Source organism: Rhopalosiphum padi, chromosome 2, assembly GCF_020882245.1.
Source record: "Rhopalosiphum padi isolate XX-2018 chromosome 2, ASM2088224v1, whole genome shotgun sequence".
Taxonomy (NCBI): Eukaryota; Metazoa; Arthropoda; class Insecta; order Hemiptera; family Aphididae; genus Rhopalosiphum; species Rhopalosiphum padi.
The window spans coordinates 42,318,781-42,379,728 of NC_083598.1; the positions used below are offsets into that span (position 1 = coordinate 42,318,781).

General features: G+C 25.8%; 5 protein-coding genes across 12 annotated transcripts; 4 read left to right on the plus strand and 1 right to left on the minus strand.

The window, feature by feature from the left end:
- Window positions 1-3,887: 3,887 nt before the first annotated feature.
- LOC132922546 (venom protease-like) lies at window positions 3,888-9,466 on the plus strand. The gene is made up of 8 exons (XM_060986115.1): window positions 3,888-4,033; window positions 5,373-5,488; window positions 6,579-6,797; window positions 6,886-7,031; window positions 7,089-7,210; window positions 8,469-8,728; window positions 8,823-8,995; window positions 9,083-9,466. The coding sequence occupies exons 2-8, from the start codon at window positions 5,377-5,379 to the stop codon at window positions 9,257-9,259; spliced, it is 1,209 nt and encodes a 402-aa protein (XP_060842098.1). The 5' UTR covers window positions 3,888-4,033; window positions 5,373-5,376; the 3' UTR covers window positions 9,260-9,466.
- Window positions 9,467-12,696: 3,230 nt separating this feature from the next.
- LOC132922424 (CLIP domain-containing serine protease B10-like) lies at window positions 12,697-22,857 on the plus strand. 4 transcript variants are annotated; one of them, XM_060985934.1, is made up of 13 exons: window positions 12,697-12,786; window positions 14,108-14,223; window positions 14,666-14,831; window positions 14,933-15,156; window positions 16,150-16,347; window positions 16,429-16,628; window positions 16,831-16,963; window positions 18,571-18,789; window positions 19,039-19,203; window positions 19,263-19,393; window positions 19,568-19,735; window positions 20,416-20,572; window positions 22,557-22,857. In XM_060985934.1, exons 2-13 carry the CDS (start codon window positions 14,112-14,114, stop codon window positions 22,742-22,744), a joined length of 2,061 nt encoding a protein of 686 aa, XP_060841917.1. In that variant the 5' UTR covers window positions 12,697-12,786; window positions 14,108-14,111; the 3' UTR covers window positions 22,745-22,857. The 4 variants fall into 4 exon arrangements, with proteins under 4 accessions (XP_060841917.1, XP_060841920.1, XP_060841918.1 ...); XM_060985935.1 differs by having other exon boundaries at window positions 12,702-12,786; window positions 14,094-14,223; XM_060985937.1 differs by lacking the exon at window positions 22,557-22,857 and having other exon boundaries at window positions 19,568-19,746; window positions 20,416-20,570.
- Window positions 22,858-25,906: 3,049 nt separating this feature from the next.
- Window positions 25,907-36,705, minus strand: LOC132922471 (uncharacterized). 4 transcript variants are annotated; one of them, XM_060986014.1, is made up of 13 exons: window positions 36,326-36,705; window positions 35,106-35,221; window positions 34,381-34,552; window positions 34,058-34,275; window positions 31,340-31,537; window positions 31,048-31,256; window positions 30,239-30,371; window positions 29,268-29,486; window positions 28,889-29,050; window positions 28,699-28,829; window positions 28,420-28,587; window positions 27,216-27,372; window positions 25,907-26,346 (listed from the first exon to the last, which is right to left on the minus strand). In XM_060986014.1, the coding sequence occupies exons 2-13, from the start codon at window positions 35,215-35,217 to the stop codon at window positions 26,159-26,161; spliced, it is 2,067 nt and encodes a 688-aa protein (XP_060841997.1). In that variant the 5' UTR covers window positions 35,218-35,221; window positions 36,326-36,705; the 3' UTR covers window positions 25,907-26,158. The 4 variants fall into 4 exon arrangements, with proteins under 4 accessions (XP_060841997.1, XP_060842000.1, XP_060842001.1 ...); XM_060986017.1 differs by having other exon boundaries at window positions 36,322-36,705; XM_060986018.1 differs by having other exon boundaries at window positions 36,067-36,705.
- Window positions 36,706-38,625: 1,920 nt separating this feature from the next.
- On the plus strand, window positions 38,626-52,227 carry LOC132918965 (uncharacterized). Its single transcript, XM_060980320.1, has 14 exons — window positions 38,626-39,036; window positions 39,398-39,591; window positions 39,982-40,281; window positions 41,009-41,277; window positions 41,744-41,907; window positions 43,245-43,506; window positions 45,554-45,644; window positions 48,191-48,306; window positions 49,358-49,576; window positions 49,665-49,819; window positions 49,884-50,005; window positions 51,264-51,523; window positions 51,618-51,790; window positions 51,877-52,227. Exons 1-14 carry the CDS (start codon window positions 39,001-39,003, stop codon window positions 52,051-52,053), a joined length of 2,538 nt encoding a protein of 845 aa, XP_060836303.1. The 5' UTR covers window positions 38,626-39,000; the 3' UTR covers window positions 52,054-52,227.
- Window positions 52,228-55,855: 3,628 nt separating this feature from the next.
- On the plus strand, window positions 55,856-60,747 carry LOC132920994 (phenoloxidase-activating factor 2-like). 2 transcript variants are annotated; one of them, XM_060983776.1, is made up of 6 exons: window positions 55,856-56,251; window positions 56,826-57,019; window positions 57,410-57,709; window positions 58,447-58,715; window positions 59,183-59,346; window positions 59,953-60,747. In XM_060983776.1, exons 1-6 carry the CDS (start codon window positions 56,216-56,218, stop codon window positions 60,220-60,222), a joined length of 1,233 nt encoding a protein of 410 aa, XP_060839759.1. In that variant the 5' UTR covers window positions 55,856-56,215; the 3' UTR covers window positions 60,223-60,747. The 2 variants fall into 2 exon arrangements, with proteins under 2 accessions (XP_060839759.1, XP_060839761.1); XM_060983778.1 differs by lacking the exon at window positions 55,856-56,251 and having other exon boundaries at window positions 56,825-56,946.
- Window positions 60,748-60,948: the final 201 nt, after the last annotated feature.

The window sequence follows — 60,948 nt, forward strand, 5'->3', positions numbered from 1 at the left end:
TACATTCTACATCGACTATACTCAAACATTACAAATAAATAAATACAATAAATAATATTATCATGTTAAATAACAAACCAAACATAAAATAAATTGTTTATATGTATTTCCACGTGACATATAAATCGTGTTAGTATAGTAAACAGTATATGCAAAACGGCAAAAAGTTTTAAGTTATAAAAGTAAATTAATTTTAATATTTATTAATTTTTGAATTCCAATCAACACTAAAATGTTTATGTTTTTGTTTGTATACACAGTTTTATCAACATTCAAATTTCTATAAAAATATTTTACTGTTTTTACGTAGTGTAGTGTTTTTATTACATAACAATACATATTATTAATAATATCTAACAATTAGCTAAATATTAAAAATATTATGATAAATTTAACTTGATGTAATACTTTTAGAGGCAATAAACGTAATATAAGCTTTTTATATTTAGATACAGTCGCGGGAAATTTGGCCATCAAAAAATGGTGTAAAAACGAATTTAATCCAATATTCAATGTTTCAATAGATACCTAGATATTAGGCATATTAAAAGATGCGTTTTCAATAAATAATTGTATTGTAATTTTATTTAATTATTGTATATTATAAAATATATAACATTAACAAAAAAATCGGTGAATTAACTTCTAATGTGTATTAAATATGTTTTAAGTGTAAATGCCAAATGGTTATTGATAAGTTATAATATATATATATATATATTATATAATTAAATCAATTTTTCAACAGATTTAATATTTCAATCAATATTTAAAGATAAACTATTTATGCAACAAAATATAAAAATGTTATTAATTTATTATTTGTTTATGAAAAAAATGCATGAGGTTCTATTTATTAAATTAAAATTCGCCCTTACTTTATTTAAATTTATACTCATAATGAACATTACTTACCACTTTTGAATACCTCGTGTACATTTTTTTCTAAGATATCACTAGTAAGACCTAAATTTTCAAAACAGTATATTGGTTTGCGTGTGCCAATATTACCGGAAGAGCGATTGACCGTGACACTGAGGTAGATAATTTTCAAACAAAAATAAAGAATGTAGACATAAATATTTTTAATTTATTAATTTTTATTTTAAAAAGATATTTTATTTGAAATTTTACTTTGAAATTTTTGTCTACGGTTAAAGATGTATCCAAAACAAATTCACGCTTGTCGTAAAACGTTCCAGTCCTTTTCGTACTTTTATACTGCAAAAATACTGGCCTGAATCTAAATCACTCGACCCCTTCGAATTTCAACCTATGTAAAACCGTTACATACAATTATCATATGCAAGTAATAGATATTTAATTCTTCATTTTCTTAATTATTATTTATCTAAATAATTATTTATGCCTTATGTAACATTGTGATCATTTAACATTTAATATTTTAAAAATAAAAAATAACTATTAATTATATGATATACTAAATAACATAATATTACATATGGTATTAATTAAATAATTAAGTAGTATAGTTAAAGATACGTTTCTGTGTTAAAGAAAAAAAGAAAATTTTAAAGAATAAAAATCCCCACTTTAGAATTTTACTGAAAATGATAAATGTATTGATTTATACAAACACGTTAATAAAATATGCAAGAGTAGTATAACCTAGCAAAAATAAAAAAAAAAAAAAAAAAAAAACATAAGCAAAAACTAATTTTATTTTGCTGGTGTTTTGGGTATTTAAATAGATACAATTTGATACAATTTTTGTTGTCCTGCGTATTATTATTATTTTTTATATAAAAAAAAATTAAAAATGTAGATTAATATTATTTCATCATCGTGCTCTTTTATAACCTAGTTAAATTAATTAGAGTCACCAAAATTCAATAATTAATTAATTTTATGAATAATAAATAATAATTATATTATAATGCTTATAACAGCAAACGAAGGTGACACGAATAAGTCTCTAATAATAGAGGCAGCGAGGACAGCGTCGGTACTGGCCGGTGTATATATTGTATTTACTTGTATAATTAGATAATAATTAACGTAATTGAAATATGAATGTGTCTAAAGTACAACTACGGTGGCGGCGATATCAGAATCAAAAGGTAATACGAATATTATAATATGTTACGAGTATATATAAATTACAAAAATATAATTATCACGGCGGCGAAAGAACAACACTGGTGCACACACACAACGAAAGTGATGGTCAATAAAACTTGAACACAATGATTCTAAATAATTTAAATATATAAGAAAACCATACAGACTTTGTTCACGCGCTTAAAAACGGTGTTGCGCTGAAGACCACCGAAACAGAACTGATTTCGGATTTACTAGTACAACGGTGTTGACCAGGCAGTCGATGAACTGGGCTAAGCCTCATTACTCGCGGTATCGGTCAAACTTGTATATTTTATATAATAAAAAATGTAAAATTGCCAATTGAAAAAATATTAAGATTTTTTTATTGATAGCACGAACCTTTTACAGCCTGTGGTATTGATTTATAAGACAAGTTAATAACTAAAATGTTGTATAATATATTATTATATCGATAAATAAATGTAAAGTTATTGATAAAAATTAATCGAATGTGATACTACTACAGTAGATAAACAAATGGTTAATATTACTTTTTATATTATGTGAATTAACCGCTGAAACGCAGATATTACTAAACATATTTTTGTAATGATATTCATATTGTATATCATCAATAATAATAATAAAATTATATTAATATATTTATAGTTGTATATACGTATAGTTGTGATTTCACTACTAAAAACTGTAGACTGAAAGGTAAACTACGTAAGCAAAATATCATAAAATTTCACAGTGCCACTTTAATAATTAAATATTAACAGGGGCCCCCCTGTTGCAGCCCTCCTAGCCCCCCTCTAAGTTTGTCTCTGATTATTATTGTTTGTAAAGTTCAATTGATACGTTATAGTTATAATATCACTCGCAGGTATACTCACGTGATTAATAATTACCTTAAACGAAATACATGATATTAGACTTTCTGATACATCAGCATTTCGGATGCTGTTCGGGATTTTCGTTCATATAATTATTATTTACTTCAACTACATTCTTGATTACGGTATTCGATAAGGTATAATATTTTTAATTCATTTTTTAACATTTTCTGTAGTTGATGTATATTCACAGAATATTCGCTAAAAACTCTAATCGCTAATTATTGTTTTCTTTTTCATCGTAATTCATGTGTTGGGTTTTAATCGATTCTATTAATGACTTATTCTGACCTAGTTAGCTTTTAACATATTTTATTATGGCATTCATTATCAATATTTTCTAAAGTTTAAATAAATTATCCTTATACGATTTCCATTACTATCAAAATGGTTGATAGTTTTATTATTAAAGCATTACCTAATTAAACAGCATACAAGATAATTAATATAATTAAAAATTATAAGAAATTAGAAAATAAATATATTTCTTAATTTTTTACTTTGATAATGTTATTAGTTAAACACATTAATTAAATATATGATAAATATTCTTAAAGATTAAATACATTTTCTGTACCTGCACTCACTTGTAATATCGAAAAATAATTTACAATAATAACCAAATTGTCGCGGAAGATGTACGGGGGGATATGATCGGCGTTCGGGCGATTTAATATGCTAAAAATAAATTGCGATACAGAGTAAAATAATAATAAAATAATATTAATATAAATAAATAAAATAAATCTATGGTGTAATATACATTAGTACGGTTCATAGTATGCTGTTATTATAAATTAGTATAGAGCATGTAATAACAAAATTAATATAAAAAATGATTACTATTAAATGTTTTTATCATGCTTTATCTGGTATTAGACATACATAATACGAAAAAAAGATATATAAACTATGAATATTCTTAAATTAAAATAAGTAACCTCTAATAATTATGATATTTACAAACGAATCAACGTTTACGAAATAGTTATTTCGTCTAGTTACATTATAGTAACATATTACAATTTATATTAATAAAGCACAGGGATATTTTAATTTTACGAAGACAGGTAAGTGTATACATTATTATATATCCATCCGTTAAATATTTAATAACTTAAAATTGAACTGTTACTTTACAATAAAAATGCTTAATTAAATTTAATGGGAAAATTGGCAGGATTACAGTCATAATAGTTATTATTTTGACACTTTTTTAATTCCGATTCCTCATATTTAGGTTTTAAAAATTTAATAAAACATTATTAATTTATTAATTTATAAAAAGTTTATTGAAAGTCACGTACATTTTTTATGACCGTATGAAGTTCAATTTTTCATTACACTAATGTCGATACCCAAATATTAATGCGTAAAATAATTTTTTTATACTTAAATATTATTTGATATTTTGTTGTAATTAAAAATTAAAGAACCATAGACGTATAGAACTTTCACCAAACTTTATGTTAACATTTCCCGCATAATTTCTAAATTTCTAACTATGTTTGCTCTATAAAAAAACATTCAAACATATTTTTAACATAAATTTTCTCAATTATTTTTATAGTAATTTTTCTATAATTATTTAAGGTAAGGTAAGGGTCTGCTAAAATGTGTGTACATTTTGATAGTGTTAAATTGAGTCCCGTGTAAATACTTATATTATATAGTATTAAAACTTTTAAGTTTGTTATTTTTAAATTATTTATTAATTTAATATAAAAACACATAAAACATATTTTCTATTTAACCTACATTAGAATCAATGAAATTAATTTCCATTAATAATGTTTGAGTGAAAAGATTTTTCGTTTAAATCTTATATTGAAATATCCTTGCAGTGTTTATTTTTCTAATTTTGATGAGTAAGAATCAATTAAATGAAATGTCAAGTACATACGACGTGATTATATATTCATTTTCATGTTTAAGAACAAAGTTCAAGACCTTCAATAAAATCTATAAAAGGAGTCCGGTGAAATCTTTGTACGTCCTGTAGAACATTTGATAACAATTTTTCAACCTCGATGAATAGAAATAAAAAAAAAATTATGAATAGAAATTTAAAATAGTAATATTTAAGTTTAAACATGTTCTTAAATTGTTCAAAAAGATCCAATATATATTTTTAAAATTATATTATATCTATAAGATGTTAATACAAAATACTGGTATTTATACTCCATGAAAATTTATTTTTTGTATTTTTTTTAGAAAAGTATTAGTAATTATTTACTTTTCCCAACTAAATCCACTTTATTATTGCTCCAGCCAGAATATTAAATGTGAATTTTTCTTCCATTAAACATAGAAATTTATTTAATATTATAGTATCTTCAAATTATACATGAATAATATCATGTTTTTTAATATATCATAAAAAAAACGTAATTTTTTTTGTTTCAGAAAAATGATTTATCATCGAATTCCGTTGAAAATACTACCAACAGTAGTTTTGGTAATGTTTTTATTGGTCAATCAACTATTGTGCCAAAGTTTTTTGATGAACATGATACAAAAAAGTAATAAATTATATACATTTTATATAAACACATATATTAAATACAATAAATTCAAAATTGATTGTCAAATTTTTAATTACTCCGAACTACGTTAGAAGAAAAACCTAAGTAATAGCGCAAATATCTTTCATAGTTATTATTATACATAAAATATAAAAATGACGTGTAATTAGTTGTCTTTATGAAAAAAAAAATATCATAAAAATATTTTCTACACAATAACAAACATATCATAATTCTTCAACTAAAATAGTGGCGTGTCTATATAATGGTCAGCCACGAACAGTTTCTTTAAGGCACCATCATTTTTGGGGCAATGGTAGAATTATATTCAACAGTAATAATTAAAAATTTGTAAAATTTTTGCGGAACTTACGTATACTATTTAATAAAATGATTAATAATATTGTTATAATAATATATGGCGCAATTTAATGTTCACTCTATAAAATTTAAATTAAATTTAGATTTCACTAACTCATGGTATGAACGATAAACAATAGTAGAGCATATTATTTCATACTGTTAAATTATTTTAAATTTGAACGCAACAATAAACAATTGCTTTTTAAAAACGAATCTGAGTAAAATTAGATGATGACTGTTTATAGAACAATACACCTTTAAATGTCACTTAATTAACAATTAGTTATTTGTAAAAGTGACTATATACACATTTAAAACTAATCTTTAGAATATATTTCATTATCAGTGTTTATGCTCAACCAATATTAAATGATATAAAAAATAAACTTGCTTCAGTATATTATTGAATAATTCTATTATTTTCACTTATGTGTTTTTAATTTGATAGTGCAAAATTATTATTATTATTTTTTAAATCTAAGCCAATAGGAAATTCTGAACAAAATTGTAATTAGTTTCACTATGACGTTTTGAGTTTGGCCTTAAATTTTGATAATTATGATCGAAATCATTCATTTATCTAAGAAAAAACTGCTCTTCTTCCTAGATGAATTCTCGTAATACCAAAACGTCATTTTGTCGTTTTACATATTTTAAGTTTTACCAATGACAGTAGATTAATTAAAGTAAATTGATCAAAATATGAATCTATTTATAAATTTAGGTATTGGTGAAGTATGCCGCAAAGGTGATGGGATATCTTCTGACTCCATATGTATGGATATTAAGGACTGTCAAGTTGCAAAAGAAGGACTTAAGAAAAATATTTATCCTCAACATTGCTTATTCGATGGCTCAAATCCAAATCCAATTGTTTGTTGTCCGCAAGATCCTGCAACAAACAAAATAAGCAATATTATTAAATCATATTCTTCCATTGAAAGTATGTATAATAGGCAACAAGTAATCTGCTAAAAAATATGTACTTAAATATTATTTATTATTTTCATATATCATATTTTAACAAATAGTGTGTGAAGAATATTCAAAACTAATTTATCGTAATATTACGGACCCAATATTAGATGGTCAATACATGCTATTTACAGATTGTGTTGATGCCGTTACCTTAGTTACTAATGGTACACAGACTGTACCAAAGGAGTTTCCTCACATGGTGACCACATAAAATATTGATTTTTATTGTACTTATTGATATTTCATAATATTACAGGCTTTACTAGGTTATGATGAAAAACCAGGCATGTATTCATGGTTATGTGGAGGTTCACTGATAAGTAAGAGATTTGTACTAACAGCAGCCCACTGTGAAAAATTAGGCTCTAAAGATACAGAGTATGTACCTATACTTATGTTCACATTATATTTACTAAATAATATTTAAGGTTTTTAGAATAACAATTCGATTCAAGTAAAAACTCAAAACGATCTCTCAAACATTTATCTTACAGAATACAACTTTCCCGAAATATTCATTCTAAGCATAACAATGTTCTTATGACCATAAATGACATATCTTTCTAAAAATTTCAAAACCTATAAAATAATAATTATATCACTTTGCTGACGATTGCTAAATATATTGTAATATAAATAAAATTATTACTACTTTAGAAATTCATTTAAATACACCTTATACTGAATAACACTGATTCAACAAAACAGAATTCTTCTTATCCTCTTATAAAAGTCAATAGGTACATCAAATTTCTGTTTCAATAAACCATTGGAATTCTAGAAATGGCATTCGATAAAAAAATTAATTATACCCTAAATCTAAACAAACTGAAAAATTATACTTTTATTTAACTCGTTATATTAAGTATAGAGAATTAACTAATAAGTGAGCTAATTAACTTTATTGTAATAAGTTACTTTTCTTTATTTTTTACCTAGTTACTTTTTTTACAACAGTATATCATCAATTCGCTTCACTTAAATCAGTACCAATCGCATTACGTTTAATGTTAAGTTTGACAACCAAATTTAATACTGATGCATTTTTTTCGGACAACTAAATATACAGGGTCAGCTAGTATAGTATTTGGCTATAAAAACAAATATTTTTAAAACACATTTTACTTTGGTCATATTTTCAACGGCCATAATTAACGATTACCAAAATATATACATATTTGTCACGTATATACTGTACTAACAGAAATAAATTGAAATGATTGTATTGGTTCATCAAGTGCCTAACTTTATTTTATAAATTTATGAGATGCTACTGGGTGGATACACGTATAGATTTGAGAATATTGGTGTGGGAACAAAGATTAAATATTATAGTTACTATACTGTAGTAGCGTTAGTAGTGGTGTTCAAAATAAAGTTAAAAATAATGATATATAAACATTTTATAAACAATTTAAAAAAAATAGATTTATCGAAATAATTAAATAAATAATCAAATGCCAAAAGCATAACATTAATATTATTGTTATTATTATCATTATAACGTATAAATCACACATTGCAAATATTATTACATATTATTTTTTAGTGTTGTTTACCTGTAAAACAGTGGCTTATAACTTTATCTGCGAAGCATGTAAATACACAAATAATCAAAAAATACCTATATTTTCAGGAGATTTGCAATATGGGCTCGCCTGGGTGAACTAGACTATCTTTCGGACATCGATGATGCCAGACCTACAGACTACAGAATAATAGAACGAATAATACATCCAAAGTACAATCCAGATTCCCATTACAATGATATAGCGTTGTTTCGTTTAGAAAAAGATGTAGGTTTCTCATCATATGTACGACCCATTTGTCTCAATACAAATCATTCTTTTACACCAACAGCAGTAGTTGCTACGGGTTGGGGTAACACTGATACAGGTAAGTTTATGGAATATAATCAATATAAAATATGAAACTTACACACAAACATTTATAATTTATTAATTGACTGAAAATATATGTATTGATTTAGCTTCACTTAGAAGCCCACATTTATTAAAAGTGCAAATACAAACTGTTTCGGCCGAAGAGTGCAATAAAAATTTTTTGTATTTGCCAAATAGGGAGAAAAAAATAGCACAAGGAATCCTTAATGACTTAATGGTATGTGCTGGCAATCCGGAAGGCGGAAATGACACTTGTCAAGTAAGCAATTTGTGTTCCTATTCAAATAATTACATTTCTACACTATAAATATCTCTTTAATTTCCAATTATTTTACAATATTTTTAGGGCGATTCAGGTGGTCCTATTCAAATAGAACATAATAGTTACAAGTGTATGTATTCACAAATAGGGATAACGTCATTTGCAGGGCCATTTTGTGGACAAGCGAATTCACCTGCTGTTTATACTCGAGTATCAAACTATATTTCATGGATTGAACAAATTGTCTGGCCAAAAGTTTAAAAACTAATTAATAATTAAATTGTTTTATACTCTATTTATAGTCATCTTTTCAAATTGGTTATAGTATCTGTAAATTATGTTTATGTTTTTTATGTTTATACTCTAAAATTGTCTTTGCCTATATCATAATAGATGTACAATTAATAACACAGATATAATATAGAAACCTTATATTATTATAATCATAATATACATAAAATAAGACTATTCCTCTTTAATAATCCCCTTTAAAGTTCAATTGATACGTTGTACTTATAATTATAATATTACGTCACAGGCATAATGACGTGATTAATAATTACTTCAAACAATATATGTGATATTAGATTTTCTGATACGTCAGCATTTCGGATGCTATTCAGGATTTCCATTGATTTAATTATTATTTACTAACTACATTCTTGATTACGGTATTCGATAAGGTATAATATTTTTTATTTATTTTTTAACACTGTACTAATTAACAGTATCAGTGAATGTGTATTCACAGAATATTCGCTAAAAATTCTAATCGCTAATTATTATGTTTTATTTTTCTTTGCCATTCATGTGTTGTATTTTAATTGATTTTATTAATGACTTTTTCTGACCTAGTTGGCTTTCAATATTTACTATGGAATATATTATTAATATATTTTTTCATTGTTTAAATTGATTATCCTAATATGGTTTCCATTTCATATGGCTTGTTGTAATTTTTTATTATTATGTTACTTATAAGTTATAACTTAAATTAAAATTATAATATATATAACATAGGATGTATTTAAGTATTCATAGTAAATATTGGTAGGTATATAAGAATACATACCAGAAAGAACATTTCAGTAATTATTTGCTAAAACTCTAAAAAAAAAAACTAAATTGTTATATTTATCTAGAACTTAACGTTATAATTATTTTATAAAAGTAGTGTGGGAATAATTTATAACTAAAAAATATCAAAGAAATTGATAGACCTTTTAATTTATTATACTAGTTAATAGGGCTGTACATAATAATAACAAAATATTCTCTAGATTAAAATGAAATAACAACATATGTATGTTAAAAAAATATAGACAATTAGGTACTAATTACATTTTTTTTTTTACTCATTTTTGTTTTTCATTGTTTAGGTTTATAATTTTATGATACTCATTGACGCGAACCCGGGAAAACGGCATTTGAATTCAAATATTATATTCCCGCCGAGTCGGCTCTTACCAACCACCAGCCCTCGGTAAGGCGACGTCAGCGCCCCGGCCGACAACGGCTTTGGAGCGCTGGAACGGTACCGAAAACCGGTACCGAACGGCCGGTCGTCAGTCTTTACCTCTCCACGTAGTACACACACTCATCGTCAATTACCTTTGTGTCTTTTGGTTATTCCACGCCCAAATAATCACGTCCGATCACTTTGTTTTTTTCATCCTATTTTTTCATTCTACAAAAAGGCACATAACCCTAAGTAACATTAGTAATATAGTCCCTTTATAATAATAATATATTCTAACTACTCGAAGATATTTTGATAACAAAAAATAATAATAATCCATAGTAAAATAAGGTAATGAAAATGCACGTCCCTATTAATTATAACTTATTAAATAATATACTAGTTAATATAGGTATTTATGTATTAATAATTCATTCATAGCAACGCTAGCTCCTACTTTTGTTTCAAATTATCAACTATACAAAATGTATGCTTATGTTTGAGTTTAGCGTTAATAGTGATATAGTACAAGTGAAGTCATTTATCATAAATTTGTAATTATAATTTTTATTTTCTGTTCAATTAATAATATGTTCAATAACAAAAATAAGTTATGTAACTAAAAATGATTATTGTACGGCGCATTAGATAGGCTATTTAGATACACCATTTCCTCGTGCTCTAACATATTGGTCACATGAACAAATAGGTACTCAAAATAATACAATCTTAATATTCATAATATAGTTTAATTAAAATTAGTAAAATCTATAAAGTCCAATTCAGTTTGTACCTATGCACATAAAGAAGAATTCACATCGTTCTCTTGCGTGCCAGAATTAAATTTTTACATGAAATGACCATAGTTATATAGTTCATACCGATCGTTGGGTATAGTATTTTAATATTACATCGAGGAGGTTTTCTTACCTTTCATTATATTCATCAGCCTCTACTTCTAATTGTAATGGTTATTCACAGTGTAAAACATTAAGGTTGCACAAACTTAATTTTTTCGAATAAATGAAATTCCTTTTTAATCAGCAATAATATTTATCCTTTAAATTTTCTGGTTAATACGAAAATTAATTTGACAAGTTTTCAATAGGTATATCATATTTTTTTAATTCAAATTGAGTACATTTATTATATATATTTTATATTCGCAAATTTGTTTATCTATTTGTTTTCTTTAAAATCTTGGTACTAGCCTGGAGACTATACGACAAATTCGAAAGATACAACATGAACTTGGCATTTCGAATGAAATTTATTTCTGTTAAAAATGTGCAGTATCAAATTATTTTTAAAAATATTGTATTCGTTTGGACATAATACAATAAAGTAAGGATACCAACGTAAACTCAGAACCCCGATCTAAGTTGTTTGATTATTGCGGATGTAAAATTATGTTAAAAATTCCAAATCTTGTTGTAAATTGTTTGTCACACACGTCTATCTGTTTCAATTGCATTCGATGCCACCGAATCTATTCGTAAGAATCTGATTATAATATTAATTTTAATATTCATATTTTTAAATTGTGAAAGACTTTTTTTGAGAATGAAAGTGGGTCAAAGGTAACTATACAAGTTAGAACTTGAGTTAATAGATTTGATTAGTGTATAATTTTGGCAAACTCAATAAAGTCGTTTTAGAAATATTTAGAGGAAATATAACAGGTTTAGATTTTTCATATACCATGGTAGACTAGTGATTACGTAAATTGTAGTAATAGCATAGTCGAAAAGTCGAAAGATCCGGAGCGGCTTTGCGCTGGCTGTCGTACTGTAGATAATAATTTATACTAAGTAATTATTATATTTACAAAAATCGAAGACAGGAGTGGCTTCAGCTGCAATGTACAGAGCCTGGTTTATTTAAACACAGTTTAAGTTAATTAATAAACAGGCTTTAAATGGAAAAATAATCAAATTTTATAAGTATTTAGAAAATACATTAAAATTTAATATAGATAACGATTATACGGTCAACGGTCACCACGACAGTAATATAGATAAGCCAAAGTTTGCACGTGTAATATACATGACACACACACTTTAATCATTATACGGTATAATTTAGTGAAAAATAAATTTAATAAAAAACAAAAATAAAATGATTATTATAAAATATTTTATTATACTTTATCTATACTTTATAATACACATATTACGGGGGGAGATATGTTTAATCATGAAAACTTTAATATATTATATAATTTCCTATTAGTTTACATTCATAATCGGATCAACGACTACTTAAAAAATAATTCATCAACACATATAAAACATTCATATTTAAGATAAACAGTAATAAAATAAGCAAAGTAAGTATCTATATTATTCTACATAAAATAAGTTAATAATACTTTAATACAAAAAAATAATAGTTTAATTTTGCAATAAAAGTGATGAATTAAATTAAATGTTTGAACAGAACTAAAGTCTGAAATGTTTTATTTTTATAAATTTTCAAAATCCGTCAATATAATATTAAACAAAATTTAAATTTAAAATTATTATTTCATCTTGCATGTTGAAATGTTTTAAGCTTTTTAAAACTTGTAAAATACAAAATATAACCAATATATCTTTAAAAAATAAAAGTGCCAGTAGTTACTACCCTGGTGTATAATAGTTATCAAGTGGGTTACTGTATTGCATAGGCGTAAATTTGCCTTGTTAGAAGGGGGGCTAAAATTATAAACATAGAACTGGCTCGTAGAGAGTTTCTCCCCGTACCCCTAGATATAAATTTTACAATTTTATTGTAAAATTTATTATAAAAGATGTTCATAAAAACTTCAAAATTATTTACTGAATGGCGTATAATACATAACTTTTTATCGTTGTCGTTATATATATTATAACGTATAGCTCAATAATTTAATATTATTATAAATTTACAATACAAAATAAATTCATACATAAAGCTTAAATGTTCACATATAACACATACCTATCGGATATCCTGATTAGGAATTACGTTTTAAATTTAATAATTTTCTCTATTAAATAACCTAAAATTTCTTGAAAAACTTTAAAAAATGTAGTGGAGCTAAGCCCCCATAAGTCCCCTCAATTTACGCCTATATGCTGTGTTGGATATATAGATATTTTACATATGGATTACATAATACTATGATAATACCACCTTTCCGTAAAATTGTGAAATAGTCTAAATAAGTCCATGGTATGAATATAGGTAATATATAAATATCAATATTCGTATTTTGAAAATGTAATTGCATAAAGTAAAGTTCGTAGTATATCTACGTAAAAGTTTTAAATCTCCATGCTTATAATAAAATAATAAGCATCGTTATCTTAATTTAAAAATTATAAAATTAGGTATTTTAGATTTTAAAATTGAACCTATAAAATACAAATAAATCAAAAAGTAAAACATTAATAAAATTATATTATTTTTATACATTTATAATGTGTATAATAAATGTATTATGAAAAGTTCAAGTAAAAATTAAATTTAAATTTAAAAAAGTACGTTTTGTCTAAAAAAAATGTTGTGAAAATTTTTAAGTTTTCCGTAATATTTGTTTAAACTATTAATTAAAACTATGCAGTATGCATAATATAATGTTATTTAGTATACCTATCATATAAGGAATAATAGCTTTTTTATTTCAGAAAAATGATTAATTATCATCATCCGTTTAGAATATTACCGATGGAAGTTTTGATAACTTTTATTTTGATATTACAATTGTGTCAACAAGTTCATTCGAAAGACGTAATATTACAAAGTAATAAGTGATTTGCATATATATATATATATATATATATATATATAAGCATGTAAATTAATAATATTTAGTAGCATATATTTTTATATTAATTGTTTTTTTTTTTTTTTAGAAGTATAAAGTATTAAATTAAAACGTATAAGTCCAAAAAAATTAATCCTAGTAGGTCATAGTGCCTTTATAATTATTTTTGTACTAACATACCTAGAAATGAATATAATTTATATTTATTATATTATACAATTAATTAAGAATTGGAATATTATTTAAAAAAAATCTTATAATATTCATTGTTATAATGATTGATTAAGTATTTAACGTTATTTTATGTTCTAATTAATATTAAAAATAAATATTACAACGACATAGAGATAATGTAACACTTGAATAGTTTTAACATTGTATCTTATATTTCTAAACTGTTGTATTGTTTTCGTTGCAGATGAAGAAAATGTTATTGTTATAATTGGAGTAGATCCTGGCGATGATAAACATTTAAACGTGAAATGCGATTATTCGGGAACTTTTATGATCAATAGTTTTCAATGGAAAAAAGTTAAAACCAATAAATGGCACCCGCCAAATGAAATGTTAAAAGAATCACAATGGTACTTACCTATTACCAGCTATATCATTATTTTTATAACCAACAATTAAGTATATAAGTTTAAAATACGAATTATTTTCTTACATGGTTATATCAACATAGGTTGAATTTCCAAAATGCGAGAGAAGAAGATAAAGGACAATATATTTGCACAATAAATGGTTTTAACGGAAGTGGAACGTTTTCTGAAAAACGTAGTTTTGTTTTGGATTTTAGTACTGGATTTGATGTCACTAAAGAAATACCAGAATTTCAAGAAATTGTTTTAGCAGAAAACGTGCCATTATTAATAAATAGTACTTTGCATCTAAATTGCCCATTTATAAGTAAGTAATTTATTTTTTATAAACAATTATTATCGATATTATAATCTTATAATATACTTCATCAATGCCTAAAATTGTCTTTATTAACAGCGTTGATCAATAAACAATATAACCGTTGATGAGTTAATTTTTTCAAACAATTTGTATAGATTATTATTATTATTGGTTGTCAAATATATTAGTGTTTAATCAGTATGTTTTTAGGGACAAATTGTAATTTTCTTTACATATTCAAAAATTATATTACCTGTCTTGACAATTCATGTGCTCCCGCATGTACAGATTAAGGAACGAGTTTCGTATTTTTTGTACTGTTATCCCCGCGTCAGTTAACGACACAATTACTATCCATTTTCCGAAACGGATCAGAACTTTGAAACTGCGACGTATATACACTTTTGACATAATTATATTGTTGAATAACTGCCGTCAATTAACAATAAATATATACGATAATTATTGGATATGTAATACGTCCATCTAAAACAGAGGTCGGCAACCGTTTGAGACAGCAAAGCTAAAAGTTACAATTTAAATAATTTTCCAGTTTTTAAGGAGCCGCAAAACATATTAGTTTCAATATTTTAGTATTTGCTTTTATATAATTGATTTTCGATTTAAAATAAACGAATTTATATACGAAATAATATATATTCGTGTAAAAACATACAAATATTTTTAGCACAAAACATATTCAAATATTTTAGCAATAATATAATAAATAATACAGTTATTGAGTAATAGATAGTTATATGGTTACATCGATGGGAGCATTGGTTTGTATGCATTTGGAAAGTTTGTTACACACTTTTAAATTTAGTTGATTTCGATGGCCTGTGCAGTTATTTTATATTCTAAAAGCGACCTTGACAAAACCTAATAAAATGATAATTTTTGCGTGTGTACCTAGAGAGCCGCAACTTATGATCGAAAGAGCCGCAGGTTGCCGACACCTGAACTAAAACAATATATAAATTATGTTGAACATTGCAGGTACAAGTGATACTGTGTACTCATGGTATAAAAATGACAAATTACTCGTTGAAAGAAAAGCAATAATTGACGGGATTAATATGTTTGATAATGATTACAATTCAAAGTCGGTAAGATTGTCGGATACTGGAAATTATAAGTGCGTTGTGAAAAATACTATTGGCTCAATTCAATTCAAATTCAATGTAGTTGTTTATGGTAAAGAAAATTTTATTATTAGCAAATTATTAAATATTTTTTTAGTTAATTACATTATCAGTTAATACAACAAATCTACAGATGATGAAAAAAAAATGCCTCTTTCTTTCGCTTATCCACGAGATTTGTCATTAAAGTCTGGAGATTCGGCTCGGTTTTATTGCCAGGCTATTGCATTTAACTATCTTCAAAGTTTAAATTGGTATTATTTGAATAATACAAATCCAATGGACATTGATATACAAACTGTAGATCTTTCGAAATTTAAAAAGATGAAGAGTGTAAGATTATATTTATGCTATATTTTTAGAAGTATATTCTTTTTAATTCTTATTATTATTATTTAACGTTTAGTAGAAATAAATTTACTTTTGATTTCACAATATACACTTATCACTTATCACAATAAAAATACAGACACAATAAGTTTTAATTTATTGATTTAAACTGCAAATCATTAACTTTAAATATTTTTGTGTACAGGTGGGATCGAATGACTTTAAGTTGATACTAGAACACGTTACAGTTCGTGATTCTGGATGGTATATTTGTGTTATAGCAGGAGCTAGTAAAATGTTAATGGCTGAAGCCAAATTGGACGTGGACAAAAGATTGGGTATGACTCCAAATATTTAATTTTATTAACTATTAATGTATGATAACACTCAAATATGATTATCACAAAATTTTAATTGAATCATTCTGTGAGTTGAATGCTGTATAATTCAAAACTTGTTTGAAAAAAATACGAATAATTTCTGGATGATATCAATTGAACACGTTTATTGCTATTTATAGATATTTTAAATTTAATCATTTGAATCTTTTATTTTTTTAATTTATGTAGATACACATTTTAATTTTTTTTTGACTTCTAAGTCATCTTGAAAATGTTATACAAGGTTTCTCATTTATTAGTCGGCTATTAAACTTAGCAAAAATTACCTACTTTAAAATTTTAAAAATTCACTTCACAATTTCAAATGTTACCTAAATCCTAGATAATAGCAAGAATATTTAATGTAGATTAATTAAAAATGTCATGTGATATAATACATAAATATTTAAACTACCTACCTCATTTTGATTATAATAACCATTTAGTAAACTAGTTTTTCGGTGATAAAATATTCCTTAATTTTTCTTTGTTTCCCAATTCTAGACAAAATATGTGTTTAAATATTTTACAATTTATCTTAAATTTGAATTTACCATGATTTTTTTAATGGTTTATGGATTTGTGTAGTAGATATTATATTTTTACCTATAGTCTGATGTTTTAAATTTATCAATTAAATCTTTGAAACAAAATGTTCTTCAGAAGTTTCATTTTAATTTGTTAGAATGAATATGACGCGATAGCTTCAATCATTTTCATCGTTATCTGTCAAAATTAGGGTTGTGTTAGAAGACAGAATGGTCGATGATCATCGTCACGGACCTGGTTAGACCAATTATTGTGGGATAATTTTTAGTATGTTGGGATATTACGTGACCTAGCAGCTTAATTATGTCTATGTAATAAATATATTTTATACTGTTAGCTTTAAGATTAGAATCAATTTACCTATTATCAAACTTATAGGTGATACAATAATTATACTATCATCTAGGGCATCTCATAGGTTTTATTGATATTTTAATTTTAAAGTGACTTACGAGTATTTTAAACTATTGATAATTTACATAACTATTAGTTGTATAAGAATTAAAATATCAATAAGATGTCTTAGATAATTTATTACCTTTATGTTTGACAATAGGTTAATATTGATTCTGTTACTGTAGCTAACAGTATAAAATTAATTCCTCTGGACGCAAATTTGCTATGTTTGACGTTCGTAAAATTTTTCGGAAAAGAGCCATAATACTCATTAGTCATTATGTACTTGGAGTGTCATATTCTTTAATTGCGCAGGGCTCATAAAAATAGTTTTAAAAAAAAAGTTTCAGTAAGTTTTGTATTATAATTCTTACGTTGTAATAATTAATTACAGTCGAGTCGCGATAACTCAAAAAACTTGACAACTCAATTTTTTTTTTTTATTCCCTTAGAAATATAAATATAAATTTATCTAAATTTGAGTTAGATATCTCTAATAATACACATTTAGAAGCAAATTTTTATCTCCCTTCAACTCCGAGTTATCGCGACTCGACTGTATTTATTTTTTAAAGTCCGATGTTTAGTTATGTTTAATTGTAAATTGTTTGTTCTTATAGAAATGTGTCCTCCTCTAAAATCAGATAGTTTAGATATTAGTTGCTCTCTTAATGGTAAGTATGCTGATTGTTCAGATCAATCAATACCTAATACAATAGCAAGACCATTATGCAAGGCAAAATACATTGTGGAAAACGAAGAAGAATCAATAATATCGCCTGAAATAACTTGTCAGTCTGATGGAGTTTGGAATTATCAATTATTTAAATGCATTCCAAGTAATTATATTTTTTATCATTTTAACATGAATCTTATCAAAATATATATTATAAATTAACTAAATTATCAATGCATCCAAATATTATGTTCGTTAAAATTTAAGATGAAAAAATAATCGATATATATTTAATATATGTTTTTAAACCTCCAACATTATGTTTTATTTTATATATTGTATTACTTATTAATAATAAGTTATTATTATTATTATAATAACCATCTGTGCTAGTATTCAAATTTTACTTTAGATTGTGGTATAACATATATAAAAAACCAACCTACGATCAATGAAGGCGATAAAGCACTTGTTGGAACAGCACCTTGGAATGTTGGAATATATCAGTTAGATAAAAAAGGAAATTATGACATGATATGTGGAGGATCAATAATAACTCTAAATTTAGTGGTTACTGGTAAAACGTTTTTAAATGTATTCGGGGAACAATAAAAATTAATTAAATTAAATGTATAGCGGCACATTGTTTTTGGAGAAAAGGTATAGCTGAAATAATATCAGTAACAGGAGGTCAATATAAAATTGCTGTTGGAAAATATACAAGAAGTTACACAATAAATGACAATGATTTTACTCAAATAATGAATGTAAGTTAATTCTTTAAACGTAATATCTTAGAATCTAATAATAATAAATATGACATTACGTACGAATATAATATTAACTTGTCCAATATTGTCTAAATATAGGTAATAACTTGTGTCGTTAAAGCCTTAATTTAATTAAAAATAATAATAATATTAATTAGAACAATTTTATAGGTGACAAAAATTCACCTGCACAAAAGTTTTAATGGATATTCTGGGCTCTACACTGGAGATATAGCTATCGTAGTAATGGCAAATAAAGTTTCTATTAATAATGGCGTTTCTCCTATATGTATCGATTGGAAAAATAATTTTAATGTACTGAACGGAACTCAAGGAAAAGTTGGTTTGAAGTATTAACTAAATTATATTCTTGTTGTGATTAAGGACACTACTAAAATATAATTTATACAATTATACTTAATATTTATTCAAAAAAAAAAATAAAACAATAAAATAATATTGCACAATGTAATAATAGGTAGTTTCCTATCTCTTGTGAAACACTATTTAAGTTATTGTTTTATTATGGATGGTTGTAGCTTCTATGTCCCTAGTTCCATAATTTGTGTTCTTTAAATATACGATATATGATCCGTCGCTGTCACTGTGACATAGTTAACCGCTGACACGGCATAACGTAGAACTCTATCTGATCTACTAATATTAATAATTAAAATTTCAATTTAATTGCAGTCCATTACTGCATAATTATTCCCCATTGTACATCAAACGAAAATACCACTAGATATTTTACTAAAAAATAAAATGCAAATGTTGGCATACCTATAATTTCCAGTCAAAAAAAAAAAATATTTTATTTCATATTACCACTATTATAGCATTATTTATAGTAATAAATTTTATTTTTGTTTTAGATAATTTTTCAAAAAAAAAATTTAATCAATAATACACTAATACTTGCTTACTTAATTTACTCATTGCCAACAATTACACAAAGCTAGATTAATATTGAACATTTATTATCATTGTATGTTATAAAATTATTTTATACTTAACAGATTGTTGGTTGGGGAAAAATGACAAATGATAAAGTAAGTCCGGACTTATTAGAAGCATATTTATCATACATCGACCATAGTTCTTGTCGAAGTATGTTTTCAACCGGATTTGAAAAATATGTGGCTGGTGATAAGTTTTGTGCCGGTTCTACATCAGGTAATACAATATTAAATTATCGATATCATGAAATCATTTAAGTAATAAATTTATTTTTCATCAAACTTATCTAATGTAATATATTAAACAATTAATATTAATACAAACACTTTTTTTAAATATGAACATTTATTTTAAAATCCATTAAATTATTAAATCAAATTTTACAATTGTTATAAGAATACAACATATATACCTACATTAGTATGACTTAAATGGGAAAAGTGGTTGTTGGATTAAAAAAATGTGTACGTATAAAAATGAATGCAAAAGTATACGTACGTATGTACCATGTACCTATATTCATATTTATGCATACCGTTACTATCTCGATCATCAAGTATTTTGATTATTTCTGTTTTTTAAATTAATGTGAATGTTGTATACTTTCGTTTTACCGCTTGAGACTTTGGAAACAAACAAAAAAAAAACACAAGAAACATACAAAAAAAACCGACAACTAACCTATCAGTCGACTAATTCGGTCGGAGGTACGAGATTACGAGATTATGTAAGTGCGTTTAGTGTTATCCTATCATTCCTATCGGATATAATATATAAACCACATCGTGTGTGTTGTATCAATAAAATCAAATTTACAAATTACACTTTTGTATTTTCGTGTATGGCAAAGAAGAAGGAAAGAAAATATTGGATACTGAGGTTGTTGGAGTAGCAAGTGTCGGTTTAAACAATGTTATCGAATAAACTTATTTACCTACACCTATACACACATGCGATACTATAGTTGTTACATTACTTTAAGTCAGTTAACAGCTTAAATTGCTTGAATATATCATATTATTTATTTACACTTTCTTATAATCATATAATCATAATATTATTCAGTATTCAGTAAAAGGAATGTGGGTCATTTAATTATTTTATATTTTTATTTATTAAAACAGTATACACTTTAGTTTTTAAATATAAAACAATAAACATATTCTGTTCGTATTTGATTTTAAATTTTTATATTTTGTAGTCGTCATTTGAAATGTATTAGAAACAATATAATAACATACTTCGTCTGAATTTATTGTTTAACTTCTAATATTTATTAAATCAGAAATACTATACCGAATAATTGATGATTTGTATTATATAATTGAATCTATACTATAGGTCTAGAGGTATACTACTATACTATAGGTTTGAAATCTAAAGTTATTTGGAAGACCATTATTATTTAAATGAATTATTATATATATAATATATATATATATAAGTTTATCATTGACTATATATAATAGGGTATTTTTCAATACTGTTAAACTTAGTTGCCAAATAATCTGTAGAACTACTGAAGTGTATCGTCTAGTGCAGTGGTAGCCAAACTTTTTTTACCTCGGGCCATTAAAAAAAACTTTTTTTACCACGGGACTTTTTTTTACGTAAATTAAAATTTTTTTTTTACATAAATATAAAATATTATAGTTCTTTCGCGGGCCAGATATTAAATTATGGTGAGTCGCAGTTGGCCCGTGGGCCATAGTTTGGGCCACCACTGATCTAGTGGCTTCGTGGTTGCTAGGTACCAAATTAATGACTTTTCAGGCAAAGAGATTTTCTGCATCATTATTGGTTCTAAAATTAATAAAAGATAACTTAAAACAATATATTATGTAAAGTATAAGGAGTTGTAGTGGTTATATTTATATTGGATACTAATCGATATTTACTTGATTTTGTAAATGTTGGCAAAAGTACGTTTTGAATATTTATCTATCGGTTATACTAGACTAGATATTATTATACATAATAACAACATTCTATCAAATAACAGATAATGTTTCATCTTTTAGTTGAAATGACACATCTACTATAGTTACTATTTCACATTAGATACAACATTTTGACATAATGTATATGTACAGATCTTTACATCATCTGTAATATAAGTAATGTAAATCTGTATAATACACGCTCAATAATGATGGTATTATTAATTTTTATTGTATAAATAAAATATGTTTTGTTTTAGGACAAGAGGCTAACAAAGGGGATAGTGGTGCAGGTTTTACTATTAAAAAAAACAATTCTTATTTTTTAACCGGAATAGTAAGTAACAAGGATACAGCCTTCAAGAATTATAAACCAATCGGAGTTTTCACAGATATTAAATACCATATCAGATGGATTGAAAATTTGCGTAAAAAATATTCGGTATAACACAAAATGTATTCATATGAAAATGAAAATGTATCAAAGTTAACTTATGTGCTAATGATATAGGTAAAAATAATTTACTCTAATTGTTATTAAAATCTATATTTGTATGGATAGTTTGTTTTTCTTTTTGTGTAAAATTTCCTGACAGTTCATAAAATTATTCATTTAAGTCAAGTCCAAACCTCTTTTGGATGCTTTCTTCGAGTATATCAATATGTACTACATATATTACGGAATATAGGGTTGCATAAGATGGTTGTTGACGTTATTGCGTGAGAACTGTCTTAGAGTTAAAATATAGGAGCGGAAATAATCCTTATAATATAATACCAATATGTATATATTTAGTTTGTTGTTATTATCAAAACTCGCTATTAGTTCTTGAAGGACTATAATAAGAAATTTAGAATAAATTGACAAATTCTACATCCAAAAACATTCTGAAAGAAGACACTTGGCTACTGCAAAATTAAGATAAATTAATCTAAATGTTTTTAATTTTTAACTTCGGTGGCAGTTATTAAATACCAATTTTGTAATTTATCGAGATAAATGGTTTTGTATGAATACGTATGGTATCTACAGTTTTCTCGCGACTACTTATTTATTAGGTAGGTCCACACGACCATGAAAACGAACAGAGTAAAATGTATTTATGGGGGAGATTTCTGTAATCTAGTGGGTCTGGGGTAGGGGTAATGAAAATTGGGCCCACAAAAATTCAAAAAATTATTCTTAGAACTAAACTAATTCTATAGAAGTCTGTAGACGCGTTTATCCGCACTTGTGTACGGTAGTTTTATACGTTGTCTAATGGAAGATAATACGTGCAGACCAGGTACGGCACGACAAAACAACCACGATATAATATTTTAATAATAATGGACTGTATTCCGTAAACACATATATTATATAACATAATAAAATAATAATAATAGTACCTAACCTTACCGGGTCGACCTACTCTAATGTAATATAATATATTGATATTAAATACTAATACATATTTTGTGATTTTTTTAACATATAACAAATATATAAACGAGTGTGACCTGATCAGCAACAGGAAAAGGACAAACGAAAACGCTTCAAACTGGATCACCGTCGAGCCATCCCACAACATACAGTATACTATAATATATTATATTATAATAATGTTCAAAAGCGGTAAACTATACCCGGTAGTGTAATAATATAATAATCGGACCGAATATAAAAATATCAGTCAAATCGCGATGACACTATATAATTTTAATTATTAGTACACACCGTGTGTACTGTGTAAAATAATAATTACGAACAGCCAAATAATATTAATATACGAATAATAATAATAATTAATGGTGTCGGAACGACTACAATAACGACGGTCACGCATCGATGCCACGGACGATCGGCCCTGTGCGTTGTCATAATATTTCTCAGGCGGCCGGTGGAAGCACCATCAGTCCATCAAGTCATCGATGTCACGGTCACATTCCAATCAATCGATAACGATTGATTCCGATAACATCAATTGATATCGAACAAATGGGTAATGGTCAGCACGCAGTGATAGAAATCAACGACGAACTAGACGACTCAGGTGGCATGTCAAACCACTCACACAAGAGTTGGCGGGGGACTTAAATTGCGTCAAACATTTGGCCAATATCGATAGTTGATACAGAAGCTAAAGAAAAATCATAAATAATCATTTGTGTACTGTGTATACATACGATATACATAAAATAATATAATTGCAGAGCGCGTTAGTTATATTAGAAATTTTTATAATCAAATCGGCGCGATGACATTGGATAATAAATATAGTAATAATAATACTAAATTAAATAACTAACGTGCTAGGAGCGACACCGTGTTGAAACGTATTATTGGTGTAGTTTATATTTATCAATAATAATAATTAGGGCTTTCATTTTATAAATGCACATTTCACCATTATTTATATGAATGGGCAAGTTTTTAATTCCCAACTTAAGAAAATATCTAATAGTTCAAGGAAATTAGTACTATATTGAAAATATACAAATGTATTCAATTTAAGTTGTTTTTTAAATAAATTTAAAAAAATTTTTTTTAGACTAAAACTCAATGAGAGATGAAAACAAATCTGAAAAAAAGGAAAATAATTATCTCCGATAAATAATCAAATTTATCTATTTTTGTATCATATCTACAATTAATATTATTATTATATATTATAAATGTTATACAATTTTTTTAAATGCATATTTTAATAGCATATTTAGTGAATTTTTAGGGCATAAATACGTACATATTTTAAGTATTTTAAGGTTTTTTAGGGCATGAAGTCCCTAGTCCTCATAATAATAAATAAAATCGTATGCACACAGTAGTACAGTATGTATGAACAAATAACTATTGTAAAAAAGTGAGAGCGATAATTATTGTACGCTGCGATAGCGAAATGACAAGAATGACGATAAAATAATCATAACAACAATCGTTTTGGTTCTACGAAAATACTTATAAGAGATTGATAATAATGAGTGGATTGCAAGGTATCTAAAGACAGTATATTAATACCACTTATGTGACAATAACAAAAATAATAATAAAACAGCTATTATGCCAACCTTTAAGCGTAAACATACGAGATTTTCACAATTATTATTATTATGAATGCATGAAATATATGTATTATCATTTTTCATTTGTTTGTACCGACGAGAAACAAAATGATTCCACTTTAATGAAATTAATAGAAGTTGCAAATAAAATATAAGTCATATAGGTTTTAAGTATACTACCTTAATTATGTGTATAATATTAACTTATAATTATATATTATAATTCAATATGTTATAATACATTTTATATGCCATATTTTAGTCAGAAAAACTTTAATGAATCACTCAATCAACCAATACGCCCCCCCACACACAAAACATGCAAAACATGTATACAAAAACTACCCATGCAACTTGATACTAATATCGTAATGCTCAGTTAATTTTATTGGTATATTTCAGTTCAATGTAAAGAACTTAATTTATATTAATAAAACTTCATTTTATTTTCCACAGGCAAAAGGTGGTTAGTGGTTAGAAAAAAATATGAAATAGCACGCCAAGTAATAACCAAATACAATAATGATTATAGAACATTTTATATTTATTGGAAAAGGTGCAACATAATATGCACTATTAATTTATGTAAGTACATAGGATACAGCCATACTAAATAAAAATAAAATAATAATATTTAAAATAATGTTAAAATTTAGGTAATATTAATTCTAACAAAAAAAAAAAAAAAAAATAAGAAGAATTAAATTAAAAAATAAACAATTTACAAAATAAAAACTATAATTCCGTTCAATTAATAAATAATTTAAATAATTTAATATTTATGTCTATAATAAAATATTGTATCTTGTATAAATAAAAATTATGAAACATATGTGTCATACAGTTTGCGAATCCAATGAATGTGTGGTCTAAGATCTGTAAAAGCTGAGACTGAATTATTACTCTCTGGATTCTTCAGACTCGCTATTCCAGTTAAATAATGATAACTAGATTGTGAAAAAGTTAAGCCTGAACCACTATCCCCTTTGTTAATTCCATGACCTGAAACTAAAAATATTTTTTCATACTACAAAAGACAGACTCATACGACTATTGTAAGGCAATAGTTATAATACGGATTTATATTATTAATTATAAATGATAATATAAGTACCTACCAGTCATTTTTTCAAAATGTGATATATAGTAAAAGTGTTACGTGGACCTGATACTAAACCTATTGTTCAGTTAATATAAGTAATATAGGTCTGTTGTTGATTTATTATAATAACAATATTATTAACCTATCTTTTGACCTTTGAGTACCTATTTAAAATTTCTTTAATTTTTATTTATTTTTAAAAGTAAAAGCATATTGTATTTGCTAGCAGAAACCATCTCCAAAGTTGAAAATTATTTTTATTGTCCAAAAAATTTTAACAGACAAAAAAAACACATAATTGAAAAACAAATACATTCATCACTCCACTCAAAATCATAAATTATATATGAATAATATAGATTGTGGTTTCTGAACAAAACAAATCAATCAATAAATCGATATTATGTGTCTTATTTTATTTTTTTACTAAATGTTTAATGTTAGAGCTTTATAGATTAAATCTAAGTAAAGTACCTATGTAATTTAATTGTTACTATATTATATTTCCAATAACTAGTTAATACTAAATTTAATATAACATATAATATACTATGCTGTTATAAAAAATTGTATAAAATAAAAGATCTATATTGAATATTGAGTCATATTGTGATTATATGTTGCTAAAAAAAATGTTTAATTATGCTATTTTATGAAATCATCAAGTAAATTTAGGAGTTAAGTTCGATCAGCAGTTTAACAATTAATGATGTAATTTGTGTATAATTTATTTTATTTGATAAATCTATATACAGAAAAAAAAATATTAATTTACCCAATGTAGAGCCGGCGCAAAACTTATCACCAAACAGAAATACTTCAAATATGTTATACATATTTCGACAAGAACTAAGGTCAATATATGGTAAAGATACTTCTAATAAAACAGGATTTGATATTGTTCCATTTAACTTTTTTTCCCAAATAACAATCTGTAAATGTATAATACTATTATTAAATGTTTAATATTAATATATTTTTAAATATGAATTGGTAATGAGTATAATTATTATTAAAAAGTTCGACTAATTAACATTTTTTAATTTTGAAAATCGATATTATTATTATATGATTTGTATATGTAAACAATTATTCAATTGTATGTATTTCATCAGTGTTTTCTTAACAACTACAATAAAAGGTATATAATTTAAAATGTGTATGTATTAAACAGTAATCAGGTAATTCAAAATATTATCTCAAAATTTGGTTAGATTAAATGCAGTGTTTATAAATCATAATTTAAAAGGTGTAAAATAGCTTAACGTATAACTAAACATAATTTTAGTTTTATATTTAAGTATATTTACACTTAAGAATAAAATATAATATTAGTTAGCTTTTCCATAATTATGTAAAACACAGTACTATACGAATAAGAATCATAAAATTAAACTAAATTATAAGTTCCATACCAACAATTATTTGGGTATTTATTAACTATGCATGGCTATGATATAAAAGCTGTTATGAGTGATGTATGACCTTTTTATGGTGCTGTCGTTATCGCGCGCATCTCTCGATACCGCTGCTTGAATGTAGAACATGTCAAACCTATTTAAACTTTTTTTTACCAAAAAATACGGTTTTTTTAATTCAAAATAATGAGGCTTACCAAATGGTTTTATGGTAAACACCTATCACACAAATTTGGACGACAATTTTCCCAAAATCGAATAAATTGTGATTTATGATATCTTATTTCGATCATCCAATATTATGTTTCATGGTAAATGTCCATATTATTTAAATTTTTATCGCTAAAATATTTAAATAATTACCTGATATAAATTTCAAAAAGCTGATATTTTACATCTTATATTAAATTCTACTCTACATTTTTGATGATAAGTGTTTTTATAGTCAATTTCTGAAGTATAAGCTCTACTTGAAATACGAAACCATATTTTTATGCCACATTTTGTTGACTATTGCGCCTATAAACCACAATATTAATATTCAATAATGATACAACTAACCTTTCCTTGAGCTCCATTCTCTATATTGTATTTATAATCCCAATCGATACAAACAGGTTCAACGACATTACTAAAAGAAACTTTCTTTGCTAATACAATAACAGCTATATCTTGAGTATAAAAACCTTCAGCTCCATAATATTTTTCATCCACATAAACCATTTCCACCTATTTAATTGTTTTGATTTGTATTATACAGATCATATACATATTATTATTATTATTATTATTATAATTATTAGATTCGAAGATTATACTTTTAAAATTTCAATGACTTACATCCACTATTTGAGTAGAGTTATTATGAATTAATGTAAAATTTCTATCATATTTTCCAACAGCGATTTTGTATTTACCATCAGTTATTGTTATATTTTTAGACATACCTTTTTTCCAAAAACAATGTGCCGCTAGAAATATAATTTGGTAATTTTCATTCGTTCTTATATAATATTATACAAAGTTTTACCAGAAATTACTAAATTTTGAGTAATTATTGATCCTCCACATTGTAATTCATATTTGGAAGTACTTGCATTAAATTTATATATTATAACATTCCAAGGCGTTGTTCCAATAAATGCTTTCTCACCATTACCTCCTTGGTGTTTGGTATGTATTCTACCGCAGTCTAAAATAATATTTGAAATGATACAAGTACAATATATATATACTACTAATAATTCAATTTACATTACACCTAACGATTATATTTTATTTGTATAAAATTTATACCTTAAAGCATTTGGATAGAGTGACAATAAGTTAATGTATTTTACTAAGTAATAAATACACATAAATTGTGTATATTTGTGTATATTATGTTCATATGATAAAAATACAATTACTTCGAATGCACGTATTATATAAATTATTATTCCACATTCCATTAGACTGACAAAGTAATTCATTTGGAGTAGCTTTTTGTCCTTTTGGTACAATATATGTTGGCTTGCATAATGGTTTAGCTATTGTTTTGGGTAGCGAAGGATTTGAACAATTGGCATATTTACCATTTAGAGTACATTTAATATCTAAGCTATCTGATTCTAGAGCCGGACACATTTCTATAAACATATAAACAAATCTTAATCAAACAAAACCAAACATTGGAATTATCATTTACAGTTAATTTAGTTATTACAATGTACAAGTAACAATAAAAACCTTACTGAAACATTTTACCTGAAAAATGTAGTATAGACATTTTATATTTCTCCGCGAAAACCTAAAAACATTGGGTTAAACACTAGGGAATATTTAGAAATATGGTGCTTCAAGTTTACAATTATACAGTGCCCCTTTTTATTAACATATTTTAACTACCCGCATAGACATAATTATAAGTTGCTATATGTGACTTAGTTATAAGCTATACGCCTATACTTATATGTGTATAATATAGGAGTTATTTATTTCTATACTAATTTACTAATTCCTAAAATCCACAAACGGACTTATTTACACATTTTTATAAAACGTTGGTCAGAAATGTAGATTTAAAATATCCATAAATAGATAAAAAATAAAAATTCGAAATGCCATTAAAAATAATTGATAAAAGTACCTAACCATAAGATAAGTTTAGAAAATTTTGACAAAAAAGCAAAGTTAGATTTTATTTAAAAACTATAGTGTTGCATAATTATTTTTGTTTTTGTTAAGGTATCCTGATTATTTAGAAATCTTAGTACTTTTTATTTAAAGTTGTTTTTTTATAATCATATGTCCAACTAAAACTATTTGGTAATATACCTATTAGGGCCATCATAATATATGTTATATTTTATAAACATTATATTACTGTACTTAGACATACCTATTTTTTTCTCCAAATCCAATCTAGCTTCAGCCATTACATCATTAGGGATTCCTGGTGCAACACAAATATACCATCCAGCATCATGAATCGTAACGGAATCGATTATTAATTTGTGATTTTCCAATGTAACCTGTTCAATACAATATACCAAAATAAACGATTTTTATATCAATTAGATATATTTACATAATTAAATACACTTTATCCTAAGATATTATATTTTTCAATTTTATAATTTAAAGTTGTAACCATAAGTGGAACTACCGCTTGGGCCAACTGGGCCATGTCCTAGGCTAATTGGCTCCGTATTGATGTATACACTAAACTTTCTAAGAATATATTATTATTTTAAATGTAATAAAATAAATTAGGTATAAGGTATAAACGCGAAAAAAAATAAGAAATTAATAGTACGTAATAAATAGAATAGTTGAAATGTTTAAAATATATTTAGTATCAGTATTTCAAATATAAGATTTAAGTTTAAATTAATAGTGATACAATTTTAGATTTTTAACATCAATAATTACTTATGTATAACATTTGTATTGTAATAAAAACCATTGGTGTTCCCTATCGCACTCCAGGGTTAGGTTAGGTTAGGCTTCTTTTAGTATGATAGGTGCAAAATGACTCTATCTCATGGGTGGCCCAGTCTAATGAAAATGTCTAGTTCCGCCTATGATTGTAACTATTAATATTAATTTAGAAATCACAATTCAAGAATATTTACTTCTTTGCTATCAAAAATTAAATTAAAATGGAATACAAGTTTAATAATATACGAGTAGTATTAATAATCTCACTTTATTGTTACTCTTCAACTGTTTAAATTTTGAGAAATCCACACTTTTTATGTCCATATCCATTAGATTTGTATCATTTGAATAGTACCATCTGAGTGCCCATCCATGATGATAATCAAAAGCATTGCAACTAAATTGGGCAACCATTCCAGTCTTTAACAGCAAATCTTGTGGGTAATCGAGAGAAGGGGGCAATTTGTTTTTATCCTCTGATAATGAAACGTATTTATTAGTAATATGTTATTAACTAGTAAACTAGTAATTTATTCAATTATTTATAAATCCTTTTTACCATAAACACCAACATTGAATTTAAATTGAATTGAACCTTTACTATTTTTCACCACGCACTTATAATTTCCAGCATCCGATAATCTTACCGACTTTGAAGTGTAATAATTATCAATAAATTGTATACCATCAAGTATTGCTTTTCTTTTAACGAGTAGGTTGCCATCTTTATACCATGAAAATACTGTATCACTTGAACCTGAATTTAAAATTATTTATTAATTACTAATACTAGCAATACTAATACTAATACTGACTCAGAAACTCTTATATTTCCTGACAATATAAAACACTAAATTACAACATTAAATATCATATTACAATATTAATTTATTAATTGTATTGCCTATTTAAACTTATGATAGAAATATTAATATAGGTATTATAAAACCACAATATAATTAAATAGTTAACATAGGTAATTTGATATTTCAGTGTAACAATTTGACTATAAAATGTAAGACTACAATTATTGCATTATTTGATTTAAATTATTTTCTTTTTGTAGTTGCCGTGGGAAGTGTATTAAAACCTTAATAAATCAAATACAATTTAATGACACATGTCAGTTCAATTATTGTATCATAATATTTAATAATAATTTTTAAATAAACTTTACACAACGAATAACATTTTATAAACTTTATAAGTAATGATGTATGAGTTGTTTAAGTTTTGGCTTGTGCGTTTCAAGCAACATATGTAATTAGAGTATTTAAAATTCCATATAATGTAATTATTTTGATTTTGATTTTCTACCCAATTTCCATATAAAATGTGTTAATTAAAATTTTAAAAATTCAAATTGACCACTAATAATAATTAATAATTATCTGTTCAAAAAAACTATTGATTATTAATAAATAATATTATCATTATATAGAATTATAGAACTTAAAACTAATAACAGATCGAAATTATTTGAATATTACAATATTAGTATCAAGTTGCACAGGTGGTTTTTGTATACAATTTTTTTGGAAGTTGATTGATTGAGTGATATTCATTGAAGTTTTTCTGACCAAAATATACCTATATTTTGAAGTAGCAATTAAGTAAATATAAATAGATGTGATCAAAATTTTTTGAGTTATCAACTAACAGTTATATTTATTTCACAAATTTCAATGATACAATAAACAGTTTTGAATACAGACATATAATATTTATTATGAAATATAAAAATACTCTAAAATAATAAATGTATACTTATTTTATGATTTATAATATACGATTATTGTTATTATTTTATAACGTTAATGGGTCTTTAACTTTGGAATATTGTATTTTACTAGATCTTCACAAACTACTCAATTTGTCAAATTTGTCACACAATAATTATTTGTAAGAATAGTTATTATACTTGAATCATATATTCTAATCTTAAATAACTATGTATACAGTTAAAGGAGTCTAAAAATTAGCCATGAATAATATGGCCAGGTCTAAGAGATTATTCCCTACACTTATAAGTGCTAGAGAATACAATTACCTACTAGATACAAATATACAATTTACATTATTACTTTCCTTCAGATATTTGGAGAGCACTCGAGGTCGTGTACTCGAGAATTTGATCAAGTACTCTGACAAAAAAAATTGCTATCTATTATAAATAATAATAATAATAATATGAAGTAAATAAAAATCTTGCACCTTATCTTACTCGTAATAAATTGTATTTATATATTTATAGTAATTTAATTAAAAACAACTTTAAACACGTGATTCCAGATAAATACAACATGCATATTGTATATATCTTGTTACAAAAAAGAAGACTCAGTTGTCGATTAAGATTAGATATTGGTGATATGACTTAGTGCGCACATGCTGGTGAAAAAGACGACATGGTCATGCCTGTTAGAATGGCTGGAAACTTCATCAAACACATCTGCGTCCAATAAACTAGCTTTGTCCTTGATAGCAGAGACCCTTATTCGGCCATCCATATCTCTGATGCCATACGAGGAAATCACAATTCTTAGGCTTTATTATCACAACAATAGATACATGTGAGTTTCTACGCGACCTTACAATATGAATCGTCCTTTTCATCAGTGATGAATGATTTATATTAAATGTTTTCGCTATCTGCGCGCGTCAACTAGGCCGTTATTTATTTATTATCTTTAAACTGCTATACAATGATACGTCATTATATAACCATACAGATCAATAACAATCCATTTAAAAAAAAAAAAAACATATATTTTTAATGTATTTTAAGGTTTTTTTAGACTTTAAGCGAATAAAATTGAAAATATAGGAACATTTTTCAGTTTTGGTGTGAAATCAATATTGAATATATGAAGTACAAATAATTTTGTGACCATTTTTGTTTAATTAGGTACATATTCAAAAAAATGCTTATTGTATTTAATTTTGACTTATCACACAAAATATTAAATTTATTTCCATTGCTTCAAAAAACCACCCTCAGAGGTTACAAATATATAAATCATGGTCACAAAACTAAAAAAAATAAATCACTGTAAAATCATTACATTTATAACTTCAGCCGGAATATAAGATTAAGCCAGGCAAATTATAGCTATATAAAATCGTTCTCAGGAAACAATTTTATATCATTGTTGAAATCTAATATTACATATTAAGACAGTTTTACTTATCGTCAGCTTAGTGTAGCAAAGCAAAGAGTGTGGATAATATATTATACATTATATGAATAAGTATTGTTAATAAATGTATTGCTTACTCTTAAATGGACAACTAAGATGTAGAGTTCTGTTAACTAATAACGGTACATTTTCTGTGAAATCTTTTTGAAATGTTACTTTAGAGTTTTTGTCTTCGGTTAAAGATATATCCAAAACAAATCCACGCTTTTCGTAAAACGTACCAGTCCTGTTCGTACTTTTTATACTGCAAGAATATTGGCCTGAATCTAAATCACTCAAATCTTCGAATTTCAACCTATATAAAACCGTTAAATACAATAATAATATGCAAATATTAGATATTTAAATATTCATTTTCTTAATTATTCTTTATTTAAATAATTATTTATGACTTATGTACCATTGTGATCTGCTAAATACATTTAATTGCTTTTTTCCGTTCGTCCATCTATTATTGTTGTAAATCTTTTTCCATTCAAAACTATTGGTCTTAAAGTCTCCTGAATAATCGCATTTTATATTTAAATCATATGTACTTTTAAAATATACCGAAATAATAACATCTTCTTCATCTAAAATGAAAACAATAAAACTGTTTAGTGTCGTATACTATGAACTAAATGGCCGTACATGGATATAATATTGTATTTTATGTAGCATGGGGACACAATATCATAATAACATAATTCGAATATATGTATTTTAACGCGTAACTCACTAATATAAGTAGTGCTCGAGAAGCAAATTATGTCGAGGCAACATATGGCATTTAACATCGTCACTATCGTGTATGCTAGATAAATCCCGTTTCTGTTATATAGTTCGGTATGAATGTGTGTGCGTGCGTATGTGTGTGTATGTGCAATGATCGTATAGAAAGAGTGGCATACGGAAAATGTTTATAAGCACTGCGAGCCTTAATAATTAAGTTGTTTTGTGAAATATTTTTTAATATTAAATTAATATTTACGTACACCTACTGTACCTAGTGCATGTAAATAAACCGTTAAATCGATTTAATTGTATACATTGTACTTCTAACAAAATTATCAATGTAAAATGTATGTACTAATACACTATTATTATTAATTTACGTGTAGTTTATGTCTGTGAATCAGTTATTACCTTCTAATATTATGTCTTTGGAATCAGCTTGATGGTACAATTTCGCGATCAATAAAAATAATATAAAAACATTCATTGGTAATTTTCGTATTAAAATCAAATGATAGATCATTTATCTGAAATAAAAAAAAATATTACTTATATGATATACTAAACAACATAATATTACACATAATTTTAATTAAATAGTTAAAAAGTGTAGTTAAGGATACGTTTCTGTGTTTCAAAGAATCATATATCCCCACTTTAGAATTTTACTATGTATTGATTTATACAAACACGTTAATAAAATATGTCAACACTTAAAACTTTTAAAGCAGATTTTAATAACAAATTGGTTGTAGTTGGAACTGAGGGTATTAAAATTAAAATGTCCACTACATTTTAAAATATTCAGGAAAAAACAAAAAATGGAAGAAATATTGTAATTCTGTCTATATTATGAAATAATCATCGAAATATTTTACTTTTTGAACCATATTTGGACATTTTTAATATTATAACATTTATAACGATTCCTCAATTTATACTTGGAAGAATCAAAAAAAAAAAAAAAAAAAACATAAGAAAAAACCAATTTTATTTTTTCGGTGTGTTGGGTATTTAAATTGATATAATGTGATACAATTTTTGTTGTCCTGCATATTATTATTTTTTTTTTAGATGAAAAAAAATTAAAAATTTAGATAAATACGTATTATTTCACCATCGTGCTCTTTTATAACCTAGTTAACTTGCAATTACTCGCACCACTGGGGAAATCAGTTCTGAAATAAATTAGAGTCACCAAAATTCGATAATTAAATAATTTTTCGAATAATAAATAATCATTATATTATAATGCATATAACAATAAACGAAGGTGATGCGAATAAGTCTCTAATAATAGAGGCAGCGACGATAGCGTCGGTACTGGCCGACGTATTACAAATTTATAATGTATTTACTTATACTTTACGACCTTTACGTATAATTTGATAATAATTAACGTAATTGAAATATGAATGTGTTTGAAGTCCGACGACGGTGGAGGCAATATCAGAATCAGAAGGTAATACGAATACTATAATCTGTTACGCGTATATATAAATTACAAAAATATAAATATCATGGCGGCGAAAGAACAACACTGGTTCATACACACATCGGAAGTGACGGTCAATAAAACTTGAACACGACAGTTCTAAACAATTTAAATATATAAAAAAAATCATACAGACTTTGTAACGGTGTTGCACTGAAGACCAACGGAACAAAACTGATTTCGGATTTCCGAGTATGACACGGTGTTGACCAGGCAGTCGATGAACTGGGCTAAGCCTCGCGACTCGCGGTATCGGCCAAACTGGTATATTTTTATATTATAAAAAATGTAAAATTGCCTACCGAACAAATATTAAGTTTTTTTATTGATAGTACGAACTTTTTACAGCCTGTGGGCTGTGGTATTGATTTATAAGACAAGTTAATAACTAAAATGTTGTATAATATATTATTATATCGATAAATAAATATAAAGTTATTGATAAAAATTAATCGAATGTGATACTACTACAGTAGATAAACAAATGGTTAATATTACTTTTTATATTATGTGAATTAACCGCTGAAACGCAGATATTACTAAATATATTTTTGTAATAATATTCATATTTTATATCATCAATTTAATTAATTAAATATTAACAGGGGCCCCCCTGTTGCAGCCCTCCTAGCCCCCCTCTAAGTTTGTCTCTGATTATTATTGTTTGTAAAGTTCAATTGATACATTATAGTTATAACATCACGTCGCAGGTATACTCACGTGATTAATAATTACCTTAAACGAAATACATGATATTAGACTTTCTGATACATCAGCATTTCGGATGCTGTTCGGGATTTCCGTTCATATAATTATTATTTACTTCAACTACATTCTTGATTACGGTATTCGATAAGGTATAATATTTTTAATTCATTTTTTAACATTTTCTGCAGTTGATGTATATTCACAGAATATTCGCTAAAAACTCTAATCGCTAATTATTGTTTTCTTTTTCATCGTAATTCATGGGTTGGGTTTTAATCGATTCCATTAATGACTTTTTCTGACCTAGTTGGCTTTTAACATTTATTATGGTGTTCATTATCAATATTTACTAAAGCCTAAATAAATTATCTTTATACGATTTCCATTTCATATGGCTTGTTGTTACTTTTTTACCATTAATTAATGGCGATTTGTACATTTTAATTATGTTATTTATAAGCTATAACATTACTATTTTTTATTGAGATTAAGGTACTTGATTTTATTATTATTGTTAATGTTGCGATTTAAAATTTTCCATTCCCTTTTTGGTGATAAATTATAGTTTCCCTATTATCAATACAATTTTCTTTAAAACATAAAATTTATTATGATAATTTAAATTAACAATTAAATAATTATAATTACGAACAAAAGACAATTAGTCTGGTTTATCTTTTTTTTTTCATAAGAAAACAATTATAAACAAAATTAAACTTACATTAAAGACTATACAAATTGTAATAATTGTCAAATAAAAGTTAGTTTTTAATTCAACCAAGGTAATATTATTATGTTACCTGACATGTTACAACTCATTATAAATTATTTTATTTTATTATTTTTTCATATATACATTTTTCATCAAATATTCCGCAAGCGCAAACAAGTATTTCCACTGCATACGGATAAATCGGGCATTTATATTATGTTATAGGCCTACAGGTTGCTCATGATGTTATGGTAAACCTTTCCGTATCACACACATTTATATAAAATTACCTCAGCCATAATACATATAAACGTCAAAAAATATCGTAGGATCACAAAAAAAAATAATACTTTATTCTAATTTTTGAAAATTAAATTTTTTTTTTTGTCATTCACCGATAATTTTTGTAATGGTTTATTTACGATTAACAGATGATATTTGCACAGGCGTAAATATGACTGTTTAACTGAATAAAGGTAGAATTATACCGATTAGTATTATTGTAGTTGTAAAATATGCAAAAATATTTAATTAATATCCATTTTCATTCAAATATACAAAAATATGCAAAAAAAAATTAACCATAGAATCTACACATTACGAAACGTCGACATTTGTAATCAAAAGTACTCTAGATGAGCTGTAGATGAATATACATTTTCATATGAATCCGGGTCCTAGTTATAATGATCTTCTGAGTCATTCTACAGAACACCATGGTGCTAAGAAAAACATTTTTTGAATGAATGTATTTTATATGTTTCAATTATATCTTTTATTATACATGCTAAAATTAAGTTTTAGTTTTTGATACTTTGTACTTGATTAGGTTAACCTAATATTAATTAAAATATCACGTTTATCTGTCTATATAATTTATTGCAAATGTATTTAAATCACATTTTCAATGAGTTTCAGCCCGTTAAATGTGTAAATAAATAAACAATACAATACGATAAAATAATATGTATTAATTATACATTCTAAGTGTGGTGGTTGTGATGATAATCGTCTGCCAGCGATATGTGGTTGGATTATGTTATCGTCATACACGAGTGGCTTAGAGATTGGTTGTTTATGCATTTTGTATATTATTCCTGTGCTCATTCACGTTCAGCATCACACCCATTCCGCCGTGCGATTGCATAATAACGATATAACGCCACTGCATCTTCCAAACCACAGCTATACTGCAGACTTTATTTTTCAACGACGTACTTATATCCAAACAATAATAATTGTTTCTAAACTTTCCCCGCAGTACAAACGGCCTTTTATTATACACAATAGTATACTATATTGTTCGTTGGTCCGTCGCCGCATTAGTTCTCGAAAATTTGGTGTGGCAAACGCACCAAACATTGACGAATAGGATCGACGCCATTTCAGCCATGTCAGGATCGACGCTTAAAAGACTATCACCCCCGGTAAGTGATTTAGGTCCATTAAAACAGTTTTAAATTATATCAATATATTTTTTTTACCTAATTGTTTACAACTTTATTACATATACTTTTTTGACGGTAAAAGTTTCCATCAGTGAACGTATTAATAGATTTAGATTAATATTTAAGCGGTATCAAAGCATAAAATAGCCACCACACTATTACATTTTAAGACTTTTGTTTCAATAGTACATAATAATTAGTGAACTTGTATAGTAGAAACATAATCGCTATAAAAATATAAAACCATCAAATAAAAAAATGTAATATTTTGTTATCCCAAATTTCGTAGATAAATAATTATACCTAACAAATGTTTTTATTTTGTTCCTTATGTTCGTAGTTATACGTACTGTGGTTTGCTACATTGCTTTTTCAAGAAACTGTAATAACCGTTTCTGGTCAAGAGAAAACGATCATATCAAACATTGATTCATTAATAGAGGAAGTGTTTCCACTGTCATGTAAATGCGTACCGTATTTTTTATGTCCGAATATTACGATTGATTCAGTTGGGACATTTGTATTAAACCCGAGGTATTTCTTATCAATATAACTAGATATTTAATGACACATGTAAGCCCATGATTTAGTGTAGTTATTTTGTTTTTCTTGAATAAAATTATACTAATGTTTAATATTATTATCTATTATTATATTATATTGATAATAAATATATTTGATTGTCATGAACTACGAAGTAGTTATATATAGTTATTATAAGTAGTTATATCTTAATAGTATCAATAAATTAGTGACGACGATCACCGATTGCAGTTCACGCTAAAAATTGAATCAGGTTTTATAATATTTTAATATTTGTATATCTACCCATTTCCAACTACTTTGCCACTTGAAGAAAATTGCACCTGAACATATTTATTTTTTTGTTAGTCATACATTACTATATTTACGTTTTATCAACAGGTTTCAAAATAGTTTATGTGATAACGAATTGGAAGTATGTTGCTACGATCATGTTCCATCGAAAGTAGTTGAGGAAATAGTTGATGTACCTGTAGGGCGTACGATTTGTGGCCATGGGAACTATGATATTATAGACATATTAGACACACAAAACAATGGATATAATACGAAATTCGGCGAGTTCCCTTGGATGATGGCAATTCTCAAAATAGATTCACATACCCAGTCAAAAACTTACATAAGCGGTGGATCATTGATACACCCACGAGTCGTGTTGACTGCAATCCATGCCTTACGAGAGTAAAAATTGAACTTATTATTATAATTATTTATTCTAGATAAAAAGTTTTACTGCACCTTGAAAATACCATATTATGTATTTAACAAGTACTATTAGTTTTTATATTTTTTTTAAAACTTTACTTCCGAGCTGTATATGAACAAAACTTGATTTTTGTTACTATCGACAAATTTTATTTTTAATACGTGTCTTTATCAAATCAATCAATAACGATTATTCCAATTATTATAAAAGCATAATTTATAGAAGATTCTTATGGTTTTTATTATAATAAAATTATTTTGAATATGATAGATATCCTATATTATTCTTTTTCATTTAAAATTGATTATTAATATGATGCGTTTTATTATAAACTTTAGTATGGAAAATTTTAATATGATTACAATTTTTTATCACGTGGCACGTAATTAAACTACATTATTACATTAATACAGATTTAGATACTACTTGATAGTATTGCCAATATAATTTTAATTTATAAAATAGTTTTTATTCATCATAAAAATTATAATCAAACATATCATGATTGGACAAACAGTCGATTATAAACAAACAATTTAGTACGGTTTACTTATTATTTGTATTGTTAGTAATATTATATAATAGAATTCAGCTATAAACATTATTCAAAATCTAGGATGAAATATAATATAATCCCTGGTTTTGCTAACTCACATAAAGTGGTTTTTTTAGTAATAATTAAATTTTTTTTTTTAAACGAAGGAATAACCCTAGCAATTTATTGATTCGAGCCGGTGAATGGGATTCAGCAACGCAAAACGAACCATTACCGTACCAAGAAAGCAAAGTTTTGAAAATAATCAAACACGAAAAATTCTGCTATGACGAACTTTTAAACGACGTGGCACTGATCATTCTTACCCATCCGTTCAACCTTACAGAAAATGTGGGCACTATTTGTCTACCTAGCCGGAATTACGTGTTCTCTGAAGAAAGATGCTACGTCAGCGGTTGGGGCAGAGATAAATTTGGTAAGTATAGTTACGAATATATCACTAGTTTTTACCAACATTTCCTGTTTTCTAAAATATTATTACATTAATTAGTATATTTTTGTTTTTTTTAAATAATTGTATTGAGTGATAAAGGAATATCTGTTAAAATATTTACCCTTATTTAAAAAGTGAAATAGTTGGGGGCACTACTTTTTATCGCGGTCTCATGCGCTGTGAAGCAAGTTAAATAATATTGTGTTATTTTACCTTTTTCTAGTATAGGTACCTTACATTTATTTTTATTTACTCGTAGATAGTTTTTAAATTATTTTATATATATTATATATATTTATAAGTAAAACAAATAGACTGATTATACAGACAATTAAATATAGGAATCTAATATTATTTCCTTTAGAAAAAACATTCAGATCCTTATTAATCAATTCAATACATAGGCGTATAGTTTGTTAAGTTTAATTTATTTTTTATTTTTTTATAGGTAAACTTGGCGAATATCAAAGCATTTTAAAAAAAATTGATTTGCCAATCGTGTCAGGTGGTCGATGTTTAAGAGTGTTAAGAAAATCTGGGTTGACCAATAATTTTATATTGAACAAGAGTTTTATATGTGCCGGTGGGGAAAAAGACAAAGATAATTGCCAAGTAAATTGTTTTCAACATATAATTAACTAACTACAAGTCCACAAATATGTTATAACATGTCATAATAATACAAGGTGATTCTTTTATCATTAGACACTCATCATTTCAAAAAATATTCATGTTTTTGAAAACATTTTTTTACATAGTTTCAATTTGTTAAAAAAACAACGTTTTTATTAAAAAAATATATTTTTAAATATTTTTTATCCTTATATTATTTTAAGTTTTTTACTTTTTTGAATGACAACATAGAATTTTAATTTCATATTCCAAAGCAGAATAATTTTCTGAGTATTTTGACACATAAAAATCAAATTTAGGTATGGTAGTTTATAAGTTATATGCATTTAAAATTTAGACAACCAGAGTGAAGTGGTACGGGGTTACCACGCAAAATGTTTGTCCACTACTCCATTTGCCTAAACTCTTGTTTTTTTAACAACTTGAAACTATGTAAAAAATGTTATTTAAAAACATGAATACTTTTTGAAATAATAAGTGTTTTATGATAAAAGAATCACCCTGTATATATTTACATTTTAATTTATTTTATACTCGTCAACTATAGACCCTTAAATAATCTAATAGAATTTAAATGTCTCATCAATTAAAAATACAAAAATAATCAAAGTAAACTCTACCAATTTATCAAATTTATCAAATTATTTAATTAAACTGAAAATCTTAAATATACTTATTATAGATTTGTAACACAAATAAAACAATATTAAAAAGCCAATAATAAATTCTTAATTTTAGAATATGTTAACATAAAGAAAAACTTTATTTCAAATTCTCGAGATCTTTTTTTCTACGAAAAAATAAGACGATACATACATCTGATATTACATCTGACGATGTAAACTTATGATTTTTTTATTTTAAGAAGCTCTTTTTTATTATAAATTATTCAGTTGATAATTTTTTAATTTTTATTATACTAAACTACATCAACATTTTTATAAAAATAATCTGTAAAATAATTAACAATAGAAAAATGAAGTCCTCATTTGAAAACAAAAGTTTGTATTTTTTATCGACAATAAATTAAAAAATCTAAAATATCTCATTAAAAATAATTTAATTTTTCATCTTATACTTTTGATCTGATTTCGTCCAAATTAGAATTTAACATTTCTTTAAAAATGGCGTTATATATTTGGTTGCAGTATACATAATAATGTGAGTATAGTCATATAATGACAAAATAATGTAGTAAATTATGTGTGGTAATCTGTTAATGTTGCCAAGTCCATTTGCAAAGTATATTCTTGACCTAACGGAAAGTGTATAATATAGTTTCGTACCTACAATTTATAATTATATTTTATTTTTAGGGTGATGGCGGAAGTCCTCTTATGTGTCGACTTAAGAACAATCCTAAACAATATCATCAGGCTGGTATCGTTGCGTGGTCACTCGGATGTAACAATGAGATACCTGCCGTATATGTAAACGTGGCAAATTTTAGAGAATGGATCGATGAAAAAATGGCTCAAGAAAATTTCGATACGAGCTTCTATGATCCGAATTATATTCCAAACATGTCTGCTGATGACTTCGACTCGAGCTTGTATAACGCGAATGCCAATCCACGGGGTTTATAATTACATTTTGCGTGGTTAACAGGTTCACACTTGTAAACGTTATTAAAATTCAAATGATAAACGAACAAATAATAAAATACAATAAACAAACTATATGGATTTATAAAATGTATATAGTATCTATAGGTACCAAACAAAACGTACAATAAATCGGAACAATATATTATGAAGTTTTTTAAAACAAAAACGAATGCAAAACGAAATAGTTTAATTATTTTTAAGTTTTTAATATCACTATAAGTTAATATTTTTACAATAATATAAATATAAATTTAATGTCACACCTAAACCGCACATATCTCTAGTTCATAAAACAATCAACAATTGTAATATCAATTTTTTTCTTACATTCAAATTATACCAAATGAACTCTTATTACTGTAAACAATTAATATTAACATTTTAATTCAACATTGTTCTAATTAACACAAATGTTTTATTATACCATAGGTTAATATGTTCAATATTATTGTACCGTAAATATATTATATTGTATAATAACTCCACTCTTCTTTATATTATTTTACACTAATAAAACAAAAATTATATCTGTTTACTATAATATTGTATTATGTTTATTACTTTCACGTGACAAAAGAGTTGCCTATATCTTAGAATCTTAGTCCTCGTTTCCTCGTACCTAGACATATACTTGTACCGATTTATCTGCATTCAGTGTGGAAACTCCTTAGTTTTATTCCTATTATATGTATTATTTATGTTTCGTCAACGCTTTTTGCAATCGTCAACTATTGAACTATATATGAACAAAAGTAATAATAACATAAATTTAATTATAAAACTATTTAAAACATTTATCGACTGATTTACTTATGATACAACTAATATAAAACTAGCAAACATTAAACCTTTTATTAGTAACTATGAAATCAAATTTCACGAACTCAAAATTGAATGCACCACATATAGTTTATACGATACAAAATGAAGAGCTAAAATCCCTAATGACCTAAATTGATAAAAAATTGACAATTTTTAAACTTTCATTACTTGTTTCAAAATGGTTGATAGTTTTATAATTAAAACATTAATTAAACAGCATACAAGATAAATATAATTTAAAATTATAAGAAATTAGAAAAAAATATATTTCTTACTTTTTTACTTTGACAATGTTATTAGTTAATCACATTTATTAAATATACGATAAATGTGCTTTAAGATTAAATACATTTTCTGTACCAACTTAAATTGATTTCAATAAAAATTAACGAATATTAATGTCTAAGAATTAGTATTATTATTAAGATGTAAAATGTTTATCCGGCAAGCTCCTACATGAGCAGCAGGTAAATAAACATATACATACTGCACCTACTGCATGTAATTAAACCGTTAAATCGTTTAAATTGTATACATTGTACTTCTAACAAAACTATCAATGTTAAATGTATGCACTAATGCACTATTATTATTGATATACGTGTTGTTTATATCTGTGAATCAGTTATTACCTTCTAATATTATGTCTGTGGAATCAGCTTGATGGTACCATTTCGCGACCAATAAAAATAATATAAAACAATTCATTGGTAATTTTCGCATTAAAATCAAATGATAGATTATTTATCTGAAATAAAAAAAAAGTATTACTTATATGATAAACTAAACAACATAATATTACAAATAGTTTTAAATTAAATGGTTAATTAGTATAGTTAAGGATATGTTTTTGTGTTTCAAAGAATCAAATATCCCCACTTTAGAATTTTACAAAAGAGATAAATGTATTAATTTATAAACACGTTAATAACTATAATGTTGTATAATGTATTATTATATCGACAAATAAATGTAAAGTTATTGATAAAAATAAGTCGAACGTGATTTTATATTATGTGAATTAACCGCTGAAATATAGATATTACTAAATATAATTCTGTAATGATATTCATATTGTATATCATCAATAATAATATTAAAATTATATTAATATATTCATAGTTGTATATACGTATAGTTGTGATTTCCTAGTTTAAATTAACAAGTATTTTTAATTATTTTACCTAAAAAGTAACTTCTTACCTCTGTCTTCTTCTGCTCTGTGGACTTTCACTTTGGATTTAGCACACAGAAGGATAAGCTCCATTTAAAGTACACAATTATAAAGTAAGTGATCATACTATAAAAAACATCAAGCGTAAAGGACTTACATTAAGTGTGATAAAACAATAAGGTTTTATCTATACAAATAATAAAAGTTTAATTGTAATACAACATAATGTAACTTTTAATAATTCTGTACTCACTATTCACTACCCTAAGATACGTTCTCAACAGTAATAATATAAAGGCTTTAACTTATAACAAAAGTAAGGTCAGGATTGTAACTGCTCCTAATAATATAATAAATAAATTGTTTTTTATTAATTGCGATAAAATGATAATAATTATATGTGTTATTAGTACGTTTCATAGTATGCTGTTATTATAATTTAGTATAGAGCATGTAATAAAAAAATTAATATAAAAATGATTACTATTAAATGTTTTTATCATGCTTTATCTGGTATTAGACATACATAATACGAAAAAAAGTTATATATAAACCATGAAAATTGTTAAACTAAAATAAGTAACCTCTTATAATTATTATAATATTTACAATCAAATTAACGTCTACCTAATAGTTATTTCGTCTAGTTACAATATAGTTACATAGTACAATTGATATTCATAAAGCACGGGTATATTTTAATTTTACGAAGACAGGTAAGTGTATACATTTTTTTTATATCTATTTGTTAAAGATTAAATTACATAAAATTTAATTGTTACTTATAATAAAAACGCTTAATTAAATTTAATGGGGAAATTGGAATAATTACAGCCATAAAAGTTATAATTTTGACACTTTTTTAATTCCGCTTCTTTATATTTATGATTTGAAAATTAAATACAAGATTATTCATTTATTTATAAAAAGTTTACTGTAAGTCGCATACATTTTTTATGACCGTTTGAAGTTCAATATTTCTTTACACCAATGTCAATACTTAAATATTAATGCGTAAAATGATTTTTTATTCTTAAATATTATTTGATATTTTGTTATAATTAAAAATCGAAGAACCGTAGTCGTATAGAACTTTCACTAATCTTTATGTTATAATTTCCCATATAATTTCTAAATAATATGTTTGCTGTGTAAAATACATTCAAACATATTTTAGATTCTGAACGGAGTGATGAATGTATTGATTTTACAATGATGTGTGTTTTTTTTTTTTAATTTTTGTGTCTGTCATCACTTTTTGGAGTAGTAAAAATACTTCGATTTTTGACTTCAGCCCATCTTTGAAAAGGAAAATTCATCTAGTTAGTACTTAGGGTGGTCAAAAGTAAAATAATTTTCAAAAGCGTCGGGAAAAACCCTGAAAAAATTACGGAAAAACGGGAATACGCATAACCACTTTTTGAAGAAATTGATTTTTTGATTATGCTGTAACACAAAAACGAATCATTGTAAATACTTGAAATTTTCACCAAATGTTTATATTATGGTTATCTATTTGCGATTAAATTTTCAAAATATTTTAATCTTTTTTAAGCTATTTATAGACAATTTAAATTTTCGACTTTTCTAATTTTAGTTTTCTTAAAATGTCGATAAAAAAAATTTGGCTATCCAAAAAAATATCTTTAAAATTTAATACAAGGTTTATCATAAGTTGGACTTATCACAGTAAAAAAAAATCAAAAATCGTTAGTCACAATTTTTGTTTATAAGCATTTAAAGTTCAAATGTTTACAAAATATATCAAAATCACGAAAATTTGCAAAGAATTTTGAAGTTGAAAATTCATAAAAATTTTTGATTTATACTTAAGGTTCAAAAATCCAATACTAGGTTATCCATAAGTTTTCCTTCAAGTAACTGTAAAAAAAAATTCCATTGTCAATATAGAAAATATTTTATGAGCGTATGAAATTTAATTTTTTACGAAATCGCATAAAATAACGATATATTACAATTTAAATATAGGTAATAATATACTATATCCAACTAATTATCATTGACTGACAAATCATCTCCGTTCAGAATCGTTTTTCGTATACAATGATACCCGTCAATGCATTCAAATTGAACACATCCACACGATCAGTGACCTACTCTCCATCTCTACTATACAGCAGAGCGATACCCACTTGCCCACTTTTTAACATCAATTTTCAATTATTTTTTTCAAAGACATTCAATAAAATCTATAAAGGAAGCCCAGTGAAATCATGGTACGTCCTGGTTGAACATTTAATAACAATTTTTCAACCTCGATGAATAGTAATAAAAAAAAAAATTATGAATAGAAATTTAAAATAGTAATATTTAAGTTTAAACATGTTCTTAAATTGTTCAAAAAGATCCAATATATATTTTTAAAATTATATTATATCTATAAGATGTTAATACAAAATACTGGTATTTATACTCCATGAAAATTTATTTTTTGTATTTTTTTTAGAAAAGTATTTGTAATCATTTACTTTTCCCAACTAAATCCACTTTATTACTGCTCCAGCCAGAATATTAAATGTGAATTTTTTTTCCATTAAACATAGAAATTTATTTAATATTATACTATCTTCAAATTATACATGAATAATATCATGTTTTTTAGTATATCATAAAAAAAACGATATTTTTTTTGTTTCAGAAAAATGATTTATCATCGAATTCCGTTGAAAATACTACCAACAGTAGTTTTGGTAATGTTTTTATTGGTCAATCAACTATTGTGCCAAAGTTTTTTGATGAACATGATACAAAAAAGTAATAAATTATATACATTTTATATAAACACATATTATATTAAATACAATAAATTCAAAATTGATTGTCAAATTTTTAATTACTCCGAACTACGTTAGAAGAAAAACCTAAGTAATAGCGCAAATATCTTTCATAGTTATTATTATACATAAAATATAAAAATGACGTGTAATTGGTTGTCTTTATAAAAAAAAAAAAATATCATAAAAATATTTTCTACACAATAACAAACATATCATAATTCTTCGACTAAATAGTGGCGTGTCTATATAATGGTTAGCCACGAACAGTTTCTTTAAGGCACCAGAAATGTTGGGGCAATGGTAGAAGTATATTCAACAGTAATAATTAAAAATTGTAAACATATTTCGGAACTTACGTATTATACTATTTAATAAAACGATTGATAATATTGTTATAATAATCTATTGCGCAATTTAATGTTCACTCTATAAAATTTAAATTAAATTTAGATTTAATTAACTCATGGTATGAATGATAAACAATAGTAGAGCATATTATTTCATACTGTTAAATTATTTTAAATTTGAACGCAACAATAAACAATTGCTTTTGAAAAACGAATCCGAGTAAAATTATATGATGACTGTTATTTGTAAAAGTGAATATATACACATTTAAAACTAATTTTTAGAATATATACTTTATTATCAGTGTTTTTGTTCAACCAATATTATATGATATAAAAAATAAACTTGCTTCAGTATATTATTGAATAATTTTATTACTCTCACTTATGTGTTTTTAATTTGATTGTGCAAAATAATTATTATTATTTCTTAAATCTGAGCCAATAGGAAATTGTTTACTGAATAAATTGTGATAAGTTTCATTATGATGTTATGAGTTTGGCTTTAAATTTTGATAATTATGATAGAAATCAAAATTATATCTAAGAAAAACAGGTCTTCTTCCTAGATGAATCCTCGTAAAACCTAAACGTCATTTTTTCGTTTTACATATTTTATGTTTTACTGATATTAATAAATTAACTAAATTGATCAAAATATGAATCTATTTATAAATTTAGATATAGGTGAAGTTTGCCGCAAAGGTGATGGGATATCTTCTGACTCCATATGTATGGATATTAAGGACTGTCAAGTTGCAAAAGAAGGACTTAAGAAAAATATTTATCCTCAACATTGCTTATTCGACGGATCAAATCCAAATCCAATTGTTTGTTGTCTGCAAGTTCCTGCAACAAACAAAATAAGCAATATTATTAAATCATATTCTTCCATTGAAAGTATGTATAATAGGCAACAAGTAATCTGCTAAAAAATATGTACTTAAATATTATTTATTATTTTCATATATCATATTTTAACAAATAGTGTGTGAAGAATATTCAAAATTAATTTATCGTGTTATTGAGAAACCAGAAATTTATGATGATGAAGAATTATACATAACATTTGCAGATTGTGTTGATGCCGAAATCTTAGTTACTAATGGTACACAGACTGAACCAAAGGAGTTTCCTCACATGGTAACCACATAAAATATAAAATATTGATTTTTATTGTACTTATTGATATTTCATAATATTACAGGCTTTACTAGGTTATGATGAAAAACCAGGCATGTATTCATGGTTATGTGGAGGTTCACTGATAAGTAAGAGATTTGTACTAACAGCAGCCCACTGTGAAAAATTAGGCTCTAAAGATACAGAGTATGTACCTATACTTATGTTCACATTATATTTACTAAATAATATTTAAGGTTTTTAGAATAACAATTCGATTCAAGTAAAAACTCAAAACGATCTCTCAAACATTTATCTTACAGAATACAACTTTCCCGAAATATTCATTCTAAGCATAACAATGTTCTTATGACCATAAATGACATATCTTTCTAAAAATTTCAAAACCTATAAAATAATAATTATATCACTTTGCTGACAATTGCTAAATATATTGTAATATAAATAAAATTATTACTACTTTAGAAATTCATTTAAATACACCTTATACTGAATAACACTGATTCAACAAAACAGAATTCTTCTTATCCTCTTATAAAAGTCAATAGGTACATCAAATTTCTGTTTCAATAAACCATTGGAATTCTAGAAATGGCATTCGATAAAAAAATTAATTATACCCTAAATCTAAACAAACTGAAAAATTATACTTTTATTTAACTCGTTATATTAAGTATAGAGAATTAACTAATAAGTGAGCTAATTAACTTTATTGTAATAAGTTACTTTTCTTTATTTTTTACCTAGTTACTTTTTTTACAACAGTATATCATCAATTCGCTTCACTTAAATCAGTACCAATCGCATTACGTTTAATGTTAAGTTTGACAACCAAATTTAATACTGATGCATTTTTTTCGGACAACTAAATATACAGGGTCAGCTAGTATAGTATTTGGCTATAAAAACAAATATTTTTAAAACACATTTTACTTTGGTCATATTTTCAACGGCCATAATTAACGATTACCAAAATATATACATATTTGTCACGTATATACTGTACTAACAGAAATAAATTGAAATGATTGTATTGGTTCATCAAGTGCCTAACTTTATTTTATAAATTTATGAGATGCTACTGGGTGGATACACGTATAGATTTGAGAATATTGGTGTGGGAACAAAGATTAAATATTATAGTTACTATACTGTAGTAGCGTTAGTAGAGGTGTTCAAAATAAAGTTAAAAATAATGATATATAAACATTTTATAAACAATTTAAAAAAAATAGATTTATCGAAATAATTAAATAAATAATCAAATGCCAAAAGCATAACATTAATATTATTGTTATTATTATCATTATAACGTATAAATCACACATTGCAAATATTATTACATATTATTTTTTAGTGTTGTTTACCTGTAAAACAGTGGCTTATAACTTTATCTGCGAAGCATGTAAATACACAAATAATCAAAAAATACCTATATTTTCAGGAGATTTGCAATATGGGCTCGCCTGGGTGAACTAGACTATCTTTCGGACATCGATGATGCCAGACCTACAGACTACAGAATAATAGAACGAATAATACATCCAAAGTACAATCCAGATTCCCATTACAATGATATAGCGTTGTTTCGTTTAGAAAAAGATGTAGGTTTCTCATCATATGTACGACCCATTTGTCTCAATACAAATCATTCTTTTACACCAACAGCAGTAGTTGCTACGGGTTGGGGTAACACTGATACAGGTAAGTTTATGGAATATAATCAATATAAAATATGAAACTTACATACAAACATTTATAATTTATTAATTGACTGAAAATATATGTATTGATTTAGCTTCACTTAGAAGCCCACATTTATTAAAAGTGCAAATACAAACTGTTTCGGCCGAAGAGTGCAATAAAAATTTTTTGTATTTGCCAAATAGGGAGAAAAAAATAGCACAAGGAATCCTTAATGACTTAATGGTATGTGCTGGCAATCCGGAAGGCGGAAATGACACTTGTCAAGTAAGCAATTTGTGTTCCTATTCAAATAATTACATTTCTACACTATAAATATCTCTTTAATTACCATTTATTTTACAATTTTTTAGGGCGATTCAGGTGGTCCTATTCAAATAAAACATAATAGTTACAAGTGCATGTATTCACAAATAGGGCTAACGTCATTTGCAGGGCCATTTTGTGGACAAGCGAATTCACCTGCTGTTTATACACGAATATCAAAATATATTTCATGGATTGAACAAATTGTCTGGCCAAAAGTTTAAAAACTAATTATTAATTAAATTGTTTTAAACTCCATTTATAGTCATATTTTTAAATTGTTTATAGTATCTCTGAATTATGTTTATATTTGTATGTTTATACTCTAATATTGTCTTTGCTTATATCGTGATAAATGTATAATTAATAACACAGATATATAGAAACTAGAAACTTTATATTGTAATCATAATATACAATATAATAAAATATAAGACTATTGCTCTTTAATAAGCTTTAAGAACACAAAAACTGAACAAAGAAAAAATGTAAAATATGCTCATCGACCATCTAAATATTTTCAGAATACAATATGATGTCTTCGGTGCACGAATAAAAGTTACTAATATAAAAATGTGCCAGATTTGACAACATACATTTCCATTTTATTTGGCACACGATTGATGGAATACATATTGTATAGCTATACACATGTGTGAATATAGTTGTCCTATTAAAAAAAAATTAAAATGAAATAAATAAAAAAATATTGATCTAATCACAAGATATATAGAATTTCCAATGAAGCAAATACCCATTGTAATATCATACACGAATTATTACCTTTTTTTTTTTTTTTTTTTTCCTGTTTTAACCGACGACGCCGCGGGATCTGCTTTTGCATTGCTTCCGCGGCGCCGCCGTCGTTTATTGACGGTATCAAATTTAGCATATACATGGGTGGCAGACGGGACAGCTCCCCGACTTACCCCCGTTCAATCATTTTCTAAGCATTAACAATTAAATTTAACATTAACGAAGGACTTCTTCCTGACCTTCTCGAGCCGACCGGAGTCCACCACTCTGGATGTTCCGTTCTCCATCAGAGCGGTCGCACGTTCCCTTGTGCCCTTCGCAGGGCCTGTTCCTCGCGTTCATCCTTTTCCTTGGTCAACAGAATCGTCTCGACCATGCGGATGAACTCCACACGATTAGTTTCGAACTGTTTGATAATTCTCCTTCGGGCTTGGGTGTCTTCTGGCAAGTCATGTGACAGGGGACCACACAGGATTTCCTCAACGTCGCCCGCGTTCGGAGGTCGCCTCATAATGTCAGTCATTCGAACGCGGTCGTCAAGCCATCTCGGGCAGGTAAAAACCGTGTGATCAGCAGTGTCGTCGGGGTCGGTGCAGTATACGCAATAGCTGTCGTCCGCCCGACACGAATTATTACCTATAATACTGAAATGGCAGCATGATAAATGTTAAACAATTAATAATAGGCTATTGCAAATAATATAACTCAGATATTCGAATGCATTACACACATATAGTTGTAGTACAAGCCCACAATAAAAGTCAACAGACACAAAATTGATTGTGCATATAGAAATACAAGGCAGATAAGTATAAATTTGAAGTTAATAGTCTTAAAGATAATATTAGAAATTATAACAGTTATAACAGGTATTAAAAATTATAAATTGATAACTTTTGGTTTTATGCCTTATAGGGTTTTTCTTGATAACTAAGTATTTAGAAATGGATATATACCCAGACTAGTATTTATACATCTTGTATAAGTATGCAAAAACACAAGTTATTTAAAATTATAAATTACCTATTAGTTGTAACACATAATTTAATAAAAATGTTATATAAAATATTTGGGTGGCTGATAAAATACATTTGATATAATATAAGTTAATCATATCATACACACAATTTTCTACGTTATGCGTTTGTAAGGCAGACAACACTTGTAGATGAAACATTATATTATAATAGTTGATGTTTAGCAATTACATCAATATAATCCGTTTTACTCTGTTGTTATTATTAGGCATGAGATTAAATTTACGTAAATATAAAAAATTGACAATTTTAAGACTCATCTCTTGTTTTAAAATAAAAAAAAAATTCATCGAGTTGCCTTAGATAGTATTTTAATCTTTAAGTTTGTTTATAGATTAACTTACCTATGCACTAATATTAAAAATAATACAGTAGAATAAAACGGATTCTTCTTGTCTTATATTTCCTGTATTATGCGTTAGTAAGACAGAGACAATAGGTACATGCAATTTATTAAATAGGTATCTTAAAAAAAACATCTTATTTACAAATTTATAAAACTATAACTAATGTGTCATAAAATACATTTTGGATATGGATTCAAGATTGTAGTCTTGAGTTACAGTGTTAGGCCGCATATTCTAATCAATTAGGGCAAACTAAGATAAAATACATAGCTTTAATGGCCAACGTATTATTAAAACCAAAGCAGCATCGTTTGAGGAAACTAAATATCTAAGAGGCATTATTTTATTATAATGTGACCTTTAAATTTGAAATTGGAGCTAAAAAAAACTCGTAAATCATTGTTAACGGAAACACATTTAATAGGAATTTTTTATTAATTTAATTTATAAATCTAATGTTGTTTTTTTGCGTGAAAAGTAATTACTGATAATTCACTTATACTAAATTCTATTACATTATTCTAACACATAAATTTTGAAGTTTATTTAATCATATTGCGAATCTATGAATTTAATAATATAATTAACATTTTTGAATATGTGTTTCTTTATCAGCTAGAAGTACAAATAATATAGTCGAATATTTTATTGTTGATGAAATATTATTAATAAATTCCAAGAATAAAACATCACCTTGTATTACACCTGATAATACTTGAATAAATTATCAATCCGAAATAAGTGAGGAGAATCATCATGAAATAAGAGGACTATTAATATCATAACTATGTAATAAAATAGTTACTAAGTTTTGACACTAAAATATTATAATCACAGTGATAGAATGATTATTTTTAAATTGGTGTAAATAATATCAGGCTACTATGTCTCTCAAATAGTATAATTTTCTAAATATTTTGAGTTTTGACTCTTTTTAAGCTGGTTATTGTATATATATTTGAATTTTTTTTTAATTAATAAAATAAATATTTATCAGTCATTATTAATTAATATTAAAAGATTATTATTGTTTGTAAAGTTCAATTGATACATTATAGTTATAACATCACGTCGCAGGTGATACTTACGTGATTAATAATTACCTTAAACGAAATATATGATATTAGACTTTCTGATAAATCAGCATTTCGGATGCTGTTCGGGATTTCCGTTCATATAATTATTATTTACTTCAACTACATTCTTGATTACGGTATTCGATAAGGTATAATATTTTTATTTCATTTTTTAACATTGTCTGCAGTTGATGTATATTCACAGAATATTCGCTAAACATTCTAATCGCTAATTATTATGTTATCTTTTTCATCGTAATTCAAATGTTGGGTTTTAATCGATTCTATTAATGACTTATTCTGACCTAGTTGGCTTTTAACATATTTAATTATGGTATTCATTATCAATATTTTCCAAATTTAAATAAATTATCCTTATACGATTTCCATTTCATATAGCTTGTTGTTATTTTTTTACCATTAATTAATGGCTACTTGTACATTTTAATTATGTTATTTATAAGCTATAACATTACTATTTTTTATTGAGATTAAGGTACTTGATTTAATAATTATTATTGATAATATTGCGAATTAAAATTGTCCCTTCCCTTTTTGGTGACAAATTTTCATCATTCACCGATAACTTTTGTGTGTACATTATAATGGTTTATTCATGATTAACAGTTGATATTTGCACTGGCGTAAATATGATTGTTTACCTGAATAAAGATAGAATTATACCGATCATTATTATTGTAGTTTTAAAATATGCAGAAATATTTAATTAATATGCATATTTTGTACATTTGTGCAAGTGTGGTAGTTATGGTGGTGGTGATGATAATCGTCTGCCAGCGATATGTGGTTGGATTATGTTATCGTCATACACGAGTGGCTTAGAGATTGGTTGTTTATGCATTTTGTATATTATTCCTGTGCTCATTCACGTTCAGCATCACACCCATTCCGCCGTGCGATTGCATAATAACGATATAACGCCACTGCATCTTCCAAACCACAGCTATACTGCAGACTTTATTTTTCAACGACGTACTTATATCCAAACAATAATAATTGTTTCTAAACTTTCCCCGCAGTACAAACGGCCTTTTATTATACACAATAGTATAATATATTGTTCGTTGGTCCGTCGTCGCATTAGTTCTCGAAAATTTGTTGTGGAAAACGCACCAAACATTGACGAATAGGATCGACGCCATTTCAGCCATGTCAGGATCGACGCTTAAAAGACTATCACCCCCGGTAAGTGATTTAGGTCTATTAAAACAGTTTTAAATTATATCAATATATTTTTTTTACCTAATTGTTTACAACTTTTTTGTTTTTTTTTGTTTTTCATTTTCATTAAATTAAAATAATAATTTAATTATTGGAGCATAATATTTTATACCTATTATAATATAAAATAATATTCAATTAATAGTAATGATAAAATATTTAATTTGACTAATTTTTTTATTTTACCGTATTTTTAACATTTGATAGTTTTAGGTATAATAGGTATATCATTACCGATCATAAAATTGCAAATTCTATAAATAATAGTTCATTACAGTTGAGTGATATGTTACACATTGTGTTAACAAATGTATTTAAAATAATTTCTTTATTTATAACTTTAATAAATATTATTCAATAGCTAAAATAGACAATTAAGAGTATGTATTACTAAATGTATTATAATATTAAATTATTTCTATAATCTTCGGTCACCATGTTACCAATACACACGGTACAAAGAATTATGGACAACTTTAACAGTACATAATAATTAGTGACCTAACAAATGTTTTTATTTTGTTCCTTATGTTCGTAGTTATACGTATTGTGGTTTGCTACATTGCTTTTTCAAGAAACTGTAATAACCAATTCTGGTCAAGAGAAAACGATCATATCAAACATTGATTCATTAATAGAGGAAGTGTTACCACTGCCATGTAAATGCGTAATGTATTATTTATGTCCGACTAATACGATTGATTCAGTTCAGAGAATTGTATTAGATCCAAGGTATTTTTTATCAATATAACTATAGATATTTAATGACACCTCTAAGCCCATGATTTAGTGTAATTATTTTATTTTTCTTGAATAAAATCATACTTATGTTTGATATTATTATTTATTATTATATTATTTTGATTATTAACATTTGATAGTCATGAACTACGAAGTAGTTATATATAGTAATTATAAGTAGTTATATCTTAATAGTATCAATAAATTAGTGATGACGATCACCGATAGCAGTTCACGCTTAAAATTGGATCAGATTTTATAATATTTTAATATTTGTATATCTAATTATTTCCAACTACCTTGCTACTTGAAGAAAATAGCACCTTAATATATTTATTTTTTTGTTAGTCGTACATTACCATCTTTACGTTTCATCAACAGGTTTCAAAATATTTCATGTGATAAAGAATTGGAAAAATGCTGCATCGCTACTGCTCCATCGAAAGTAGTTGAGAAAATAGTTGACGTACCTATAGAGCGTACGATTTGTGGCCATCGGAACTCTGACTTTACAGAAATATTAAGTCCACGAATAAATGGATATAATACGAAATTCGGCGAGTTCCCCTGGATGATGGCAATTCTCAAAATAGATTCACATACCCAGTCAAAAACTTTCATAGGCGGTGGTTCATTGATACACCCACGAGTCGTGTTGACTGCAATTCATGCCTTACGAGAGTAAAAATTAAACTTATTATTATAATTATTTATTCTAGTTAAAAAGTTTTACTGCACCTTGAAAATACCATATTATGTATTTAACAAGTACTATTAGTTCTTATATATTTTTTAAAACTTTACTTCCGAGCTGTATATGAACAAAACTTGATTTTTGTTACTATCGACAAATTTTATTTTTAATACGTGTCTTTATCAAATCAATCAATAACGATTATTCCAATTATTATAAAAGCGTAATTTATAGAAGATTCTTATGGTTTTTATTATAATAAAATTATTTTGAATATGATAGATATCCTATATTATTCTTTTTCATTTAAAATTGATTATTAATATGATTCGTTTTATTATAAACTTTAGTATGGAAAATATTAATATGATTACAATTTTTTATCACGTGGCACGTAATTAAACTGCATTATTACATTAATACAGATTTAGATACTACTCGATAGTATTTCCAATAAAATTTTAAATTATAAAATAGTTGTTATTCATCATACAAATTATAATCAAACATATCATAATTGGACAAACAGTCGATTATAAACAAACAATTTAGTACGGTTTACTTATTATTTGTATTGTTAGTAATATTATATAATAGAATTCAGCTATAAACATTATTCAAAATCTAGGATGAAGTATAATATAATCCCTGGTTTTGCTAACTCACATAAAGTTGTTAGTCATGGTTTTTTTAGTTATAATTAAATTTTTTTTTTTAAACGAAGGAATGACCAGAACGATCTATTGATTCGAGCTGGTGAACAGGATTCAACAACGCAAAACGAACCATTACCGTACCAAGAAAGCAAAGTTTTGAAAATAATCAAACACGAAAAATTTTCCTATGCTGGACTCTTAAACGACGTAGCACTGATCATTCTTACCCATCCGTTCAACCTGACAGAAAATGTAGGCACTATTTGTCTACCCAGCCAGAATTACGTATTCTCTGAAGAAACATGCTACGCCAGCGGTTGGGGCAAAGATAAATTTGGTAAGTATAGTTACGAATATATCACTAGTTTTTACCAACATTTCGTGTTTTCTAAAATATTATTACATTAATTAGTATATTTTTGTTTATTTAAAAAAATTGTATTGATAGATAAAGGAATATCTGTATAAAATATTTACGCTTATTTAAAAAGTAAAATAGTTGGGGACACTACTTTTTATCGAGGTCTCATGCGCTGTGAAGCAAGTTAAATAATATTGTGTTATTTAACATTATCTAGTATAGGTACCTTACATTTATTTTTATTTACTCGTAGATAGCTTTTAAATTCTTTTATATATATTATATATATTTATAAGTAAAACAAGTACACTGATTATAAAGACAATTAAATATAGGAATCTAATATTATTTGCCTTTAGAAAAAACGTTTAGATCCTTAATAATCAATTCAACACATAGACATATAGTTTGTTAAGTTTAATTTATTTTTTATTTTTTTTTAGGTAAACTTGGCGAATATCAAAGCATTTTAAAAAAAGTTGATTTGCCAATTGTGCCATTTGGTCGATGCTTGAAACTGTTAAGAAAAACCGGTTTGACCCAGGATTTCATATTGCACGAGAGTTTTTTATGTGCCGGTGGGGAAAAAGGCAAAGATACTTGCCAAGTAAATTGTTTTGAACATATAATTCAACTAACCACAAATCCAGAAATATGTTATAACACGTTATAATAATATATATATATTTTTAATGAATTTTTTATTTAAGTATTTAAAAAAAAATGGAGTAAATAATTCCAAGACCCTTAAATAATCTAATAGAATTTAAATGTCTCATCAATAAAAAATACAAAAATAATCAAAGTAAACTCTCCTTATTTAACAAATTTATCAAATTATTTAATTAAACTGAAAATTTCAAATATACGTATTATAGATTTGTGAAACAAATTAACAAATTAAATTAATTAAAAAATCAAAATACAAAAATATCTCATGAAAAATAATTTAATTTGTCATCTTCTGTTTTTATATCTAATTTCGTCCAAATTAGAACTTTAGAAGTTTCTTTAAAAAAAATGTGTTTTTATATTTTTGGTTACAATATAAATAATGATGATAGTTATATTTCATAATACAAATAATGTAGTTAATCATGTATTGTCATTGGTTATATGTTGCCAAGTCCATTTTCAATTTATATTCTTGACCTAACAGAAAGTGTATTATATTGTTTTTAACTTAAAATGTATAATTATATTTTATTTTTAGGGTGATGGCGGAAGTCCCCTGATATGCCCACTTAAGAACAATCCTAAACAATATCATCAGGCTGGTATCGTGGCATGGGGAGTCGGATGCAACAATGAGATACCTGGCGTATATGTAAACGTGGCTAAGTTTAGAGAATGGATCGATGAAAAAATGGCTCAAGAAAATTTCGATACGAGTTTCTATGATCCGAATTATAATCCAAACACGTCTGCTGATGACTTCGACTTGAGCTTGAATAACGCGAATGCCATTCCACGGGGTTTATAATTACATTTTGCGTGGTTAACAGGTTCACACTTGTAAACGTTATTAAAATTCAAATGATAAACGAACAAATAATAAAATACAATAAACAAATTATATGGATTTATAAAATGTATATAGTATCTATAGGTACCAAACAAAACGTACAATAAATCGGAACAATATATTATGAAGTTTTTAAAACAAAAACGAATGCAAAACGAAATAGTATAATTATATTTAAGTTTTTAATATCACTATTAGTTAATATTTTTACAATAATATAAATATAAATTTAATGTCACACCTAAACCGCACATATCTCTAGTTCATAAAACAATCAACAATTGTAATATCAATTTTTTTCTTACATTCAAATTATATCAAATGATCTCTTATTACTGTAAACAATTAATATTAACATTTTAATTCAACATTGTTCTAATTAACACAAATGTTTTATTATACCATAGGTTAATATGTTCAATATTATTGTACCGTAAATATATTATATTGTATAATAACTCCACTCTTCTTTATATTATTTTACACTAATAAAACAAAAATTATATCTGTTTACTATAATATTGTATTATGTTTATTACTTTCACGTGACAAAAGAGTTGCCTATATCTTAGAATCTTAGTCCTCGTTTCCTCGTACCTAGACATATACTTGTACCGATTTATCTGCATTCAGTGTGGAAACTCCTTAGTTTTATTCCTATTATATGTATTATTTATGTTTCGT

Coding starts and splice junctions, on each gene's coding strand:
- LOC132922546 (XM_060986115.1), top strand. CDS start 5,377: ATGATTTATCATCGAATTCCGTTGAAAATACTACCAACAGTAGTTTTG. Junction 5,489..6,578: donor GATGAACATGATACAAAAAA/GTAATAAATTAT, acceptor TTATAAATTTAG/GTATTGGTGAAGTATGCCGC. Junction 8,729..8,822: donor TTGGGGTAACACTGATACAG/GTAAGTTTATGG, acceptor GTATTGATTTAG/CTTCACTTAGAAGCCCACAT.
- LOC132922424 (XM_060985934.1), top strand. CDS start 14,112: ATGATTAATTATCATCATCCGTTTAGAATATTACCGATGGAAGTTTTG. Junction 19,736..20,415: donor TGAACGGAACTCAAGGAAAA/GTTGGTTTGAAG, acceptor TATACTTAACAG/ATTGTTGGTTGGGGAAAAAT. Junction 20,573..22,556: donor TTGTGCCGGTTCTACATCAG/GTAATACAATAT, acceptor GTTTTGTTTTAG/GACAAGAGGCTAACAAAGGG.
- LOC132922471 (XM_060986014.1), bottom strand. CDS start 35,217: ATGATCTATCATTTGATTTTAATACGAAAATTACCAATGAATGTTTTT. Junction 31,538..34,057: donor TCTTAGTTGTCCATTTAAGA/GTAAGCAATACA, acceptor TTTTAAATTCAG/GTTCAAGTGATACAGTATTT. Junction 29,051..29,267: donor ATATAATACGTGCATTCGAA/GTAATTGTATTT, acceptor ATATTATTTTAG/ACTGCGGTAGAATACATACC.
- LOC132918965 (XM_060980320.1), top strand. CDS start 39,001: ATGTCAGGATCGACGCTTAAAAGACTATCACCCCCG. Junction 43,507..45,553: donor CGCGAATGCCAATCCACGGG/GTTTATAATTAC, acceptor CTAAAAAGTAAC/TTCTTACCTCTGTCTTCTTC. Junction 48,307..49,357: donor GATGAACATGATACAAAAAA/GTAATAAATTAT, acceptor TTATAAATTTAG/ATATAGGTGAAGTTTGCCGC.
- LOC132920994 (XM_060983776.1), top strand. CDS start 56,216: ATGTCAGGATCGACGCTTAAAAGACTATCACCCCCG. Junction 56,252..56,825: donor TTAAAAGACTATCACCCCCG/GTAAGTGATTTA, acceptor TTATGTTCGTAG/TTATACGTATTGTGGTTTGC. Junction 58,716..59,182: donor TTGGGGCAAAGATAAATTTG/GTAAGTATAGTT, acceptor ATTTTTTTTTAG/GTAAACTTGGCGAATATCAA.